General features: G+C 39.4%; 1 protein-coding gene and 1 long non-coding RNA gene across 2 annotated transcripts; one reads left to right on the top strand and one right to left on the bottom strand.

Annotated features, from left to right (window-relative positions):
- The first annotated feature begins 19,498 nt into the window (after positions 1 to 19,498).
- On the top strand, positions 19,499 to 20,527 carry LOC141591041 (uncharacterized). The gene is made up of 3 exons (XR_012520612.1): positions 19,499 to 19,602; positions 19,713 to 19,789; positions 20,314 to 20,527. It is a non-coding gene; the product is annotated as an uncharacterized LOC141591041 (long non-coding RNA).
- Positions 20,528 to 24,750: 4,223 nt separating this feature from the next.
- Positions 24,751 to 29,757, bottom strand: LOC141591042 (azadirone synthase LFS-like). The gene is made up of 11 exons (XM_074411506.1): positions 29,580 to 29,757; positions 27,020 to 27,212; positions 26,735 to 26,809; positions 26,555 to 26,606; positions 26,335 to 26,456; positions 26,128 to 26,231; positions 25,976 to 26,034; positions 25,845 to 25,901; positions 25,366 to 25,411; positions 25,199 to 25,278; positions 24,751 to 24,976 (listed from the first exon to the last, which is right to left on the bottom strand). The coding sequence occupies exons 1-11, from the start codon at positions 29,688 to 29,690 to the stop codon at positions 24,907 to 24,909; spliced, it is 969 nt and encodes a 322-aa protein (XP_074267607.1). The 5' UTR covers positions 29,691 to 29,757; the 3' UTR covers positions 24,751 to 24,906.
- Between the last annotated feature and the right edge of the window lie 36,078 nt (positions 29,758 to 65,835).

Here is a 65,835-nt window from a genome sequence, read left to right on the forward strand (position 1 = left end):
ACAAGACTGGTGGATAAAGTGTTCCAAAATCAAAAAGGGCGAAACATTGAGGCTTACGTCGACGATGCTATTGTCAAGAGCAAGTCCGACGGCGAGCACCTAGCCGATTTACACGAGACATTTTGTTCACTAAGGAAATACAAGATGAAGCTTAACCCGACAAAGTGCAACTTCGGTGAACCGGGCCAAGCAAATTCCTCGGCGTGCTTGTCGGCGCCGCTGGGGAATTGATGCCAATCCGAGAGAAAGTCCAAGCAATTCTCGACTGCCGGAGCCGAGGAACCGCAAAGAGGTTATGATATCGACCGGAAGGATGGCGGCCCTTGCCGTTTTATCTCTCGGTCACCGACAAGAGCACCCCTTTCTTCAAAGTGTTGAAGGGGAATAAAGACTTCAGCTGGGGGAGGAACAGAGCACCGCTTTCAAACAATCGAAGGCCCATTCGCAAACTCTCCCGACCCCGTCCGCACCGACGCCCGGGGGAAACGCTATATCTATATTTAGCGGTAACCTCGGCCACGGTCGATCGTAATCGTCAGAGAGGAAAACAAGCAAAGAAGACCCAATTTACTTTATCACCATACATTTGTTCGCCGAGAGAAACTACCCGCCGATTGAAAAAGCGCCTTTGCCGTGGTTGTTGCCGCAAGGAAATTGAAACCCTACTTCGACGCACATCCCATGACGGTCTTAACCGACCAGCCGTTGGAAAAAGCATTGGAAAAATTCGAACAGTCAGGCAGACTCATCAAATGGGCAGTGGAGTTATCTGGCTTCGGCATTCAATACAAACCGAGGCCTTCGATAAAGGGGCAGGCGCTAGCAGACTTCTTGGCCGAGTGCACGTATCAAGAAGAATCGTGTCCCGGCATGTGGGAGGTATATACTGATGGATCCTCCACACGAACGGCTCAGGAGCCGGCATCCTTATCATCAGCCCAAACGGGGACGAGTTCGAGTACGCTTTGAAGTATACCTTCTCGACCTCAAACAACGAATCCGAATATGAGGCAGTGATAACCGGAGTTGAGTTAGCCAGAGCCGCCGGCGTAACACATCATTTTGAAAATGACTCTCTCTTGGTGACTAACCAATACGAAGGAGAGTACGAAGCTCGGGACGATGGGATGGTAAGGTACCTGGAAAAGGTAAAAGCCGAGACCTCAAAATTGAAGTCATTCAAAATGCGACACATCCCTGTGTCCGAGAACAACCGGCCGACGCACTCTCAAAGCCGCCGTTCAACCATAAAGAATATCAGCCGAACCGTGCTGGTGGACATCAGGAACGCTAAAAGCATTGACGAAACCATCGGCATGGTGTGCGACGTGGAAGCCGAGACGACATGGATGACTCCGATAAAGAGGTATAAACTGTCAAACGAATTACCAGGGGACCGCAACCTCTCACAAAAGATAAAGAGGATCGCAGCAAGGTACTTGGTGTTTGAAGGAGAGTTATATAGGAGGTCCGCGACAAGGCCACTCCTAAAATGTGTCGGTCCAGCCGATGCAGAGCTAATACTGACAGAGATACACGAAGGCATCTGCGGTCATCACATGGGGGCAAGAACACTAGCCCACAAAGCTCTCCGAGCCGGCTACTTCTGGCCCACCATGCTTGAGGATTCCAGAAACAAAACCAGAAAATGCAACAACTGTCAGATGCACGCTCCGGTGATACACGCACCTTCCCGAGACTTGCAACCAGTGCTTAATCCCCTTCCCTTTGCACAGTGGGGAATGGATCTACTAGGGCCATTTCCAACGGCATCCGGAGGAAGAAAGTTCCTAATCGTCGCCGTCGACTACTTCACCAAATGGGTTGAAGCCGTGGCAGTGCCTGCGAAAACTGCGGCGGCCGTAAGAAAGGTGATGCGGGAAAATGTCATAACTCGTTTTGGGTTACCCAAGTCATGGTATTCGACCATGGCCGAGAATTTTGGAGTGACACAATAATGAGCTGGTTGGAAGAACTCGGCATCAAATTTGCATACTCCTCCGTCGCCACCCCGCAGCAACGGAAAGCGGAGGCGACCAATAAAACGATCCTCAACGGCTTGAAGAAGACAGTTGAAGACCTCAAGGGAAGATGGGCCGATGAGCTACCCGGCGTTCTATGGTCCCTCCGGACCACGGAGAAAGAAGCAACGGGGTACAGTCCTTTTCACCTAGTCTACGGGTCCGCGATCCCGCCGATTGAAGCAACGGTGCCAACATTCGAACGGCCACTTTTAACCCGGATGAAAACGAGGAAGGCCTAAGAACCTCCCTGGACCTGGTCGAAGAAAGCCGAGATACAGCACGCCTTAACTTAGCAAAGATATCGTAGCCGAATGAAAAGGGCCTACAACCGAAGAGTCCACAAAAGGGACTTAAAAGTAGGAGATCTGGTCCTAAGGAAGTCATTTGCCACCAACAAAGGAAACATCCATGGCAAGTTGACGGCCAATCGGGAGGGTCCCTACAAGGTAGTTGAAGAAATGAGGCCGGGTACATACCGGCTGACGGACATGGGAGATGTACCTTTGATGAGCCATTGGAACACCGACAATCTCAGAAAATACTTTGTATAACAGCGGAGCTGCCCAAAACAATTGTGGGCACCCCGATGCATATTCATATCTAATGAGAAGTCATCCAGGTTTTTCATCAAAGTGTTAATCTACCCCCAATCAGAAGGCATCCTAACATATGTACACAGCAGACAGGGCCAAAACCTCGATCATCCCGGCCTTTAACGGGAGTGACGGGGGGACGAGCCGATATGCTAACATATGTTCAACGGCGGTCAAAACGTAAACTCCGTTGCCCCGGTAACTGACCGGGAAGAGACGAGTGAAACGCGACTGCCCTCGGCAAATTAAGACCGAGTTTAAAGACGTTAAACACAGTTGAGCTACGCATTCTAACTGCCTCGGCCAAGCCGAAAGAAAAAAACGAAAAAGCGCTCAATTAATAAACGCAACTGCCCTCGGCAAATTAAGACCGAGTATAAAGACGTTAAACACAGTTGAGATACGCATTCTAACTGCCTCGGCTAAAGCCAAAGGTAAAAACGAAAAGCGCTCAATTAATTAACGCAAGAAGACAAGTGAAGGAATAAATCAAAAGGCCTCGGCCAAGCCAGAGGCAAAGCAAGCAAAATCTCATTAAGGAAAAGATAACGAGGTTACAAGAAGGAGAAATACAGACGACGGCCGTCCCCTTTGGGATAAGCCAAGACTCTACCTACCAAGGTCTTACGAAATACAAGGAAAAGTAAGCAAAAGGTTACGGACTGGTTCTTTGAAGCGCCAAAAGGATGGCGGGGAGAAAAGGCTTAATAGTTGGCCCCGAATAGCCTGAAGCTATCCGAGACGCCGGGTGAGCTCGGTGACGACCGCCCGTCTCCCTATGCCTCGTTCTTTCGCTTGCCCTTACCGCCATCAGCAGCGTTGCCCTCGGTGAGCGACTTAGATGCAATCTGGGCAGCCTTAGCATCCTCAGCTTCCTTGGCAGCCTTAGCATCCTCAGCTTCCTTGGCAGCCTTAGCATCCTCAGCTTCCTTGGCAACCTTAGCATTCTCAGCTGCCTTATCCGCCGCAGCTTTCTTAGTTGCCTTAGCATCCTCAGCTGCCCTCTCTGCCAGGGCCGCCTTTGCAGCAGTCTCCTCCTCCTCCTTCTTGGCCCTCGCATCCTCGGCAGCCTTGTCCGCCGCAGCCTTCTCTTTAGCCTCGAGCCTATCGTCGAACAGCTCATCAAATTTTGTCCACAAAAAGGAGCCATCCGGATAGACCTCATCTATCACCTCCCGAAAGCTTCTTGGTCAGGTCCCTATATCGAGCACACATACGAGGAAGAATAGTGCTTTGAAGTGTCTCAATATCCTTCTCCCTTTGGGCAAGGATAGCACTAGTCTCCCTGTGCGACTCTGCTTGGAGCCGATACGCCCTTTTCGACTCCTCCCTTTGGGCGACAACAACGTCGTAGCCGCCCTTGTACCTGTCCCGTTCCTCCTTCAGCTTGGCGGCGGCAGAATCGGCAGCCTCTACTTTGGCCTTCTCGGCCAACAGCAGCTTCTCAATTGCCTCGACCCGCGCTTGTGCGGCAAGGAGGTCAAGCTTAGCCTTCCCGGCTACCCCCTTTGCGGCAACAACATCGAGCCGCAGCTGCTCTATCAACGGTCCCGTCTCGGCCAAGGCCTTTTCCTGCTCCCTAATACGAGAGCCGGCCAGATCGGACCAAATCCCAACCTTCTTGCTCAGCTTTGAACCCTCCGCTATGAGCCGGTCGTTGGATATCGACGCGAGTACGGAGTCGACATTTTTTCCCGCCGTCTGCATAGGCCTCTTCTCAACTCGCTGCTCAGTAATTGGGATGATCGCGCGGTTGATCTACAAAAAATTCAACCAAAGAGTCCACGTCAACGTTCATGGACATACCAGAGAGCTTGGCCATCGGTATATCTAATGAGCCGCTAAATCTCGAGCCGCAAGTTAGATCTGCACGGAGGGCTTGCTCTTCTTGACCGGTTGACCCGTTTCTCGGCGGCATTAACATGAGCGACGGAAGCAGAAGCATCGGTGGCATGGGTAGATCTTTTCCTCTTAAGCCTAAGCGGAGATCCCTCAGCATCGGAATCCTCTCCATCGACAATGTTAACGACCTCCACCTCTGGTGGAGGCGGAACTGAGGTTGACACCGGCGCCGCCTTAGACTTGGCTTTTCGGACCCGGCGAGGCAAGGCAGCAGCTACCTTGGCCTGGGCCGCCGTCTCGTCCAAGCCCTTCAGGAGGTCAGTAGGCGACGGACGGCGGTCATTCACATCGACCTTCGGATTCTTCTCCGTAACGTTTCCATCTTTGTCCAGCCCCATCTTCTCGAGGAGTTGCTCAGACAATTCGGGACCAAAGTGCTCTGTAAAAGAAACAAAGTAAAACTTAGACAAAGGGACATGTCAAGATACAAACAACGAAAAACATTAAAGCAGAAATGGGCCTCACACCGACCCCACTCACCCTGTGCTAGGGCCGGTATGAGGCCGACATAGCAAAGCGGCTCGTCCATCAAGATGATTTGCGTCGGGGGCAACCAAACCTTCGGCACCCCATCATCATCGACCTCGAAAAGCTTCAGTGCCTGCTTCTCGTCCTCATTAAGATAGACATTCGCGGCTTCCATTTTATTCTTGCCCTTGGGGATCATCTTCTCACGCTCCCCTTTGCTCTCGCACCGCAAGTTGACGCGATGCTCAAAGGACCGAGGCAACGGATAATCATCTGGGACCTCGACATACACCCACCGTTCTTTCCAGCCCTTGCAGGAGGAGAGCTTAGACACGGTGAGATAGCCCGGCTCGTCCGGGACGCTATACCACCCCCGGCCGCCTTGAACATTCATTCGAAGGAAATGCATCCGGCGGAATAAATTTGATTGGGATCACCCCTAAAGCGACACGACCACACAAAGCCGACTATAGTCCTAACGGCAAACGGGTGAAGCTGCGCCACTGCAACGTTCATCGCCTGTATTATGGTAGAGACGTAAATATTGAGAGGAAACCGGAGACCATACTCGGGTGTCTCATATATACGCCGATGTGACCGGGGAGGGCAACAGACGGATCGATCCTCTCTAGGGATGACAATGTTGTACCCCTTGCCAAAAAAGAAGTGCTCTTCGAAAAATTCAGAGAGCCGAGCGCGTGGCGAGCCCATCGGTCCAAGCACGATTGGGGCCGATGGTACGTGCACTCGTAATGATGCAAGACTGCCGCCCTCTCCGCACGGAAGGATTCCTTTCCTCATCATCCACATCGTCATCATCCTCCCACTCCTCCGAACTCGGGGTCAACTTCGGGGAAGGAGACCTAGGGCCCCTCGACCTTAACGGAATTGCGGCTACCGCCTCCTCCTCATCAAAACGCGACGGGGAACCCCCCGGCGCACGAGTACTGGGACCGGCGTCAGTAGAAGACATGGTTCACAACAATTACTTAAACAAAACAAAAAGTTGAAAAGGTTTATTGGTTTACCTTGAAGAAAAGTGCTACGCCGACGTGAAAATTCTGAAGATCGGAAGAGAGGGAAAGACTTGGAATTTTGGAAAGAAGAAAATTTTTAGAATGAATGAAATTGTTAACCAATTTCACTTCAAAGATCTAGTATTTATAGGCAAAGGCCCATAAAGGAGGACCAATCAAAACGCAGCCCATGAAGCGTCAGCCAATCAACGAAGAGACACATGTCAGGCATGCGTACACGGAATGTCAATCGACGCAACAGTTGAATGTCAAATCAAAGCAACAGTAACCAAGCGTCTTCAACACGCCCCTTCATATCCCTTTGCCTATTCATCTTCCTCAGCAAAACTCCTAAAGTATCTATCCTCCGCCGGCAACACGACCAACCAAGCTAGGTAGCACCGGCCGGGGGCAATCAAAAATACACCAAGACTCTCAACCTTGGGTCCGCCGGCTAGCAAGACCTTCTCTTCCACATTTTGATGTCCATTACACATCCATGTGGAGGGGGGATACGGTACGGCCTAACAAGAACACGCCGATGCTTGAGAAGAAGCCGATACCGTAAATTTTGCAAAAATACTTACACGAATATACACTCAAAGATACATCGGAGCCCATACCACGGATGACTACGCTGGGGGCAAATTGATGGGGCATATTCTGTGCCCGCTGACCAAGTCAACATATTGAACGAGGTCAAAGATATCCACAGCAAGCCAATGACTTAGACATCCCAGCCGATGCAGCCTTTCGGCCTGCCAGCATGGGTCTCGGCATGGCAACCTACCAGCCGGGGCACATACCCGCGTACTCATATCCAAGAACCCTCGGCATGGAGTCAACCAGGCTCGCCGGCCTGCCATAGGTTCCTCGGCCGAGGGTAGATCAGTCTTTCCACCTGCTATGCCACTTGGCCCACTTGGCCACTACGTGACAAAAGGTGAAAGTCTATAAATACTCCTCAAACCTCATTGAGGAAGGGATCCAGAATCTAACCTAAGAACCCCTTAAATTGGTATTATCTCTCTCATCTCTCTACAATACACGTCATCAAGCAACATTCCACTTAATCACAATAAGTTTACTGACTTGAGCGTCGGAGTGAGTACGCTTGGCACAAAGCCAAGCCCTCAGTTTGCTCATTGTCGCAGGAGAGGCCGAGGAGAGCAGTCAAGGCTAGAAGAGGCATTATTCGACAAAGCTAGCGTGGTAAACAAACCTGCTTCGGAATTCATACCCGGAACACATTTATATATATGACATAGACCAATAATCACATCCAACCAGTCAATCCTGATCACGTAAGTTACCACCTGTTAAAAGTTACCTCTCACCCGAGCTTAACTCGTATACACCTCATAACATAGTCTCCCCTTCGCATATCCATCACCCTCTGCCAAATGTAGCCACACCATTAATACTCAACTACTAACAACCGCCTCATATAACCACATCTTATACTCTTTCATAACCATACTTATCAATCTTGTCCCTACAAAATCAATCTCTTTAGAATTGCTGCTTTTCTAATATACCGTCACCCTTAATCACTAGTCACAAACCATAACCCTACCACTGTCCGGGCATCAAACCTCTTACACTCATCTCTAAACATCACGATTTCTTTCCTATATGTGGTTAGCATCCCAAATAACGAACATCAAATCCATCAACAACACTACCTCAACATTCTTCCCAATACTATCCTTAATTGTGTCATTATCTAACTCTCTACTCAAAATCTCATATCATGCAGATATTCTACCAACTTCTTACTCCCTTAATTCCCCGAAACTCATGATTAATCATGTTGTCCTGAAACTTCGTATAAGCCTTAACTTACTTACTCCCCGATAGTATCATACATCTCGACGATTCCTTACTTTTATGTCACATAACTCCGGTCAACATTTTCCTAGTTTTACTCCCCTCATTCTTTTCTTTTACACTTGACAAAATCCATTAACCATTCAACTCTTTATCCCTTCTACCTAACTCTTCAGTGCTCCAATTACCTTTTTACCGCTCCAAAACTCAAATCTCATTATTTCTTATCGATATCATCTCACTCTTTCTTACCATGGATCTTCTCTTATTATGCTATCACCCACACTTGCCTCTAATCTGTCCATAAAGTCAACGTTCACTGTTCAACAATTGCATCTCCTTTGTACATCTCTAGAAATCAAAATTCCTTTAATACCGTTAATTGCCCAAGGAAATCCCACAGTAGTTTCACCTCTTAATAAACCAAATCTCCCAAACTCACTCACTGTCTACAAATCCACCTCGCGACATGTCTCCACAATGTTCACTATATACTACTCTTCTCAACCCTTTTAAAACGAACTTTCACTATGTATATTCTAACCCACGCGACTCCTAACCATCTCCCTCCATAATTCTTCACACATCTCAAGTTGCCACTATCTACATCCTTACTCTCAATCCTTTAATTCTCACGTTCCTTAGACTCACATCACCCCTTGCCCGTATTCACTTACTTTTACATTACTCAACACACAAACATATCACTCATCTCATCTCACAAACATGCTTTATGTCTCACTTAAGCCATAACGATCTTCCTTTCCCTCTTCCCACTATCTATCACAACACCACACATATTCATGTCCTCCCCACCGAACTCATACTCACCACAGATGCTACTCCTTACATCATAAGGTTGGGTAACTTACGCATCAAGACCGACACACACGTAAAACAACGCATAAAGAAGCAAAATAATACCTTTGAATTAAACATAATATGCAATGAATTCAAAAGATAAGCATATGACCCAAAACAGGGGTCACTAGATCGAGTTCAGGCCACTCGATCGAGTAAAGGACTTACTCGATCGAGTGGTGAAGATCAGAAGCACGTAAAACAAATTACCAGGGACACTCGATCGAGTAACTGCCGTACTCAATCGAGTACCCCCCTACTCGATCGAGTACCAAGGCTACTCGATCGAGTACCTACGCATTTCTCAAAGATTTGTCCAGTTTTTCGTAAACAGTCATAACTCACTCATTACTTGGTCGTTTTGGGCGTGTGACATATCGTTAGAATCGTAAAAGAACAAGCTATCACCTCCAATTGGAATCACGTTAAATTCATTTATGCATCTCAAGTTATAACAGTTTAAAGACAACTTTGCTGTAATCAGACGACATAACTATTCGATTTTCTCTTTCAAACAACTTAAACATCAACAAAGCGAATAAAAGCGACTCAATACTTGTAAAACCACTATCCCTAACCACATGTTACGACCTACCAAAAGCCAAACAATAACATTTATCATGCACATAATTCATTTAACTTGCCAATCATGGCTTCCCACGTGCTTTTATTCTATCACTTTTCGTAAACAAAATCACAAATACATGACATCAAGTCCCCTATTCACATGTTACTAGCATAACAACATTATAAAATAACTTTCATTATATAACATGCTTAATCATAAATCATATTATCATACAACGATTATTCATATTTTTCCACTAATTCATCCATCATGCCACATATTTATCCACCACATTCGTTCAACATATTCACCCAACACATGTTCAATTCACACTCCCAACTTTCTGTACTCTTACTCAAAACGACAACAACAACATGTATACTTACGCATCGCTTTATATATATAAACATAACACTTTTCCTTACATAATTATAACATGCCAAATTACATGTATCAATCATTATACTTTCATGCTTTACAATCAACCATCATACAATTCACGTCATCATGATCTTTCAACTCAGATCCCCCATCCTCCACATGCATGCATCCATCAATTCATACAACATACTACTACATAGATACACAAAGCACACAATAAGCACATAACGATCCCGACACATATCCCATGGTGACCGGTTCAAAATTGTAGGGCGAGTTCGCGACTTTAGGACGTCTCCGAAGCCTTTGCATTAGCTCCTACAACCTTTACCCCGGGTTCATTTTAATTAGACTCCCTAGGTTCATTAGATTCATTGGTTACAGGTTTCAGGATCGTCGCTCTGATACCATTTGTAACACCCCCATACTCCAAGTGCCTTACCAGGACCACTCAGGTATAAGGATACTACCATCTCGGTTGCCCGAGGCAATGAATATCATAAGACAATAAAGAAACGTACTTTAAAAGTAATTACAGTTTAAGTGATTACATGTTCAAAACCAAAACTGATAAAAGGAACTACAAGTTCTCAAAACTATCTACTATCAAAATACTATCAAGCGTCAGACACAGCGGAAGACTTCTAAACTGCAACGTGGTGACTCATCCCAGCTATCCCATACGCATCGTCTCATACCGCTCAATAACCGCTCACCACCCCGAATGGATCACCACGAGTTTTAAAACATTTAAACGGGGTCGACTAATCACATAATTTATATGATCCAACAACACAACAAACAACATAGCTCAAACAATCACACACACAATCACACCCACTCCAATCAATCTCCGTCACCGATCGTCCACCGGGACTGGACCGCCACACGATGCGGGACCGCAGCCGTTCCCACCTAAGCCCCGCTCATCATACCGAGCGATAACCCTGTCCCATTAATGTGCACATCCCCTTCCGTGGCGGGTTCCACGAAGGGCGAAACTAGGGCGTGAAGTCACTTCCGCAAGTGACCCCACTCAGCCGAGAACGCATCTCGAGAACCATCAACAACAATCACAACCACAAACACAGTATAATCATCATATCAAACAACCAAATACAGCACATCACCGATATCCCATTATGGGACTAATACTGAGTAGGAAATCCTACCTGGAAAGCACAACAAAGTCGAGACGGTATCAACGGTGAGTCAAAAAGCCTCTTCTACGAACCCTCCTCCTATCATATAACACATAGAGGCTACACATCACATACTACACACAAAACCCCCAATCTCTAAATTAGGGTTTAACCAAACTTAACAAAACATTATAAAAAATTATATTAAAAGCTTACCCTTGACGCAAGAAACTCAACGACACGAATAACGACAAGAACCGACCGTCTGAACTCCGGGAATTGCTAAGAATGCGATTAGGAAGATGAACTGGTTGCTTTCTCTCTTAAACAGGGTTTTAGGTTTTGTAAAAGTGATTTAAAACAATGACGACTATGTTTAAATACCTTAATCGCATAATTAACAAAACCCGAGAAAACTCCCCGTAAAACCGGACACTCGATCGAGTACCCAAGGTACTCGATCGAGTACCCCCTTACTCGATCGAGTACCCCAGCTACTCGATCGAGTACCCAACAGGTCAGAAACTATTTTATAACGCAACACACCCTTACTCGACAGAGTAAGGCCTACTCGATAGAGTACCCAGAGACTCATAAAACCGTAGTATTACACTAGGGCCCCTCACAAACCAACACGTAATAACCACTTCCAAAACATGTTACACACATTACTCTTTTTCATCCACTTTTTACATATAAACATGTACTAAATGAATAACTACATCATGTATGTAAGAAGCCTATAAACTTGTTATGGAATAAATCACACCACATTTCACCTAGTCTTCACACATCGACACATAACAACCGCTCCAAAACATGTTACGCTCATCGATTATTTCATCCATCTTCCATACATGGTTACATTTTATTTGAGTGAGTAAATCATGCAAGATGTTCAACAAAACCATAACACACATATAATCATTCAACATTTCACTTCACGTTTCCCGACTCAAAACCACCTACGTAGTGACCAACCGAAACAATAGGATATAGTTTTGAAATAGGGGATCCTACTCACCCAAAACCGACCTCCTATTGTACTCATGTCGGGTTAATTTATTAGACACTCCTAGATTCATTATAGTTCATTGGTTTAGGTTCCAAAATCGTTGCTCTGATACCAATTTGTAACACCCCCTTCTTACTCGGCCAAGGTAATTAGGGAATGTTACCGTCTCGGTTTTCTGAGGCAGTAAAATCGGAATTACAATTAAGAAACTCTTTATGTAAACAACAAGTTTAGTGATTACATAAACGTAAACAAATGAATAAATGAAATACAACTCGTCTATGACTATATCATCCACCTAGTGGCTATGTACTTGACTCCAAACTCCGTAGCGCGGCTTGAATCTTGATCATGTAAACAAGCAACACGTGTACTCAACCAGCTCCCCATATGATCGAAAATATCATATGGATCAACACAGGGCACCCTGCAAATATGTGACAATTACACAGACACACAACACGTTAGTTTCAATAAATAAAGTGAGACACGACACAAAGTGTGTGAGTATGCAACATGACTATGATATGAATGAGACGCTATCAAACAACCACCACGCCGGTAGCGGGACACGCCCAAAGGTACCCAAAACCACTGGTGCCAGGGAAACGCCCACGACACCACACCACACAAACAGGTACTGGGACAAGCCGAGACGTACCGGGCACCTGAAGCCAACCGAGTCCCCTGCCAGACGTCGTGTCTCAACTACACGAGTTTCTCCGTACTCAAGTATTTAATGTGCACATCCCTCTTGGAGTGGGAAGCTCCAAGAGCCGACCAGAGCGTGAGACGCTCTCCCAACCGCCTCACGTCTCCTCAACAACAAGTAACCAACACAAACCGTCATATCCTCCAATATACGTGACAAACAGCATAAATGTAAGGTACCACACAACATGCCAATTAGTGATTCATCATGATACACATTCCCAAATACGATATGCAATACGTCTCATACAATGCAAGTAATGACAAATGACCCACTAACAAACATATACATTATTGAAACTGAGTAGGATAAACCTACCTTTTAGCATACTCCACAAAATCGTCACATAAATAAAATAATTAAAATATATTTAATTACTAACTAATCTTATTACTAATATAATTATATAATTTAATATAATTAAATTCAAAATCCCGACTCGAATCCATTATTTAATAATTAAATCCCGACTCACTCACACTCGTCCTCCCTCCTTAACCACGACAACCAACACCTCCGCTGCCACCGTGGACCACCACCACCAGCCGTAGTGGACCACGGCCAGCATCCCCCATAACTCGCAACCACCAGCACAACACACCAACCTACATGACACACACCCACACTAAACATCACCAAACTCCACCAACACAGCCACCCCTCGCTGGCGTCGGCCAGCGGCCACTACTACGGTGGACCCAGTAGCCAGCCACCATGCCGGCGGTAGCCACTAGCAACAACAATAACACCAACGACAATATACAATATACAATATACAATATACAACAACAACAACTAATCACGACACCACTAACCCGTACACCCTCCATAAACACCCATTTCTGACCACCTAACGCCACCCATTCCACCACCCATTACCACCACCATAACCCCCTCCCAACCTATGACACGACCACATAAAGCCCAACCATGGTCAGTCACGGTTTGGGGGTTAAAAACCCATCTTAAGACGGTTTCAAAACAACAACAAAGCCCTAGATCTAGGTCGGTCAAACTTTATTTTGGCGGTCAACGGCGGTCCCGAGGGTGGTCAATGATGGTCAAAGATGATTCGAGGTCAAGGCGGGTCAACGGTATAATTTAATTAATATATAAGCTAGTATAAGACGGTCTTACCTTACGATCTCGAGGCGGAGGGACAAAATCTCCTTTCTTCTAATTTCTCTCTTTTCTCTCTTAAGTTTGTGTGGTGGAAAATGAAATGAGATAGGATGGAGTAGTGTGGTAGGTGGGGTATTAATTTATTATTCTGTCTCACACATAATTCGTAAAACAATATAAAATATATAATTATAGAATACGAGATATTACAGGTATTAAGTTGGCCAAGGGACCTGGCCAACCCATACGTGTCCGTATGCCCATTGTAAACCCCTTCACGAAGAAGATTGTGGGATCCTCTATAGCCAAATTCAACATTATGGGCATCACATTCAATGGATCCTCTAACCCGAATGACCACCTCGCCTCATTCAAGTGCCATAAGAGTACGCATCAAGCGTCACACGCTGTGTGGTGCAGAGTCCTCCCAACGATACAGATAGGGTTGGCTCAGCACTAGTTTCGCAACCCTCCACAAGGGTCAGTGGACTACTACCACACACTTCGAGAGATATTTCTATCTCACTATGCCGGTAACAAGCAGAAAGGGAAAGAAACAATAAAGCTGCTTCAAGTCAAGCAACGCGATGAAGAATCCCTACGTGACTATGTCAGGCGATTCGACCTCAAAACGCAATATATTAAGAGCTTGACAATTCCATGGCGGTCTTCACCTTCTCCCACGGTCTATAGCCCGTACCGGTGAAGAGCGAGATGATGCGAAAGCGACCAAAGACCATGCTCGAAGAAAGAACCATATTTCAAACGACTACATCCAAGAAGAGGATTACACCAAGATGTATGGAGAATCGCCCTCCAAAGTCGTGCTGACGATGATGAAGGACATGAAAGAAAGAACGACAATAGAAAAAAAAGCCTAAGTACACTCGAACAGCTGGGCTCGCTGAGATAAACGAAAGCGTGGTTACCCCCACGCGAGTCATACGCGCACTCACCATAGCCCGAGCCAAAATCTGCGCCATGACTAAGGATGACCCAAAATGGAAGAGATCGCCGAAGATGAACTTAGGCGGCGATAAGTCCAAGTATTGCGAATAACACAAGCACGATGGGCATATAAATGAAAAATTGCCCACAACTGAAAGATGACATGATAGATCTTTTCAATCAAGGATATACTTCAAAAAATTCAAGTCCCACGCAACAACACATACCAGCGGCAGAACCGAAAAGCCGCAAAACCGACTATGTAATGGTAAGTTTACATAATTATACGTAGTTTCTCATTTATGGACGGTTTTACTCTTTCATGGACATTTTTTCTTTATTTTTCCATAGTTAGCCCTTTGCCTAATTCTCTCCCTCACAAAATTAATCAAATCCACAAATTTAATCAAAACCTCAAATTACACAATTATTAATGGTAATTCTCGTATCAATCAAGTAATAATTCTGATTCTTAATTTTATTAATTATGTTATATAAAATTAAGGAATTGATTTACACTAATTAAATTAGGGTTTGTTAAAACCGTCGATGGCGTTCAGAATGAGGGATGGCGGCCGTCGCCGACGTTGGGCACAGGCACGACATCCGTCGGTTGTTTAGCGGTGACGTTGGTGGTGGCAGGGTAGTGGGTAAAGAGGGGTGTCCCTTTTTGGTTTGCAGTCGCTGACGAGTAACTCATGCCAACTCTTTTCGGCCACTACAAGTAACTCATGGAGACTCTTTTAATAATCCAAAGGTACTTTACTTAAACAATGTAAGATTGTAAGTAATGTGGCAATTAGAAAAGTGGAGGACAGCCAAAACCAAAAACGGCGGAAATTCCACAGCAGCATCAAATGTTGACTTTCAAACACACAAAACTGGCAATGTCGGGCAAATACAGAAAAAAATTGATCATATACCAGAAAATATTAAATTGAACAGAGGTCTGGTTGGATCTAAGACTAACACAGGGAAAGGGAGGGTGGAAATTAAGGAGAGAACTGAATATAGAGAGAGAGAAAATTAAAAATTGGGAAGTTGAAATAAAAAAAAACGAGTTTTTTTACTTTTTACCACATATTGAGTCCATAAGTTTACAATTTACAACCTATTAAGTACATTTTTACCAATTACCACCTAATTTTGAAGAAAATCTTCACAATCCACACCTATTTTACATTATATTGATGGTTTTTGTTATTTATCATCTCGATTTTGTATCATCGACTCTTGGTTATTTGCAATGACCAAATTACCCCTAATTATCATACACACAACTCCATATTTGCATTTATTACCAACACTACACATACGCATTTTTAAAAACTGTGTCAATTTGACCATCAATAATTATATTTTTTTTATAGTGCGTTTCGAGGTTTTAAGGCTCGTGCAGGTTATACTTTGAAATCAGGGATGTCATTAAAATGGAGCAACTTAGAAGTAAGTTTCTTAGTCATTTTTGTTTTATAGCTCTATTATGTTTAAAGTGGATGAGTAACCTTTTGTTATTGGTTTTTTTAGTGTCACCAACAACCTGGAAGTACCGAGTGTGGTTATTATGTCATGCGGTACATGTTAGATATTGTGAGGCATTACAATCCAAATATAGCTGATTATAAGAAGGTGTGGACAAGGCCCTCGGGAACTGCGTCCGCGGGATCCACACTAGGCATAATCGACTCGAGGTTCTTTCGAATCGAATTAAGACATATTAGAGTCGCCACCAAGTTTTTTGGGAACTTGGAACCGTTCAAGTCAACTTTACACCTTTCATCGAAAAGCATAAAGCCAATCGACTACGAGTGATTAAAGATAAAGATTTGTACCCTATATCACTCGATTTGAATGACTCTCGTAATCCAATGGTATTTAGACGGATCCACAAACCATAGATCTTGAGTAAGGGGTGAGGGTACGTGTTGGGAAGCCCATAAGGACACCCAACCCCGCCCGTCAATAACGGCCTCTACTAAGTCAAGTATGGATTTCAAACAAGGTCATAGCTACTACGATATATGATATGCAAACATCGTTTTAAACCCTAACATGTGACAACAATTTCTATGTCGTTTTAGATGCAACTAAACTAACTTTGTCAAAGTTGTAATTTAGCATGTGGGTTGATTAATCTAACAACATACAAAACAAAGCAAACAAGGCTTAAGGAGGAATGGGGGAGCCGTTGGGATCTACCTATTACAAACCAGGCATTTCATGCCGACACAACAATAAATTAAAGATACAACTCGATCTAAATACAATTGCTACATACAACACTATACCCGACAACACACACGGCCAATCGGCCTAGAAAAGCGTGCACAAGAGGGGTGGCCCACGGCTTACATGACTCACGGCCTTGGGTCACTCCTCGTGATGTGTGCTTTCGCTCAATCTCATCGAATTAGACATAGGGCCGCACACCAAAGCATGCATTAGCATAAATCGGGCCATGTTGCTTTAAACAACATGCGATTTACTACGCTCTTACAAGCATTGGGGCACAACCATCTAACCAAACAAGACTAAGGTTTTTTAAAAGAGGTTTTGACTCGATAAAAGAAAACTAACTTGAAAATTACAACCAAACTAACGAACGATAAATTACAAGTGACAAAATAAATAAAGAACGAGCGATGCGAAAACAAACGAACCAGGAAAGGCCAAAGGCCACGGCCAAATCACGGCCAAACCCAAACAAGGCTATCCTAAGTCCTAGGTCAGGTTCATTAGTTGGATCAATTGATTGCGAAACGAGCTCGGAACGAATTAGAAAACAAGTTAGAAACGACGTTGATCGATTGAAAAGAGGTCTTGCAATTGTGTATTCTACACGGCTCAAAAGGGGTCAAATTAGGTCAAGTTCGCTAATTAATTTAACTCATCGAGTGTTAATAAGAAGGTGCTAATCACGCACTCTTATACTAGCGAGAAATTAGGTGAAAGAGAGATGCATTCGATTGAATTATAGAATTGTTAGTTGATTTTAAAGCTTATGTCGAAGCCACCTATCGTGTCTAATTAGGTTATTAAATTGATCTAATGTCATCTAAATAGGTTATATGTTAACAATCAGAAGTCATACTAACATGCAACGGGTCCTAAGGTGGGTCGAATTGGCCGAGACAACAAAGGGTCAAAAGCGAGGAACGGAAGTTAGAAATTCGTTTTATTTATGCCCTACCTTGAACACGAGGATATGTAAATGAGACGGGGGTGTACGACCGACTGATGTAGCGGTTTCTTTTCCCATCTCAAGTCAACGCGGGTGTTCATGGTGGTACTTTAACTCATACTCGGACTAAACTAGTTTCATAGTTAATTTAAACGATAAATAAAAGCGATAAACAAACAAAAACAAACTATAAGAAAAACAAACATAAAAACGAAATAAAAAAGGAGAAAGAGGAGGATTTGATGCACCCTCAACCTACATGTATCGTTGACACCGTCTTGGGTCGTAATCGATGGTAGATTTTATCTCGAGAGGCCGTCGTCGACGAAGAAACAAAGCAAACACGCGTTTTTGGCAAATCTGGACAGCAACTTTCAAACAATGATTTCTCCCTCGTTTCACGATGCAAAATTCGATTTAAAAGATGTTTTGAAAACTAGAAAGAGAGGAGAACAGAGATCTTAAAGCAACCCCCGCTCGTTTTGAGTTATTAGGCACGAAAAACGAGCACAAACAGAATCGGACAGACAGAACAAATCGCGAAAACAGAGTGTATAACACTCTGTTTTTCGAGGGATTTCTTGTACTCTCAAGGGCAATTTGGCTCGTAAATCTTTGTCTAATGTGTAGATGGATGTTATATGGTTAATTAGGAACAAGAAACTCGAGTTTTGATGGAGGTTTGAGGGAGGAACGAATTGTTTTTTGAGGAGGACACACAAACAGTTTCAGTTTGTATGTCGGTTTTGTGGAGGGTTTTTGAGAGGCAATTAGGGTTTGTTTCTGAGGTTTAAAGCTTGTGCGTGATGGTAGGATGTGGGAAGAACTTATAGGAATGAATGTATGGTGAAGGGGTAGTATTTATAAGGAGTTAAAGTAGGGTAAAAGAGAGGGAGAGGCAGTCGGGCCTGCTCACGCATAGCTGCTGTCCAGCAGCTTTTGTGAGGGTTTGAGAGGGGTTTTCTTGGTGATTAAGCTAGGGTAATATGGGTAGGATACTAGGGTATGGGTTAGGGTTAATGGGTATGGGTTTTGGTGGTGTTTGGAGCGGGTTTTGGACTCGGGTTTGAGCTGCAAAACAGGGGGGCTGCTTGGTGTTTTTCGCGGGCTGTTGGGGGTGATTTGGGGCATGATTTGGGCCGTGGTTATGGGGGTTCGAACTGGGGTGGATGGGTAGAGGCCTAGGTTGGTTAGTGTACTCGAGATTCGTGCCAATTCGTAAAGAAAACGGGCTCAAAAACCGAGCTAAAATCGAGCTCAAAAACACATGTTCAAAACGAGTTCTTTTCGATTTTCAAATCGATTTTTCAAATTAATTAACACATTAAAATAAATGATTTTTCAAACCAAATATACTCATAAAATGATTTTTCAAATCAAATATTTATTTTATTTTCAATAAAATAAACTTGGGAAAATAAATTCAAAATAAAATAAATTGAATTCACCTAAAAAAACCATAATTTAAATATCATTTAAATTAAAATACTCCGTCGACAACGCTCATTCTACATCGTAAAACGAACCCAAATAATGACAATGACAACTAAAGAATACATGTGTCCTATCATCATCGGGTGTTTGTCGGGTTCTCTATAAATTCCAATATCGACGGATACGGGTATCTACAGAAGGTATTTAATATTTAAATGATAAGTTTTGACATAATTACTGAACATACTAACGATAATTTTTTTATTGTCACGTTTAATTATACATATGTTCTTTTTGATTTATTGATAGTGGTTTGGATCACAAAAGGCTTATACGGTTGAAGAAGTCAACGAGGTTCGAGAACTATGGGCTACTTATTTGATGACGAACCATCTCTAGTTGTAGGTAATTATGTCATACTCATTATATTAAGACGGGTTTACACAAGTATTTGTTGTAAGTTTGATTAACATGCTGACTATTAGATTGTAACTCAGTTATTCAAAATATTTCAGGTTCATACTCTAATTACTACTTCTTGGAAATGTTAACACAAATAGGGAAGGCCTTTAAGATTCTTCTTATGATGCAGGTAACTTGTATGGCTTCATATTGTCGTTTATTGTTGTGTTAAGTGTTCTGATTTAGCTCTAAAAACTACAAATACAGTGTATTTTATGCATCTTTTCCGAGTTATTATGCGGCTGCTCCAATTTTGTGCTTATTTGTGGTAAGCACTAAGCCACCAAGAACCATGGCAACATTTTAAAAACTTTGCAATAGGCGTGTTTGGTATACATAGTATATGGACATTGCCATTTGGTATAATTTTTAGCAACTTTTTGGGTACAGTTCTTGTTGTTTATATCTTGTGAATTTTAGCTCGAATCTCTAATATGTTATCTTCTTGCTAAACTTATGTTGGAATAGTTATAATTGGCTTTTAGCTTTAAATGGTGATGGTTCGAGTTTTTTCTGGTGGTGTTGATGGAATTGGGACGAAGCCAAGATCTCAAATAGTTGTAGCTTGTTTACATCCTAGTCATATTGCAACCGCCTGTTACTCCCTCCTCCATTTTTCTTATCAATCTTTTTCATATTCTCTTATTAACGTAGGTGGAAAATAATAAGACGCGTGAAGTCATCAAATTTTCAAGAGAAGCAGGAAGAGAAATGACGGGTGATCTATCAACACAAACTTGTTAGCATTTTTTAGGGGTAATTGGTTATGATGTATTTTGTGACTATGAAATATTAGTTTATGTTATTCAAAACTAGAACTTGTATTATATTTGGAAATACGTATGTACACTAAGTATGTTGGTTTATCTTATAAAATAGACAAAATATTTTGCCTCAATTTGTTACGAAATGTAAATTGTATTTGCGACTATAGGTTTGCAGAATAGTAGCTGAATAGTAGCGTATACAAATGGGCATTTCTTGTAAAAAAAACATGGGCATTTGGCTACGGTTGTACAACTATTAACCGTGGCCTCATGTTAACTTTTGGCTACGGTTAATGGTTAAGAACCGTAGCGCTATGTTTACTTTTGGCTACGGTTAATAACTAATAACCGTAGCCTTAGATGGACTTATGGCTACGGTTGTGAACCGTAGCCTTTTCTCCACCACTTACGGCTACCCCCTGATTTGCTACGGTTGCACAACCGTAGCCATATGCCTTTTTTAACCGTGGCCGTATGCCATTTCTGTACTAGTGCATCTAAGTGACTCGGTCATTATTATGTTCATCCTCACACATTCAACTCAAATCACTTGTTTTCAACTCAATTAACTTCAACTGGGTAAAAGACTCTTTCTTTTATGTTCATCTGCATCAATCGACAACAGTCATCATCTCCATTAGAAATCCGGGCAATTGTTTATCACATTAGAACTTCCTAGCTAGTAGACGAAAATCATCATTCATCTCCATTAATCGATAAGCTTGTATGTACAACCCAGAAATCTGATCAATTAAAACAAGCATGATTTTTTTTTATTTTTTTACTTGTGTATTTTCTTGAATCTTTGAAAATTATAAAGTTTTCATCTTTTCAAATTGGGTCTTCTGGATTTCAATTGAAATTAAGTTGGATAAACCCTAAAAAAATGAGAAGAAGGATAACCCTAAGAAAAATTGTATTTATTGAGAAGAAAGATAAAACAAATTAAACAATTGAAAATAAATATAAAGGGATTCGAAAAGGAGGGAGGAGGGGGATTTGAAAATTGAGAACAAATTAGAACAAATACCTGATGATGCTGCCCAGAAATGAAGAATCTAGATACATAAGTGCAATGAGCAAAGTGACGAGACGGAGTTTGGGTTCTACGAAGTATATAATTTACTTGTATGTATGATAATTAGGGGTAGTTTGGTCATTGTAAATAGCCGAGAGTTGATACTACGTAACCTAGACGATAAATAACAAAAACCGTCAATATAATGCAAAATAGGTGTGGATTGTGAAGATTTTCTTCAAAATTAGGTGGTTATTGGTAAAAATGGACTTAATACTCCATCCGTACAAGACCAATGGTTACACTTCCCTAATACGGACGTACCACACAAATGGTAACATACTATAAATGGGCTGTTTTTTTTACAATAATACCCTTATATTCTCCTTATATTTACACAATGACCACTTGTGACCCACTAACCAACCTAATAATTTAATCCCTTATGCTTTGCTGACGACCACTTATGCTTTGCTGACGACCTGCTAATGTTTAGCAGAGGGGACCTGGAGTCTGTTACTCTAATGATGCGTGCATTCAGCACTTTTTCTCTTGCTTCTGGTCTACAAATGAACAAGGAAAAGTCCAGTCTGTATTGTAATGGGGTTACTGATAGTGTGGTGCAGGCTATTGAAAATGCCTCAGGTATGAGAAAGGCAACCATTCCTTTTAAGTATTTGGGGGTGAAAATTATGCACAAGAGGTTGGGAGTTTTGGATTGCCAGTGTTTGGTGGATAGGATAACGGAGAGGATACAAAGATTAGGGGCTAAGAAACTCTCCTATGCTGGGAGAGTAGTCCTTATTTCTTCTGTCCTCAGTACTTTACATAGCTATTGGGCAAGGGTGTTTATTATTCCAAAGACTGTAATGAAGAAGATTGATTCAATTTGTCGGACTTTCTTGTGGTATGGTAATGATAGCTGTGAGAGACCTCATCTGGTGGCATGGAATCACATCTGTCAACCCAGAAGAAAAGGGGGGCTTGGTTTTAAGAATTTGCACGCCTGGAACATTGCTCTCATTGCTAAATATGTATGGTGGGTGGAAAAGAAGGCTGACCATATGTGGGTTAGGTGGGTACATGCCATCTATATCAAGGACCGCATTTGGAAGGATTATGAACCATCTAGTGTTCATTGGGCTTGGAAGCGTATTTGTCAGGTAAAGAATAGACTCAAAAATCAATTTTTTGATACTAATTGGAGAGACCGTGATCAGGAATATACTGCCCAGTTGGGATATTCTTGGTTGGTGGATGAGGTTGATGATGTTCCTTGGTTCCCATGGATTCAGAATAGAATGTTGCTTCCAAAACATTCTTTTCATGTGTGGTTGGTTGCTCGTAAGCAGTTACTTACTCAAGATAGGCTCATCGGGATGAAGATCATACGGGTTAAGCTCTTTGTTTCTTGTGTGGTAATCTTTGAGGAGTCCATTGATCATTTATTTTTGATTGTCCTTATAGTCAAGAATGCAAAAAGCTACTGGCAACTTGGCTTGACTGTTTCATTCCTGAGCAGGGGATCATTCAGTGGTGGATAGGCTATAGATGTAGATCATTATTCATGAAGCAGTGTATTGCAGCTGGTATTGCAAGTCTTATGTATGGCATTTGGTTTGCTAGAAACAAATGTCGCCTTGAGAATGTGTTACCCCTCCTCTTTGGTATTATAAAGCGGTGAAGGGGGCTTTTCGTCTGCAATTGCAAAGTTGTAGACTAGAGCATAGGGATTGGAGGGTTCTTGCCTGGGTAACCCGGCTAGAACAAAGTATGTAAAAGACTAGAGATATATATCTCTAGTGACAAATTGTTTGGTTGGGCTTATAATATAACACTTACATTTCCCCAAAAAATAATTTAATCCCTTATATTCACTTTACTTACCATCTTTGCCCCTACTTTTACCCTCTTTTCTTAAATACCCATTTTTTTTACCATGTTAATATTGGTGTGGTGTGGAGCAGTAGGTGGTAAATTGTAAACTTATGGACTCAATAGGTGGTAAAAAGCAAAAAAACTCTAAAAAAAAGGTAAAATGATCATTTTCGTCCATAAAAGAGTAAAACCCGTTTATGAATGAGCATCACCCTAATTGTTAATGTCCCACTTAGATTAGATTACCATTACACTTGGATCCTTCTTTTATTCTTATTATTTATTAGTTGCCTAAAATTTTGCGCAAATGGAAACTGGAGGAAAAAAATGGGAGCGAGTAATAATTATGGGTGGTGTTCATTTATGGACGGATTTTACTCTTTTATGGACATAAATGACTATAATACCCCTTTTATTTTTATGATTTTCATTTTAATACCCTTCTTTCATTCGCTTTCTCTTTCTTCATTTAATCTTTTCACTCTAACTACCACCATCCAACCACCACTACCAAACAGCCACCATCCACCACCCTTACCGCCACTTCCCTTCCGCCACCGGACGATCTTGTGTAAATTTAACAAAGAAAAGTACAAAAGTTAAAAAAAAAAAAAACGAAAAATGAAAAATCAAACGAGCAAAGAAACTATCAAATGGATTATGATAAAGATTCATTAAACAAAGGTTAACTGATTTGATATTCATTGAAAAATCTAGTCGTGGCTCTTCCCAAATCCCAATGTACTTGTTCCCTTGTCTATTCTAAGTTCTAACTATACCTTCCTACCCACTTTTTTCATCACGACAACAATCACAATTCATATTGCATAATCATTTTTTGCACTAATTGCAGCTATATCTCGAATTTCATGATCTTCTATCTCCAGTTTGAATATCATCGAATAATTGAATAATTTTGGTCGACTAGTCCACTGCCGGCGGGCCACAAATCGAGCATCATTACAACGTCGGCCGCCGTCCCTCACCCAACGCCGGCGACGGTTTAAGCAAACCCTAATTTGTAATTTGATTAGTGTAAATTAATTTATTAATTTGATATAATATAATTAATAAAATTAAGAATTAGAATTATTAATTGATTGATACGAAAATTAGCATCCATACTTGTGTGTAATTTGACGAGTTGAATAATTTTGTAGATTTGAGTACTTTTGTTAGGGAGAGAATTAGGGAGAGTTTTTTTTTGGGTTTCTAAAGAAAGGGCATACTATGGAAAAATAATGAAAAAAAATTCAAGAATAAGTAAAACGCGTATATGAATGAGCAACTACGATAATTATAGGAAAGATTTATTAACGAGAACAATAAAAAAATGACAAACTTGTCCCTTTATCTCATGTTACAAGCTTGTGAAGGATTTTATCCGTCACAATGAGAATGTGAAATTTGAGAACTTTGAGATCATAATTTTTCTTAAAAGGCACGATGGTTACCATTTTGTTATTTTAAGACAATTATATTTGATACATAAAATGATATAAATCCAAGTACAAAGAGATGATATTTAAATTGAGATCATCCAAAGACGTTTTATTAAATTATTATATCATTGCGAAACATAAATCAAGTAGCGGTAGTATGTGTAACTCTGAAACGCTCTTCGAGATAGTCAATAGCTCGAATTGGAGGAAACCTGCAATCACATATAGAAGAGATTGAACTAATTTCATGACTTAAAATTTTGAGCAAGTCTTGTGTTGACACTGTTGTAGGAAATGATGAAATATAATAATTTTTTTTTTTTCCTTTTTTGGTACCTTAAATACGACCTTAAGGGCTGTATTTATAATTTTTCTTTTCAGGTACTTAAGTGACCCGTAAATTATTGTGAGACTGTCTAGTGTTATACACTTACCTTGGGGGATTTGAGTCGCTGCAACAAGTTTCTAGGCACTGAACCACAAACTCTTCGGGAGGATCTATGAAGAAAGGTGCCTATGTGACAAAAATAATTAAAAGTGTCAATTTTTCTAAAACTAAATATGAAAAAAGAAGAGACAAATAGAAACAAGGGAGTATTACCGAGTATCGTTCTTTTCCGTTTGGTTTCACTCTATGCAATGTTGATCTGCCAAAAGTTTAACATCCATGATAAATTAGAATATATAATGTATCTATATAATTATACTCCCTCTCTCGGTCAATTATTATCTATTTTCATTTTGGGTATATTAGCCACTTATTATCTATTTTTATTTTTAGTGAGTTATACCTTATTGGGCAAGTCGAGACATGTAAAAGGGACAAGTAACATATAAAAGAGAGAACCAAGTGGTGTTAGTCCAGTGGTAGCCAGGTTAAACCTTAAAACTTGCAGAAATGCAGGAGTTGAGAGGTCCCGGGTTCGACTACCAACTGGGGCGATGATCACTTGGCCACTGCAGCCCCCAAAGGGATGGCTTACATGGTCCATGTGGTGGTGCGGGAATGCATGGGTCCGGGGGGATTCAACCCTCGTCATCAAAAAAAAATAACATATAAAAGAGAGCTCTTTAATTTACCTGAAAATGCCATTAGTCCACCTCTCCATCATGTCCCCAATGTTGACGATTAAGGCTCTGGAATTTCAATTTCATGTCAATACGTGAGAGTTAAGTAGCACTAATAATGGTAAATTAAGACTTGCACTCACCCCTCAATATGAGGAACATCCTCCCATATACGTGGTTCTCGATCTCTTTCCCGGCAAACCTGAAATATTAACGAAATTAAGACCTTTGAATGAGGAATACCTAATGCTCCTTCCGTTTCATTCATTTGTTTAGGACATTAACGAGAACATGCCTGTAATCCAGGAACACCATCAGTTGCAAGGAGAGCCATCATCCCGTAATCTGAATGCGCTGAAGCACCTAATATGTCTTGGTCATTCGACCCACCCAAGTCACCTGAATCAGCGTTATGCTAATGTTATAAACTTATACGGAGTAATATAATTGACCGTTGAAGAAAAATATATTTCTAGGAGTGTCCCTAGACCGTAGAGGAGACCTGGGTAACGAAGAAGGCGAAGGAATCCCATTGGTGAGTCCATAAATCCGTTTTCCTTGAGAAACACTTCATCCTGGTCCAAGGCCAGAGCAACCAACGACAACAAACTTCTTGCCGCCCTCCTTGAAATTTAAAGACAAAAACATTTCGGATTACAAAGTTGTATATGATTAAGATTTAAGACGACTCCGAGATTTAAGATATATAGTCTGAAACTTACAAAGCTGTTCTATGATATGTTTCCATGGTAGACCTCCAATTTGGAAGTAGCTCTAATTTAACATAAAACAAAAAATTAAGTTTTCAACTCGCACATGAAGTAATAACCATCAATAACTAGCAAGCGTATAAAAGGGTCCAGCGCGCTCCTCCTCTGGGACGGTTCAGGGTTAATAAGTACCTTCGGAAGGCCATTGGTTCAGCTTGCCTGCTTCAGAATCAAGTGGACCGATGTAGAAAGACTCCTTCGGATCACCTGCCAATATTTATACAACTTTCTTTAACGTCACATAATTACAATCAAATACTAGACCATTACAATTGAACCATCCCGGCCAGTCCAGAAGATAAAAAGTCATAATTCCATGTGTTCTGACCCGTCCCGAAACAACCCGACATGGATCATGTTTGTTAGGACAGTATTAAACAATGGAAATAAGTAATGAAAAGAGTAAGGCAAGTAAACCTTTAGCTGTGGGAGAAGGGTCAAGTTTTTCAGCATAAAGTGCAGTATATCCTCGATTTCCTTTCCTCGCCAATTTCATCTTGTCTTCCAGCGGAAGCGAATAGAATTTTCGAGCTCCATCAAATAGTTTATTGAGTAGATCTTTGTCAATGCCATGGTTAACAATGTAGAAGAACCCTGTTTCAACACATGCCTACAATACACATTTAACAAACAAAGTGAACCGTTGTTACTTATTAGATCATACATCGAGATATCGACAAATTGCTACTATATATTACAGTATATCATAATTCTTGAATTATATATTTTTATAAATCAATGTTATATGGCTCAATGAGTCATACTAATACAAGAAGTATGTAAAACACACTATTTTCATCTGTTTTTTTATAAAACAAAAAAAAAATTACAAGTCTAATTGTTTGTTTTAAATATTCAATTTGATTTTCCATTTTTTCTTATATATATCTTCATTGTCCAGTTTTATTATCATTTTAAGCTTTTAAGGCCTTAAATTCTTCAATTCTACGGAGTACATCTACGATCAGAGATACGGACTAGCTAGTAGACATAGTGGCCTGTAGGCTGGTCAAACATAAGGGCTGACCCGACCCATCCCTTTGGCCACTTTTGGCCAGACCAACCCGGCCTGCATGCAGCCCGTACAGGTCCATCTCTTTTCCCGGGCCGGTCTCGAGTCCCGAATATTAAACCCGGCCCGGCCCCAACACGGACCCATCATAAGCTCACCCCTCCGATCAATTTTTGCCCGACTCGCATGCAGCCAGGCTCGCCCCGTTTGACCACCCCTAGTGGCTTGTGGGACAAGACTCAAGAGTACATACAATCTTGTGTGCTTTTTCTATACTTATACGGATTAGTTATTTTATTGTCTTTTCTCGTGAGGATAAATTCAAACATAAATAAATATTGAGTGAAATGAAAAAAGTACTTATTTATTGTCTGCCTATACGATTACCGGAATATGTGCTCGAGTGCAATGGTTTTAAGTGAAAATTGCTCTTGTCAATTTGTCATTTAATTTAAATATTAGTCTTTACCCCTTACCAATCTTTTGTCTTCTTAATTTGTTTTTCATGCTATTATGGGATGAATAATCATAAAGATTCGTTTGAGATGAAATGAGTATTATAGACTTTTTTTGTGTCATTGTCAAAAAATTCAAGTTTAAGGATAGGCCTTATCCAGTCTAGAGCACCGGCCTCTTTGAGAACTTATATTGGTATTTACATATTAAAAGTTGGACTCTTTAACATTAAGATCAAACCCTGTTAGTAAAGTTAATAGATCTTATAACAAGTTGTATGTATAATTAAAATATTTTTGTTAGACTCATTTCTAGAGTTATTGAAGTTGGCTTATTTTATAAAGGAATTTCATTCTTTCTACGGAGTATAAGACCTTGTTTGGATAGGAAAAAAGGAAGGGAAAAGAAGGGCAGGGGGAAGGATGGAAGAGAAAGGAAGGGAAAAGAAGGGCAGGGGGAAGGATGGAAGAGAAAGGAAGGGAAGGGGAGGGGAGAGAGAATGAAGGAGATGATTTTCCTTCCAAATCTTGTCTATATTGGTTGAGAAATAATTTGCCTTGTAGGAGGGAAATGGAGGGATCAATTTTCATTCCCCTCTAATTCCCTCCCCTCCCTTTCCCTTTCCCTTTAAATCCCTCAAGGGTGTGTTTGGATACCATTTTAGGAGGGAAGGAGAGGGGAAGGGGAGTGAGGGGAGGGGGAGTGAGAGGAGGGAAGGGAAGGGTAAATGAATTGAGGTTGTTTGGATAACAAAATTGGTGAGAGGGAAATGGAAAGGGAGGAAGGAGAATGGATGGAGGATGCTAATAGTATATGATGAATAATGAGAGATATTATGTCGTCTGATATGTCATGTGTGTGATGTGTGTGAGTGTATTAGATTTTTAGTAAGGGTAAAATTGTCTTTTTCTAATTAAATGGGATTTTCTTTCCAAATCTTGCCACCGATGGAAAGATGACTATTTGTTCTATAGGGGAGAAAATAGATCCTCTCATTTCCCTCCCTCTCATTTCCCTCCCCCTCCATTTTCCTACTTCCATATTTTGTAACCAAACGAAAGAAATTGAATCCCTTCCTTTCCCTCCCCTCCCCTTCCTCCAATTCTTTCAATCCAAACGGACCCTAAAAGTTAATTGAACTCAACTATTCAGATTACTTAGTAACTTGATAAATCAGCTCAATAATATTTACTGTATAATCTATCTGGTGGTAAATATAATCGGTTGTAGGAATTTTTCTGTCTAGTCAATGATCTATTTTTTTTTCTCTTCTAGCATACTATTAAAATCAAAAGACTAAATTTAAAAAGTTCTTAAAAGTTAAATATTTTATTATTACGACATCCATAAAACTTTTACCTCACATTTATTTCATAATTTCAAATCCTAACTTAGCCATTAATTAGGAATTAGGATACAGAAAAGTTGACGAGAATGAAGAAAACACAAATGGAGTAACAATAAGAAAGAATGAAGAAAAAGAATGTACCCAAAAGGGTAGAATAAAACCTGGCGGATCAAAGCAGCGGTGGAAAGCTGGTCAGGGGCAGTTAAGTCAATTACGGGAAGATCAATAACATGAGCTTTCTGTTCCATCTTCTTCCTTTGTGTTTCATGCATCTTCTCTTTGATGACTTATATATACACCTACACTATGGACAAGTCGCAACTCACCCACATTTTTTCTATTATTTCCTCTCTACCGGTCATTTGTCTACCTTTTTTATTTTAGGGTAACTCAGTCATTTATTTACCTTTCTATTTTGAGAGTATTTTTGTTGAACAATTTTTTTTTTGAGAAAAGATCATTATCATTAATAAAAAGTCATACGACATCTACAACATATGTCAAACTCAATTGGATACAAATCTATTTATTTACCTTTTGTTGAACAAATTGATCCTCCATAATTATTTGGGGGGGCTGATTTATATCGACGACGTTTTAGTAAATATCGACGACGTTTTTCATTAAAAAGACGATGACTGCCCTTATGACTTTATCTCTCTAAAAAAAAATTCTCTCAAACTCAACTAAATTCAAAACAAACAACAACAACAACAACAATTAACAATATGTCGGACCTCGATTCAACGGTATGTAAACAACTTAATCATTTGCTTAATTTATCAATTTTTTTTGCGCATCGTTCATTCTATTCGATAGTTGAATTAATTGACGTATTAACTTAGTAGTAGCGAATGTTTGAATTTGTTGCGTAAACTGAAAAATGTCCCCCGAAAGATGAACCATGGCCAAAGTTGGAAACCAACGTTCAGACCACGGTCCAAACGTTGGAAACCAACGTTTGCCACGGACCAAACATTGATTTCCGACGTTTGGCCATGGTCCAACGTTTGATTTCAACGTTTGGCCATGGTCAAACGTAGGATTTCGATGTTTGGCCGTGGTCAAACGTTGGAATTCAATGTTCAGCCGTGGTCAAACGTTGGATTTCGTTGTTTGGCCGTGGTCAAATGTTGATTTTCATTGTTTGGCCGTGGATTGAAGTTGGTTTTCGTTGTTCGTCCGCGGTTGATCGATGGAAAGTAATGTTTGGCCGCGGTCGTTTGTTGGGTCTCGTGTTTTAGGCATGAATAAGTCGTTTTTACATGTTTTTCTTTCGTTTTACGCAATTTATGTAGTATATGATTCCTTTTTATTGTCTTACTATAGTCGTTATTGCTTGTAACAGGAATCGTGGGAGGATTTTGGCGATAATCCAATTGATTACAACCCGTTGTTCGAGACTACTATAGATTTCGAAACGCGTGACGAAGCTTTCAATTGGGCTCAGAAAATCGCATTCGAGAATGGGTTTGCTTTGGTTAAAGCTAATAATGGAGCTAAAAATAGGAAAAAGAACGGGTTGTTGGCAAGTTATTTTCGATGTAAAAGACATGGTAAACCAAAAGAAACGGACGATCTTGAAAAGCCAAGGAGGTCGCAGAAGTGTTCATGCAAGTTTCGTATTCGTGCCGTTCAAAATTTCGTGTCTAAAAATGATAAAGGGACGGTGGTGTGGAACATTGTAACCTCCGAGGGTGGTGGACTACACAACCACAACGTAGCCGTTTATAAGGATGGGGATCGGCACTTTGCGGGATTGGACGCGGAAGAGAAGGCATATGTTAGGCAACAAACATTGGCCGGGGTTCAACCGAGGGATATTAAAAATGGTCTTCATTTGAGATCCCCTGATAAACCTCAACCGTCAAGCACCCAACTGTATAATGAAACAAGGAAAATTAAGAAAGAAGAAATGGGTGAAAGAAACACCGCTCAGCAAATGTTGGCTCTAGCGGTGGCAGCGAAATACGTCCACTTCTACGAGATTTCTTCCGAGGAGTCAAAAGAGTTGACTCACATTTTCATGGCTCATCCTCAAGCGATTAAGTTGTTAGGGCTTATCCTTATGTGGTCCTCATGGATTCGACTTATAAAACCAACATTTACCAGAATCCACTCATTGAGATGGTTGGTGTGACACCCATGGGATCGTCCTTCTTAATTGCATGTGCGATGATTCCTACCGAGTCTGACGTGAATTACCGTGGTGTTGAGAAATTTAGCTGCGATTTTAGATGCCACCGGAGTTGCGTCCCTATTTGTATTTGTCACCGACCGGGAATTGGGTTTGATCGGCGCTCTTGAGCAAGTATTTCCTGGGTGAGCATTTGTTGTGTAGATGGCATGTGAACAAAGTCGTCAATGCAAAAGCCTTGACAACATACCAAACTGAAAGTATGAGGAAATTTGTCATCTCAAATGATGAAGATGGTTGGTTTAAGGTGATCAATTCGATTCGAGGAATCGTTTCAGCGTGCGTGGCGGTGTTTCCAACGTAAGTGGCCAAAAATGGTGGATTATGTACGGACAACTTGGGGTCCACACGCAGGGAAGTTCGTTTTATGCTATACAAACGAGGTCTTACATTTTGGTAACACGGCAACTTCCCGTGTTGAGTCAACACATTCTCTATTGAAGGCTTGGTTGAAGTCAAAGCATCTCACACTTGACTCCATGTGGTCCCGTATCCACGGCATGCTTGAAAGTCAACACTCGAAGATTAAGAAAGAACTCGAAGATGAAATGAGTAAACCTAGGAGAACATCTCGTACTTTCTCCTTATTGCAAGGAAACGTGTCTACTAAGGCCATAGAGTTAATGGAGAAAGAACTTACTAGAGGCCTTGGTTTGGGTATCGGATTGAATGATCGATGCCGACACGTGATGCGAACGACTCATGGATTACCTTGTGCATGCAATTTGGTATCTTTGCACGGAAAAGGTAGGAGGGTCCATCTCGAGGATATTCATGTCTTTTGGAAGACATTGGTGTATGATATTCCTCAACAAATGCCGAAAAATGACGGTGATTTATGGGATGAATTAGCGAATGATATGAGGCACAAAGTGACCGGTTAAACTAAGGGCGGCCATAGACTTGTTGCGTGATTTCCAAAGACCGGAGGACCAAGAGATTTTGCCACCCCCTATTAATGAGCACCCGAAAGGTCGTCCAAGAGGTTCAACCACTAGAAACAAGTCGGGTTTTGAGCACGCAGAAAGGAAGTTCGGGACACCAAGTACTCACTGTTCAACAAATGCAGAGGTTCAACAAAGAAATGGTGATTTCGAATCAGGAACTCCCGGTGCTCCTTTGGGAATGAACTTTACCATTGGCTTTATATCAACATGGGTCAAACGGTGGGGTATACCTGAGGTTTTGTGGGGCCACTTCGATGGTTGGGTGGATGTTGGAGATGACGGTCATTGTGGATTCCAGGTAATATCACACGCCCAGCGAGGCCGAGAGACAGATTATATAGTTATGCGGGAATGGTGTTCGAGGGAGATGAAGTCCGACTCTATCTACGCAGAGTTATATGGAGGTTTTCTATCACCACTCAGCGGTATGTCAGGGTTAGATTTAGCAGTTCGACGAGTTGAGTTTTTTCAGCAGATTGGTTGTGGGCAGGACCATTGGATGTGTAGCGACGATTTGCTAGTTTTTGCAACGATGTTCAACTGGACGATATGTGTGATTGGTCATACACTGCGAGACGGGAAGAATGTTTGGGAAGGAAGTTGCAAAACTATCATGCCATTGAAGACCCGAGTTGAAGGCCGACTACCGTGTGGTATTTTGTGGTTTGTCCTACATCATAGCCATTGGATGCGGTTGCATTCTAGCAGCCCCCTTGAGAGTCTCCTTATGCCGCCACTTGATCCCGCTTGGTTGACCTTCCGAGATCCCAGTGTCGTTCACCTAGAGACTTTGTACCAACATAACATTGAGATTTGGCAAGCGTTCATGTTAGAAACTCCGAAAAGACGTCGTAGAAGTCAGGTCTCTGATAGTGCGACAGTTATCTCAGTTAGTAGTTGTTCGCATTGAAAAAACTATTAAGTTCACTTGTGTAATGTAATATATTAATGAAAATCATAACAATTACTAATTTCTGAAATTTCTGGAATTCATGACAACTAATACAAATTTGGAAATTTTTGCAAATACTCACTACTTCATAACAATGGCTAACATAAGAAACACAAACAAATACAAGATACACTTGAAATAAAACTTCATCATCTTTGACAAACTCGAAATTTCCTCTTTCAAACATATCACTTGCTCTTTCATGGCTTTTCCACTTGATGCGTCATCACCTTCATCTTCACATGCTATCTCCAACCTTTTTGTTATTGTCAAATGATCTTCAGTCAACCACGACACAAAATTATTGCAAACTAAACACTTAAAGTACGCTTTCATTGGATTACTTATTGACCCGGAAATCATGATGATAGCGTTTTAGCGGCAAATATTGCAACGTTGATTCTTAAAGTTAAGGCCTTCAATTGGGTGATTTCTCCCCATTGTGGATGATGTCGACATTAGTGGATAGATAAGGAAGAAAATATAAGTCAAAAGTAGAAGAAGATGAGGATGATTGAAAACTGGAAGAAGATAAATATGTTAATATAGATGAGTATTCAAAATAACCGTTATAATTCAAATGTTACCGTTATAATTCAAATGTTACCGTTATAATTCAAAATAACCGTTATAATTCAAATGTTACCGTTATAATTCAAATGTTACCGTTATAATTCAAAATAACCGTTATAATTCAAATGTTACCGTTATAATTCAAAATAACCGTTATAATTCAAATGTTACCGTTATAATTCAAAATAACCGTTATAATTCAAAAATAGCCGTTACAATTAATAAATAGCCGTTACAATTACTAGCTTATAAATAGGTCATTCTATTTCAATTTCAATCACAACATCCAATTCTAATCACAACATCCAATTCTATTCACAACAAACAATTCTAAAATGGATCTCACAAATGCACAAAAAACCAGAGTTTATCAAATAAGAATCGACCTAATTGTTCAAAATTTACCAATTCTAATTGAGCGTCTTGAATCAGTGGTTCCCAGTGCCACTGTATGGCACATGCTTGAAGAGCCTCCAATTGGTAGCCTTTGTATAATTTTACAAGGAAACCGAGAAGATGTGCTAACTCCAGCAATTGAGATGAGGTTGTCTCGATGAAGCATTAACCGAGAAGATGTGGGAGTTTCGTAGGTTAAAAAGTGACATCTTAACATATTTTGAGCGCATTCTCACCGTGATCGATTACCCAAGACTATCAGACTTATGTGCTGGTAGAGTGCCGGGCCAAGGAATTCTATATCTCTACTTGAATGATTTGTTGACTGAATATATGTCTACCCAACCTGAAGAAATTGAGGTTCATGACCATGAAGAAGATAAGGAATCGTCGTCTTCATCATCGGAAGATAATTAAGTTCGATAGTTATTTAATTATGTTATGTTTTAAGTAATAATCGTTTATGGTTTGGGGTTTAGGGTTTAGGGTTTAGGGTTTAGGGTTTAGGGTATGGGGTTTAGGGTTTAGGGTATGGGGTTTAGGGTTTAGGGTTTAGGGTTTAGGGAATGGTGTGTTGTTGTTAGTTTTGAATTTATGTTTTAAGTGGTTTATGTTTTAATCATATTTTAAGTGCTTTATGTAATGTCCTTGTATTTCAATTAATGAATGTTTTAATTAAATTATGTTTAAAGTCATTTAATTAAATATCGTTGCATTTACTTAAATACCGTCTCCAAACAATAATAAAAATAAAACATAAAAATTATCGATACAAAGATACTAAAAAAACCATACAAACATCATCCAAACATACATAATCCAACGAAATAGAAAAACATAAGAAAATGAAAAGAAACTAGTCATCATACACGTCTGCATAGTAAGGACGCATCCCCGCAAACAAATCCTCTAGAGTCTCTCTCTCGGTCTCCTCATCATCTTGCTGGAAGACATTCTTCAACTTACGACTAACACTAGGGCGACTTAGGCTCCTCATGAAACTCGACAGCCGAAAATGGACGCGGTGTGAGGGGGATAAAAGTATGGGTGTGAATGCTCTACATACCAAGACATGTATCCCTTAGTACACTCGAAAGGCATATATGCCTTCTTTGACAGGTGTCGGAGGTGTATGATGGATATCTCGGACATCCATGTCCTATCGGGCTCTTGCCCGAAATCCAGCCTGTAAGTCCCGTTCGCGGGCCGAGACTCCTTCACCGCAATAGGCATCGAGGCGGACATCCCGACGGTACCCAAACGACGCATGCATCGATCCGGCTGGTACGGCTCTACTATATCAAGATGTCTGATAAAACCCGAGTAAAGCGATACTCGCAAGCTCCCCGAGGACGGTTCCCGTAAGGCAACCATCGGACATGCTCGCCCTAAGATCGTCCAAACTATGACGATACAACCGAAAAGTACGAGACTCGCCCTTACTCCGAGGCAAGTTGGCCCAAGCCTCAACAAGAGGACGGTCCTCAAAAAGAATCCAAAGACCGGGTCGGAACCTGGGAAAGTACTCGTATATCCACGCCTGGAGTAACGGTAGACACCCACTAACACCCGCACTATCTCGGCGCGATGCCATCCCTAGCTGTCGGTACAAGTAAGCCAAACAAGCCGCACCCCAAGCATATGAACCAACCCGCTCAAGACTATCAAACAAGGGCAACAACTGAGCGGACACCCTATCACCACTCTTATCCATGAAAAGAGTATGACCCAGTAACATCAAGAGGTAAGCCCGTAACGAGTCATGCTCGTTCCTTAGGTAAACAACCTGCCTCAACTCCGATGTTAGTATACCGCCATTCTTGTAGAGCGGTGGTGCAACATCGGACTCAGGAACTCCATAAAACCTCGCAATCTTGCCCCGCAAACCACTGTCATCATCCTCGACCGAACCGGCCACAATAACCCGATCACCACTAACAGGTATCCCAAGAATATGTTGGACATCATGGAGCATGATACTAATCTCTCCAAAAGGCATATGGAAAGTGTTAGTATCCGGGTGCCACCTCTCGATAAAAGCACTAAGGAGGTTATCATCTAGACCGGTGGTAAAACACTCCTTCAAAACACCAAGCCCGCTCGCCTGTACCCTAGCTGCAACACCCTCAATGAGAACCATGTTCCTAATCTCCCTCACAGCTTTCGGCCTCTCGTAGAGCTTGATCCACGACCTCATATTCTCCGGGTTAGGGTCCGACCAACTGTTGAACGCAACGTGACCACCAAAACTCCGTAGGGTGCTAATGTTCCTAGGACCACCAGGAACGGGCTCTCTCAGGATCCAAGAACTATCCCTACTCGGCCTCCTCGACCTATCGGTGCTAGAGGACTCTCTAACACTCGAATAACGTCCTCTACTATCCCGGCCCAACTTCAGACTCAACACTCTCGGCGGTGCCGGGTTCGGTTGGACCACATACTCTCCAGCGTCCTCCTCCTCCTCCCCAGAACCGTCATCCGACGGCTCATCATCTCTATCATGCTGGTAACTACCAGCAACCTCCCGAGACCTCGCCTCCTCCGACTCGCTAACGACGTGACCGGGAGTAGGCATCATAACCATACCAGACGTCTCTCGAAGTGGGGGTGGCTGCTTGTGGGCCTGCTTAACTCGCAACGACGCTTGAGCCGTAACATAACGCCCAATGCAGACGGTCGTGTATGTTAGGCGGAGCCGGAGCATTCATGATTGCCTTTCCTCTCTCATTTCGATCTGCCATCTGCATTAGGAAATTGGAAGTTGTTAGAAAACACGTTAATCGACTAAATATCATATAAAGTAACAAAAATCGGCAAATAATAGCATAAAACACGGTTTTTAAAAAAAAAAAAATTAATTTACCGCGGACTAACAAAACAAACCCCTTCTTTGACCGCGGTTGAACAAAAAAATCCCTTAGTTGACGGTGGCTAAACATTTTTTTTTTTTTTTACCGCGGGCAAACATTTTTTTTTTTTTTTACCGCGGCCAAACAACGACAATGGATGTTTGACCACGGCCAAACATTTTTTTCCAACGTTTGACCACGGTCAAACGTGAGAATTAAACGTTTGATCACGGCCAACCGTCCATTTCCCACGTTGCTCTGCCCTTTAACGTTGGAATTCAACGTTTCACCACGGCCCAAACGTCCATTTCCAACGTTTGGCCGTGGTTTCGACCACAAAACGCAGCAAATTCACTCCCAATCCGATTAACAACAACAAATTTCGACTCAAAAATCAATCCCAATCAACTATATTTCGCAAACAACAGATAACAATACCAAAATTTACATAATAACAACTAATTAACATGAATTTTAATAGAAAAACTATCAATTTCTAAACTAATTCAATTAATTTTAATAAAAACCTAACACATAACCTAATTTCAATTCTAAAACAAAATCTAATCAATTTAATCGATTAACAATAACAATAAAGGAAACAAAACAATTTAATTTCATAGTTTAATTCAATTACATTCAACTTCTAAACTAGTTTAACAAAAAAAAAAACGGCACTTACCTTTAAATGTAGCAGCGGCGGCAGGGGCGTGGTGGTAGCAGGGCCGTGGTGGTAGCAGTGGCGTGGTGGTAGCAGCGGCGGGGGTGTGGTAGTGGTGGTGGACGAATGGATTGAATGTTGGTGGAAGTTGAATGTTGGTGGAAGTTGAGTTTTGAGTTAGAGAGAATAGAGAGAAATGGTGAAGTGAGATAGCAGGGGCAAGGTCGTCTTTTTTATGAAAAACGTCGTCGACGTTTACTAAAACGTCGTCGATATTAACGAATCCGGTTATTTGGTCCACTTGTGATCATCATAATAATTGGTCCTCTTTTCTTCATCATCTTGCCAAAATCAAAGGTAAACAAATGACCGGAACGAATAAAGTATAAAATAATTTAGGGATTTCTTATTTGTACCCTTCAATTGTTTTATTTTTTCATTTATAGTTTTTTTTTGGAAAAAAAAAACAAAAACTTTGGCTATCTAATTAATTTTTGCCTATAACTTCAGAAAATAATAAATTTCTTTTTCAGACCAAAGATCACGTCAAGATGGTGAATTTCAAATAAAGAATCACTTTCAAAGCTTGTTGGGAGTTTTGATCATTCAAAGTTTATTTCGTTAAAAAACTATGACTTACCATAACCCCCAACTACGAGTTTAAAAACAATTTTCTTTTTCAAACCAAATATATTGTAAAGACGATTATTTGGAAAAAAAATAAAACGTTTTCTGAACTTGAAGCCAAGAGTTTTATATGAATAATTCAAAAAACAATTCTCAAAAAAAAAAAAAAAAAAAAAAAAAAAAAAAAAAAAAAAACTACAAATGAAAATACAAATAAGAAATTGAAATAATTGAAAGTTACAAATGAGAAAATTTCATAAATTTAGTGTGTGTTTGGCCTGGTTTTAAAAGTGTTTTTGGACTTAAAAACACTTTTTGGCAAAACACATCATTATTTAAAAGTTAAAAAAAAATCTCAAAAACTAAAAACCCATCTTTTTGCCCTTAAAGAAGCAGCAATTTGGTGCCCTTAGGGCTTAGCCCATGTTTGTTTTGTTGGATGTAACACTACTAAATTTTTCGAAACTAAATTTATATTATTTTAATTTTCTTAACTGAATTTATAGGATCTGTTCAAATTTGTCTGAACTAGATTCACAAGATTTAAATTTATAGAAAAGTATGCATGAATTGAACTAAATTTTTATGAAATTAACTAATAGAATCTGAACTGAACTCATAGGATCAGAATTTTTCTGACTAAGCTTATAGAATCTAACTTAACTTATAATATTTGAATTTTCCTGAATTGAAATTGTAGGATCTGAACTGTATTTAAAAATGATGACTTTAAGTCCAAAGAATGACCTTAAAGTCACTTCCTTTAAATTACATTCAGATAGTATAAGTTCAGTTTAGAAAATTCGGAAAATTCACGTGGTACCCTCGAACTTTGTCATTTTGCACATGGTATCCAACTTTTTAAGTTTGTGTACATTATACCTTCAATGTTTGAATTTCATGCACAACATATCTTTTTGTCGCTTTAAAAAAACTCAATTGCGCATAATTCCTAGATCGAAAGTCAGAATCGTCTAATTTTTTTTCGTTAAATGATTATCTCGTCATAATGTACAATTTTGAGAAAAAAAATTGCCGACTGACATTTTATAGGGTTTTTTTTAACGAAAATTTCAAATCAAACATATCTTGGATCTTAAATTTTCGAATGATCATTTTCGTTTTATCAATTTATAGATCTCGAAGAGTTAATCAATTTGAAAAAAAAAATTAGTCAATTTCGATTTCTGAACTATAATTTATGCTCAATTGAAAATTTTAAAAACGATAAATAGGGCATGTTGCGCTTGAAAATCTAATTTCAAGGATATCATATACACAAACTTAAAAAGTAGGGTACCACGTGAAAAATGGCAAAGTTCGAGGGTACCACGTGAATTTTCCGTAGAAAATTTAAGATTCTTAAGTTCAGTTCAGATCCTATAGGTTCAGTTTAATTTAGATTCTTAAGTTAAGAAAAGCTCAGTTCATAAAATTTAAGATTTTATATATAAGTTCAGTTCACGGATCTTAAAGTTAATAAAAGTTCATCTCCTATAAGTTCGATCAATACAGAGCATTTAAGTATAGTTCAGAAAAAATAAGATCATATAAATTCAGTTTAAAATAGTTAACATCTTATAAATTATGTTAAGATCGTATAAGTTTAGTTCAGAAAAGTTCAGAAACTATAAGTTAACTTATTCTTCCTCCAATTCAACTAAAAGTTTACATTTTTTTTGACTTGTTCAACCAGTAGTTTACCTTTTCCTTTTTGAGCATAATTTAACATGTACCACGTGCACCATGTCATTTCCTGTTACGCACTTGTCAATGCATAAATTGTAACCAAATAACTTTAATTTTAAAGTTTAAGAACATACAAAGGTTTAATATTCTTCTTGTTGTACTTACAAAGGCGAATTAATTGAAATAATGCATGACTATATTTTATCTTACATATGGACAGGAATATCAAAGATTTTGATAGAGATATTACCGTATATCGTATTATACCGATGTCGGAATAATATATCGGTATTATAGTATAGTATCTCGGTTACCAAATATGGAAGATTTGAGATATATTATTAGTGCTATATCGTCTACTATATATAGTCTCATATGTAATCGATAGAAAAAACGAACGAATTCAATAATACATCGATTTCCCTTATGCAACTCTCCCTCTCGATTTCTAATAGATTTTAATCGCTCATAAATGATACTCCCTCCGCACAAAAGTGTGCACCTCATTTCTGTAATATATGTGGAGAGAGTGAAGGGCCGTCTTTGGGCCTGTGCGGCCCGTACAGCTGCACAGGGCCCCAAAATTTTAGGCTCAAAAACCCAAGTAAAAGGTGATAAATAAATTGAGCGCATAAATGGGTCAATGAAAAATGAGTGCCTCAATGGTCAGTAGTTAGACTTCCAAATGCAAGTACGCAGGTTCAATAACCAATACTACCATTCTTTTTTTTTTTTTTTTTTTATGATGACGAGGGGGTTGAATCCCCTCCGGGCCCATGCATTCCCGCACCACCACATGGACCATGTAAGTCACCCCCTTCGGGGGCTGCAGTGGCCAAGTGATCATCACACTAGGCACATAATTCCTGACTCGATATCCCCATAACCGGTTACTGGCTTAAGCATAATGGGGCCGTCATTTTGAAATGAGGGCGCCTACTCACCCAAAATCATGCATCAGCTGGGGCTCCCAACATACATACACCAGGTTCATTTGATTAGACTCACTACGTTCATTAGGCTTATTTGTTACAGGTTCCAAAATCGTCGCTCTGATACCACTTTGTAACACCCCCATCTACCAAGGAGCCTTAACAAGGCCTTCCCTAGCAGATAAGGGCGTTACCATCTCGGTTGCCGGAGGCCAGTAATAATCAAATGTCGATAAAAGAACGTTTAAGTTATATTACAAGTGATTTACAAACCAACAGACGATACAAAAATACAACTCAAGACTACTGCAACTATGTGAAGCTATCCCTGCCATGACTTGTAGTAGACTCGTCCCTCCAAGCACCCAGCTAAGATCCGAACATTAACCTGCTAAGACTGACTGCTCACCATAGTGGATCACGACAGACACAACAGAAACAGACAACACAACAAAACCACACAAGGTTAGTGATTGAGATAACAGATATACAAAAGCAGACACAACACAAGTACAACAGCACACACACCACACCTCCTCCAACCAACCACACACCTCTGACTGCCCGAAGGTCCAGTCCTGCCAGATTACCAATCGCAACCAGTAATCCACACCGCCAGTGGGGGACCGCAGCCGTTCCCACCTAAGCCTCGCTCATCTAATCCGAGCGATAAACCCATGTTCCTTAATGTGCACATCCCTTCCCGTGGCGGGTTCCACGGAGGGCGAACTACTGGCGTGAAGCCACTCCTGCAAGTGACTCCACTCAGCCGAGGGCGCACCTCGAGAATCACAGACAAACAATCACAATCAGCTGTACAACAACCAACACCGACTACTATGCCAACACAACATTAACAATTACCGCAACCAATCAGCAATACCGACTCTACACCAACTAAGCAATATCAACAGACGCTCTAGACAATCAACAGTACTGAGTAGGCGAACCTGCCTTTAGCAAACCGCAGCGATACCGCGTCCGACCACAAGATACCAGTCAATCAAGCAAACCACCTATACAAATATTACAACCATCCATTATTATCACTACAAACCTAACTGAAAACAACGACGACGACGACGATGATGATGATGATGATGATGATGATGATGATGGTGACATACCTATACAAAGCAATCCGGCGTCAAGACCGCTACACGACTCAAGCATCCCATCCCCATGGTGTAAGCATCCTCAAAGGCCTCAAGGAAAGGGATTATGGTGAAGGATAAGGGAGGTGACGACATCAAGGTTTAGGAAGAAGGTGCGGAAATGATCTGGGGTTTCACGACATACGAATTATAATTCCCCGCTGCAAACTCGTTACTCGATCGAGTAACTAACTTACTCGATCGAGTGACCTCTACTCGATCGAGCTCCCAAGCTACTCGATCGAGTAGCCTCAGCAAGATCGAGTACCACACAAACCAGCTCACCACGTCACAAGTCATCACTTGTAAAGTTTCCCAAGGTCAAGATCAGTGTCTAACGTCAGTCAACGTCGGTCAACGGGTCCCTAAAAGGACGGGTATTACAGTCTTCCCCCCTTCAAAGAATTTCGTCCCTGAAGTTCGACTCACCCTCCCCCGCAACACAAGGTCAAAGAACCAAGATAACCATCACTGTTTATCCGACACAGGACAACCCAACCGCTTAGGAATACCATCCCGCTATGCATGTTCATCAACCATCATCATCATCTATCTTGGCACAAATCACACAACACAACTCCCCATCGATCACTGACTTCCTATTACCTCACCAATTACACATTGCCCACAAAGACAACTAACTTGATTATTACTTATACTCATCCCATGATATTACTCAAATGTAAACCAACACAACTATCAGACTATTCTTTCATTCATTACTTGCCAACAACTAACACATACAAACACTCAAAATGACAGTCCTATTACTGTTGCACAACAACACTTCATTCATTCCACTCTATTACTTCAACCACGCAATACAATTCTACTAACAACGACTCTACTATTTGCTACTAACATCCAATTCTCATGACAACATAATGAACAATTAATTGAAGATAAGATATAACAACATGCTATTCTATTCAACAATTATAAACTGCTACTCAGTTACACAATAACCATTACAAAATTATCCAAGCAACCACTTAAAATACTACCAAATGTCATTTAAATACTATAAAATTGCTATAAATACGTCATTTTCTACGCGACATTACTCTTCCCCTCTTAAAAGGAACTTCGTCCCTGAAGTTCACCAACAAAACAATTTTACGAAAGGCCAAGTCGATAAAACATCATTCTATATTGACATTACTTAACAAATCACAATGCACATTTTGACTCATGTCAACCACGACACTTCCTTGACATTACGTAAATATGACTCATATATATGAAACTATTAGCAAAGTGAACAACACAACCGAACATTTCATCATCAACTATTCAACATGGCATGAACTATTATCTTATACGACCATACCAAATACGCAGCAAAAATTATAATCATTGTACACTACATCATCTGAAGCAATTTGATTTAGCATATGAACTTATATAAATATCATCGAAAATTGTATAAATCCTACCAATATGCACACTGTATAACCACCGTTGAGATAATACTACGATATGATATACCCACAGCAAGAAATTTTATAACAACAATCATCGTCATGATAATGCCAACAATTGTTGAAACGAAATAGAGTTGTTACAGGGTTACTCGATCGAGTTCGTAAGGTACTCGATCGAGCTGGACTTACTCGATCGAGTTCATCAGTTACTCGATCGAGTTGGCTGAGATCAGAATACTCCTCAGATGTCATCCCTGCAGTTACTCGATCGAGTAGCCACAGGTCATATTTCCCCCAATTCGTCACTTGCAAGGTCTAAAGCAACAAATACACAAGTCGGAAACGTGTTTCCGACAACAAAATCCTTCACAAATGTCTGAAAGGCATTCAAAGTACGGCCTTATGGCCACAATACAAACCGAAGTCTAATAAAGTACTACCAACCAAGTGCCAACAACAACAAATAATCAACCGAGTACTAAACATGACAAATCCATGAGAAAAAGTATATATAAAACAAGACCAACAAAGAAAACATCACTCTATGGCCTGCTCCTCCATCTCCTCATCACCACCACCGCCTCCAGACATGCCCGCTCTAGTTGTACCCTCACCCGCGACGCCACCAACACCGGGATCTGCTCCCACACACCATGAGGCCAAGCAACCGTAGGGGTAACTCCTCAAGTAGACCGCTCCACGCCAAAGGAATGGAAGACTCCGCTGTCACCCCCAACACCTCTCCACCACACCGGCTGCGCTGCCTCGGTCCCGATGTCCACGCCAAAGGAATGGAAGACTCCTCTGTCATCCCCAACACCTCTCCATCTCATGGAGCTTCCGGAGAGTCAAGGTAGCAGACACCCTCTCTGTGAGCTCACTCACTCTTATCTCAAGGCTGAAGAAGGAAGGGTAGCCGGGAAACTGGTACTGTGAAGGCACATGCTGCTCTGGCTGGGTCTAAGCCATCCTTTCCCTCACCCGCCGTGATCCTTTCCCCACTCTAGGCTGCATATCCTCGGGTCTAGACTGATCCCCCTTCGTCGGCTAAGGCATCACCTCCAAGATATCCGGGTCAATGAGGTAAAATTGTCTATCAGGGACCTCCTCCTCATCATCAGAGTCCGCTGCCACCACTGCCGCCGGTAAAGGCTCAGTCACTGGAAGGTGCTCAGGGTTGGGTATCTTCAACCAACTCATCCCCCAGACTCTCCATGCTAACTCACCACCCTCCAAGGTCCTCAACCACTTCGTGTCGAGAAAGTACTGCCGATTCAAGGTAGGCACCGTTGGGGTCAAAGGTGTATAGGCCGAGGAGGCCTCAAAGATGGTCAGTCCCTCTGCCAACCGCGTGGCGATGGCACCACAACTCAAGAAACGGGTGTCAGACGAGGCCATCAATGCTAAACTAGCACACACTATAGCCGGGGCACTGAAGGAGACTCTCTGAGCTCGGGTGAGGTTAAGATATGCCGAAAGCAACATCACCTCCTGTGAGTTAAGCTTACTCACATCTTTCTGATCATAAAGTAAACAGGTCAAAGTACGAAGAAATATCTTCAAAGTGACGTGTTGCACGTCATTGATAAGCATGTTACTAGAGGTGCGAGGTGGCTTGCCGGTAAAGCAAGGCATAAGACTACTGGCTCCACACTCAGTCGGAATGTCCCTAAGGGCTCCCTTCTCGGGTCTAGCAAGGCCGAGGTGGGTGACAAACATGTCCATGGTCAGAAAGAAGCTGGTGTTCATAAGATGGAACTCAACGGTCTTTTCCACCGCATCATACTTGAAAGAACTCATGAACTCCAAGGTCAGAAAAGCATAGGAATGCTTCCTAAGACGGTACAGCTCGGTCATACCCAAGGTCTCGAAGATGTGCCTCACATCAGTCTCAATCCCTAGGTCGGTCAAGATGGTAGTATCAATGCAACGGGTGGGTTTCAGACGACGTCTCTGTAAAGCAACGAAAGCATCTCTTTGCTGAAAATCAGCAAAGACAACAGAAGGGTACTCAGGCACCGCTGGGATCGTAGGTCCCCCACTCCCCTCACCTACCTCAGGCTCAGAAGCCCTCCCCCTCTTATTTTGACGGGTTCCAACAGTTGGTCTCGGCATCTGTTTTCAACACATATCTTAGATATACAAACAACATGTACTTGCAAACATATAATCTTTCATGTATAGCTATGGAAAAGAACTACTATGTACACACTTTCACCAAACAATCCAATAATTCCAAGTATGCAACTTTCAAATTCTCATCAGACGGTCTTTACAGCTAACAAATTATGGCAAATATAACATCATTTAACAAACCAACTACAAATTTTAAGGATTAAACTTTCAAAATAGTTCCACAATTAAACATGTTTCACAAAGAATATGAGACGAATTTCAGTTTGGGGCACTTTTAAGACGGAGTTTTACGGCAAAATTTTGAGCAAAGTTCATCAAAATCAACACTAAACATGATACCCATAACATAGATTACTTAATTTTGCCCCTTTCACATGCAAAAGACAATCAAAAATCAATTTGAATCCCCAAACCCTAGAAAATTCGGTACATACAAACCCCCAAATTGATTCGATTTTTCCACTTCTAGCATCAATACTCAATAAATTAAAGGAAATAGATCATGTTACAACAATTATAAGCAAGATTTTACCCATATAAATCGCATTTTTTCAGCAAACACCAACTATTTTACATGTTTTTAATCAATTACAACCAAAGATAGGGATGAATATTCTTACCCTGAATGATTAGCAAGTAAAGAGGATGAATTAAACAAGGAAAACACCAAGATTCAAGCACCAAATCACAAGGTTTGAGAGCAAATAGAGAGATATAAAGGATGTTAGGGTTTATGAATGAAGTATAATAAGAAGAAAGAATTGAGAAGAAGGGATATGAATCCCGCATAAACTCGGGTACTGTCGAGTAAGTAGGTTACTCGATCGAGTGGCCTCTACTAGATCGAGTTGGAGCTACTCGATCGAGTTTCCGTTGACAGATCCAACTTTTTCGATGTTATAGCTTCCTAACTAGATCGAATAAGGTCTACTCGATGGAGTAAGAACTCCTACTCGGTCGAGCGAGATTAAGAACAAGGTCAAAAGTTACGAGTTTGGTTAAAAATGTCTGCAAAACAACAACTCGTGTTGATTCCAATATGTATTTGAAAATCGTCACGGATTATTATATTCATACACAACACACTATCACTACTCAAATGTAACACAACAATTTCATCCACACAAGACATATATTACTCCATTCTATAACAATTACTATGCAACACGGTTTACCATACTATTAACTTATTCATGCATACATTCAACACATTAGTTCACTTCTAATCATACATTTGCAACTTTCAGCAATCCGATTTGTACCCACATTACTCTAAGCATTCATCTAACGATAACCCATCATTTATCGTCCGAGTTTTTTAACAGTTCAATCAATTCACAACAATTTATTAATTAAATTATTCAATTTAACTATGCCATATTATAAAAATACTCAACAATTCATCCATCATAGTTTCCAGTCACTACTTGACAAACATTACAACTAATTCAAAACTTACTACTTACTATCATCACCACATGCAAGACTCACCATCCTTTATAAACTAATACGCATAGCAAGACTTAGAACACATTATTACCACCACATCACCCAACATTGTCATACACTGTTGACACTACACCATTTCTACCACATCCACCCATACTTCTACTCATCCATAATCCTACGCAGTTCATAATCACAGTTATACGTACTAAACATTAACAGAGACTCTATCACAGTTATTTCTGACTTAACCATCATACACACTAGGCACATAATTCCCGACTCGATATCCCCATAACCGGTGACTGGCTTAAGCATAATGGGGCCGTGATTTTGAAATGAGGGCGCCTACTAACCCAAAATCATGCATCAGCTGGGGCTCCCAACATACATACACCAGGTTCATTGTATTAGACTCACTACGTTCATTAGGCTTATTTGTTATAGGTTCCAAAATCGTCGCTCTAATACCACTTTGTAACATCCCCATCTACCAAGGAGCCTTAACAAGGCCTTCCCTAGTAGATAAGTGCGTTACCATCTCGGTTGCCCGAGGCCAGTAATAATAAAATGTCGATAAAAGAACGTTTAAATTATATTACAAGTGATTTACAAACCAATAAACGATACAAAGATACAACTCAAGACTACTGCAACTATGTGAAGCTATCCCTGCCATGACTCGTGGTAGACTCGTCCCTCCAAGCACACAGCTAAGATCCGAACATTAACCTGCTAAGACTGACTGCTCACCATAGTGGATCACGGCAGACACAACAGAAACAGACAACACAACAAAACCACACAAGGTCAGTGACTGAGATAACAGATATACAAAAGCAGACACAACACAAGTACAACAGCACACACACACCACACCTCCTCCAACCAACCACACACCTCTGACTGCCCGAAGGTCCAGTCTTGCCAGATTACCAATCGCAACCAGTAATCCACACCGCCAGTGGGGGACCGCAGCCGTTCCCACCTAAGCCCCGCTCATCTAATCCGATCGATAAACCCATATTCCTTATTGTGCACATCCCCTCCCGTGGCGGGTTCCACGGAGGGCGAACTACGGGCGTGAAGCCACTCCCGCAAGTGACTCCACTCAGCCAAGGGCGCACCTCGAGAATCACAGACAATCAATCACAATCAGCTGTACAACAACGAACACCGACTACTTTGCCAACACAACATTAACAACTACCACAACCAATCAGCAATACCGACTCTACACCGACCAAACAACATTAACAGACGCTCTAGACAATCAACAGTATTGAGTAGGCGAACCTACCTTTAGCAAACCGCAGCGATATCGCGTCCGACTACAAGATACCAGTCAATCAAGCAAACCACCTATACAAATATTACAACCATCCATTACTATCACTACAAACCTAACTGAAAACAACGACGACGACGATGATGATGATGATGGTAACATACCTATACAAAGCAATCCAGCGTCAAGACCGGTACTCGACTCAAGCATCTCATCCCCATGGTCTAAGCATCCTCAAAGGCCTCAAGGAAAGGTATTATGGTGAATGAGAAAGGAGGTGACGGCATCTAGGTTTAGGAAGAAGGTGCGGAAATAATTTTGGGTTTCACGACATACGATTTATAATTCCCCGCTGTAAACTCGTTACTCGATCGAATAACTAACTTACTCGATCGAGTGACCTCTACTCGATCGAGATCCCAAGCTACTCGATCGAGTAGCCTCAGCTAGATCGAGTACCACACCAACCAAAGCTCACCACGTCACAAGTCATCACTCGTAAAGTTTCTCAAGTTCAAGATCAGTGTCTAAGGTCAGTCAACGGGTCCCTAAAAGGACGGGTATTACACCTAATTTCCTGCAGCAATGGCAATAGTGTGGCAACCATTCATAAATGATTCTCTGTTGTGTTTCACCATGATATGGGGAAGTGATTTGCAGTGTAGTAGGTAACTCTCCTGCCACATCAACCTTAAGCAAAACCCTGGCAAAGGAGATCTTGGATTTGAAAGTAGTAGGGAGGTCTACAAATAGTGGTTTTCCAACCACACCTGCCATCTTACTCAACACATTCTCAGACCACATGAACGGATCCAGGTTAGGAAAAAAAATTCAAGCTGGAACAATGGAGATGGAATCCATCTCCTTAGAGAAAGCAGGTGTCCACTGTTTAAGAACAAGAGTACTTGGACCCATGTTCCACGACCCTCCTTTCAATATTTCATTCATATCATGCTTAGAGAGGAAACTAAAACTATACCATCCTTTCTTATAATACTGAACTATTGGCCTATCAATGTTTTTCCAATACTTTAGGACAAATTCATCAACCTGTTTGAGTTTTGTCTTAGCACCCAGAAAGTTTCCCATGAGAGTATTCTGCCAGAATTTTATCCCATCCTCCACATCCTCCTCTACAATCTCAACTGTTCTAGATTCAGCACTCTTATCACAATAGTGAAGACTCATCCCCGATTTAGGGTTAAGTACCGTAGCCCAAGGTTTTGAAATTCCTATTCCAAGGTCTGTAGCAGGGGGTGTTGTCCCCGAGCTTGAAGGTACAGCAGTTTCATTAACCAATTCAATTACAGGAGTATCAGTGACAGGTTTATCCAATAGGCCAGTAAGATTAAGTAATTGACCCACTGTTTCAGTATGAATCATACCTGAAGTAGCAGCAGATGAATCCTCAACCATTTCCCCTAAATTCGCCTCAATATTGATTTGGTCTTCAACAATTGATTCTCCAGTCACTAGATTATCATCTACTAAGTGTTGTTTATTACGTGCGAGTGTTTTTGCCATGAATTCAAGCTAAAATTAAAGAAAAACGATGAAGAAATCGTGATTTTTAGGGTTTACTTGAGGGAGAAAGCTTCTCTCGTTCCATTATCAGTTTTTCTTTCATTTTCTTTCATATATGTAAGTTGGCTAATGTAGATTTTCATCAACTGTTTTTTCTAGAAAAAGTTGACAGATTCTTTTTCTTTCCAAGTTATCCAGATTTTTTGTCTTCATTTATTGAGAATATTTTTTTTTTTTGGGTTTCTGAAATGGTAGTGAATTTGTTCTTTAGCTCTATGCAAATAAATGAATCAGAATGATGTGAGGCTTTCTATTTATATGATTAATGAACTTTGCACATTATTGTTTAAATAATTTGGGCGCAAAAATGAAATGTTTGAGAAATTTGGCTCCTTTTTTGAAATTTGGTGCCAAATTTTCAATTGATACAACTTGCTTTGAAGGACTTCTGATGTTGACATTTTGGTTTTGGTTCAAGGACAACCAAATTGGCTGAAAAGAAAGGAGATATCCATCATAAAATCTGAAGTCCTCTAATCTAGATTTATCAGCCATTTTTTTTTTTGGGTTTAATATAGCCTAAGTAGAAGTATTTTATTAAGAAAACACTAATCTTCTGTAAGTTTATTTATTATCCAGTTAATTATTGGTAAATGGAGGCATGTCTTCATATGTAATGGTTGTTAAACAACCTTGGTTTGTATAATTATCTAATTTGGATGAGAAAATCTGATTTTGTAAGCTAATTAGCTCAAATAATTTGGACGGTTTAATCCCATACTTAAGGTTGTCAAAAAATGTGTGTTAATTTTTTTAGGGAACAATTAGTACTTTGCTTTATCATATTTAACACATATTTATTCAATCCTCTCTCCAATTCACAAACCCCACCATAGTCCTTTATTCTTTGTTTATTATCTTCCTCAATCCTTGTGCCCTTAGCAAAAGGGAACAATATGGAGAATATGAGGGAGTATATGTAAAAATTTGATATTCTTATAGCATTCATGACGATAAATCAAACAAGATCTCATATGACTATATTTTGTCTTATAAATTAAGAATAATATCAAAAATTCCTTACGACCATGAATAGTGCCAAAAAGCAAGTGTTACCTTTGGTTTGGATGAGAGGAAGTAATAACTAGGTTAGACCCAGTGCATTAAATGCACGGTTTATAAAGTTTTTTTTATTATTATTTCTACTAAATTAGATATATAATAGTGGTATCTCATTATTTGTTCATTTTTCTCATCATTGCATTTTGCTTTAAAAAATAAAAAGTTGAAACTGAAAATTAATTAAAAGAATTGTGTAGCATATTGAAATCTATTTTAGTAAATAATATTTTTTATACCGCAAAACTAATGATTCCAATTTATAAATTTTCTCAATTTTTTTGTCTCGAAAGTAATTAAAACGGTTTATAATTTTGTTTTATACATAGTATGAGTCAAGTCATTCTCAAATAATATAATCAGTAAAATATTTAGTAAATCATAGTTTGATACAATTTTTTTATTAAAATATTTTAATTAAAAGATTATAGATTAGAGTTTAGTAAAAAAATATAATTTGATAAAAAGATTAATTTTAATGAAAGATAATAAGTTAATGAAATAAAGTATTATAATTATTAGTTACCTTACTTATTTAATGTATACATAATTGTTATTGGCTACCTTATTTAAAAATATGCTTTTTGAGGAGGGAAATTTGTGAGGATGTCTATTTATTTAGTATATATATATATATATATATATCTGATATGCACCTGAAACAAGCATAACAACTAATAACTAACAACTACTCCCATTTACATTACATTTTTTAATGATGAAATCAACTTTAAAAGTAAGGTCTAAGGAGTAAATAAGATAAACATGGGAAATTGAGCCGGGTTCAGGTCGTGTCAATTTGGGTTCAAATTGTTCAGGTTTGCAAAAATACACGTCGAGTTGGGTCAGGTTATTTCGGATCGGGGTCATTTTCGGGTTGGTTGTTATGAAGCTATTTAAGAATAACGATCAAAATGCGACAGTAAATATTCGGGTCCGGTTGAATAGGTTCAGGTCAATTCGGGATCTTAATAAGGGCGTGTCGGGTTCGGTCTAGTCAGTTTTGTCAGGTCTACTAAGGAGGCACATCTTAAGAAGGAAGTACTCTTGTTTAAACTTAAAACGGGCCAAATATGTTAAAAATATGCACATTTGGTGACGGTTGACTGTTCCCTCATTACCAAAATAAAATGCCTAAAAATTAACAAGATATTTGTATAATCTTTACAAGCATGTATTACTCCGTATTTGACTCGTTTTCAATGTTATCCAAATATACCGTTTAGCTCTTATCTACTCCTCATTAAACCTAGAGGTGGCAATCATTGACACGACCCGAAAACACGACACGAACCCGACACGAAGTTAACGGGTTAGGGTTAAGACGTTCTGACCCATTTAAGTAATTGGGTTGACACGGACACGACACGAAACTTAAATGGATCGGGTTCGGGTTGAGCTCTTTTGACACAGACGACACGACTAACCCATTTATTTAAAAGTGTCATAATATATTTGGGTTGAATCAATAACCCAGCCAAATAACTTAAATATAAGCATTTTCATTCATCATTTTTAGGATAATAGCGCTATAAAACTTAGTTTATTTTATTAGTTTATTGGGTTAAACGGGTTAAGTGGGTTAAAAATGACCTGCTAAAAGATAAACGGGTTAAAAATGACGTGCTTAAAGATAAATGGGTTAAACAGGTCGAGTTGGGCCAAATATGCCATTCCGATTGACTTTGTGATAATATTTCATAAACCCTGCCCTAAAAAAACGTTTTTAATGTTAAGCCAAATCAATAAGTCTTGCTTGTGACGGGTTATCCGTCACAAGCAAGAGACGGGGCGAATAGTAGCGTTTTTAGTGCAAACGGGTTGAGAGTTGATGGGTGTGTACTGTGCATTTCTTTATTGGAAATGACAACAATGACTCTTTTGTCATTAAAAAAACTCTTGCCTTCCCAATGCGAGTTATTTACCACATTTTCAATTCACTTTTAGCTTAATCCTCTCAAACCTACAGTCACACATTCATTTTCAACAAAAAAAATATTTCCTTTCAAATTCTCTCTTTCTCTCACATATCAAACTTTTCCTACAAATCAACCAAAATCTCAAACATTATCATAAATATTGGTAAGATGACAAAGAAATAAGCAGCAAAACGAGAACCAGTTAACAAATTTAATTTTTATGTTACGATGAAGATCTTGCTATGTTGTTTATTGTTGATTTTCTCATATAAACTTTTAACCTAAGATGTCATTTTAGTTGTTTATTGTTACTTTTTTTATGGTGATTGTTTAGTTTTTAGATTTAATGTTTGAAATTAATTTTTTATGGTACGATGAAGATCTTGCTATGTTATTATGTTTTGTTTATTTTTTTTTTATCAAATTTTTAGTTCATTTTCCTTGGTAAGTTGCTTTATTATGTTTGATGTTACCAATTTTAGTTTATTTTCCATTTTTAATTTCGATTCATTCACTTTTCATTGTTACTGTTGATTTTGTTGAAAATTGTTACCATTTTTAGTTCGATTGTTATCGTTTTTTAGATCGTTTTTTTCTTATGTTTGTTGTTGTTTTTTGTTAAACTTCGTATCAATTTGAAAATTTGATGAACTTTGTTTCTACTATATTAATTTTTTTTCATTCACATATTTTTTTTAATGATGGTTGAATTTTTTTTGATTTGGGGCCTGATTTAGGATTTTTGATATCTTTTTGGTGTTCATGGTTTAAATGGTGAATTAAATTGTGTTAATGGTTTATTCATCCATTTTTGGTGACTGTTTTTTTGGTATTCTTTGTTGCTAGATTGTCATCATTTTTTAGTCATATGTTTGCACCCAAGTGAGTTTCGGGTGGTTTAAATGACCTTGAAAGGAAAACGAACTATTAATCAGTTATAGTTGCCTTGTTGGTTTCCTGGATTTATTTGCAGTTTGGTGTATGTTTAATAATTGAGCATGATGCTACACTTGACTATATGAATGTAATATCTAATGTGTAATATCTAATTTGCCAATTTGTAAACTGCTTCGGAATGGTGACATATTCCACAAGAATGTGAACATAATGGGCATATACATACCGAAAGAAAATACAACAGGAATGCCAATTTGTTTACATGTTTAACTCTTATGTTGCTAACATTTATATGGTAATATATTGTGCGATAACGAGTACATTGCTTAACATATACAATGCCATAGACGAGTCACCTTCTAAAATGGTCACATATAGAATGACATAGGTGTTTACATATTTCGACATAATGTTATCAATTTCAATATATAACAGTTTGTACAAGAATGATAATATTACTTGTAAAATACACTTGTCATAAGAGATACACCAAGAATGTCAATTGTCCACATATTTATTAATTACGTTACCAACTTGTATATGGTAACATACCGAAAAAGAATTTGAACATTACTTAACATATAGAATGCTATAGGTGTTTACATGTTTAGACATAATGTTACCAGCTTCACTATGGTAACAGTTTGCTTAAGAATGGTAACATTACTTATAAAATACATTGTCATAAGAGATATATAAAGAATGTCAAATGTTCACATATTTACCCAATATGTTACCAAACTGTATATGACAACATATTTTGCAAGAATGAAAACAATACTTGTAAATTACAGTGCCATAAGAAAAACACTAAGAATGTCAATTGTTTACATATTTATCTATTATGGTACCAAATTTTATATGCTGACATATTGTGCAAGAATGTGAACCTTAGTTGTAAATTACACTCCCATATGAAATACACCAAGAAGGTCAATTATTTACATATTTAGTATTGTGTTACCAAATTTAATATAATAACATATTGTGCAAAAATGAAAATATTCATTAATATATTGTGCGAGATGTTGTTTTCCTAATGCTGAAACTCACAGCCTGTGATAACAAATTATACACTTTAGAACATATACAATGACATATCTAATTCCTTTTTTTAATGGTAACATATTGATAAAAGATATAAACATAATTTGTAAAATGCACTGACATAAGTAATACACAAAGAATAACAACTTGTTTATATATTTATCCATTATGATATCAATTTCAATATGGTAACACTTTGTGCAAAAATGATAACATATACAGTGTCATAGGTACTATACTGATTTAAATGGTAACATTTTTAAAATAAGTTCCCCAAAACACCAAACTACTGTTTCTTGGCACGACCTCCACCTTTTGCAGCATCACCCACAACCTTTTAACCTCTTTTGATTTTAATGCGTGTGTAGTGTTGGCTGTACTTGAGATCCTCAGTGGCAGGTTCAGGTTCAGCTGTGGACTAATTTGCACAGAAAATATCGAAATATACATTATGTCACCACCTGAAGAGAACAATGTTACCATAATACAACTGAAAGAAATGGTCACAGACAATTGATAATTGGTTACATTTTATAGTACTCCACAACTTTACTAAACAGTTTACCATGTTGACAGTTTAACATCTATACCATCCTCAATAATATGTTCATTAATAAATAATCAATAAAACAAAACTATATCCACAAGTAGTAACAAATGTACCTTTTGTAACAAAATATGGAATAATCTCAGTTTAACGACATTTTCAAAGAAATTGGTCACAAAATATACTTCACAAATATACTTTACAAGTATAAATTGTTACCATATCTATACAATATGTTACCATATATGCATAAGTCAAAAACAGTCACAGTCAATTGATAATTAGTTACATTTTATAGTACTCAAAAACTTTCCTAAGTCAGTCACCCTGTTGATAGTTTAATTCTATATGTTACCATTCTCAGTTATATGTTTATTAATAATGATCGGTTAAACTAAGTTATATCTACAAGTAGTAACAAAGTGTCCAAGTTTATAAACATAATATATAAACCATATTAAACAAAGTTGAAATGTAATATGATATGGACAAACCAAAATTAAAACAACAAAAAATCCGTAAAAATGAAAAAACCAAAATATTAACAAAAATTAACAACAAATCCTATTATGACTCCTATGCACATTCAAGCAAAATTTCAACTATAATCAACAAAAAATGAACAACAAACCCTAAAATGGCTCCAAAAAACAACACATAAACTAAAATCAAAAGTTAAGCAAACACAATGTTTACCTTCAAATTTCAACATATTAGATCTAATTAACTAAACATTCAAGGATAATAAAAAGAAAAACTCAATATTTACCTTTAATCTCGTTTGTCTGCTCATTTCATTTTGCATCATTCGGTTATGAAGATGATATGTATTTTTGATTTTTTTTTTTGGATTTTGATATGATGTATTTTCTAGATTTTTGATGAAAATGGAAATAGAGAGGTTTTTTTATTAAACTTTTGTGACTAGAAAAGAAAATTTGAGAACATGGTAAATGAAAAGAGTCTGAATGAAAGACTTCAAAAAAAAAAAAAGAGTCTGAATGAAATGTCTTTGCCTCCTTGAAACAACAAATAAATATTAATTTTTTATTTTTCAATGTCACTTTAGGGGACACAAGATCAGACTACTCAATCCTCTACTCAGCCTACATGCACTAGTGACCCGCCCCATTTTCTTATTATTTGGTATGTATTCGACCCGTCTCTTATTTGTGACGGGTAGTGCCGTCACAAATAAGAATTTGTGAAGCCAAATATGCCATTAGCTCTTATCTACTTCTCAATTTCTCATATTTATGAATATATATGTTGTCTAAGGGTAAGATTATTAGTAGTGTTGGTATAAGACTTTTGTAAGTCCTAAGACAAAACTTACTCAAGATTAACAATAATCTACCCTAGTTTTGACAAAGTCTTAAGTTGAGTCTTGGAAGACTCAACTTAAAACTTTGACATAACTCCTCTCCTCTTCTTTTCCTCTCTAAAACCCTAGCCTCCATCAATCAATGTGGGGCTTTTATCGATAATTAATCGATAGTATAAGCCCTAAAATAGCTTTGTTTGTCAATTACTAATATGAAAAGTTACGAATTAAACAATAAAATTCTCCATTTTGGTGAGATTCGTTTGTCCTTCGATCTCTATTTTCGGAGTATTTTCTATCCTTTAAATTCTAGGATTTAGTTTTATCAGTAATATTCACAAGAGTGATTTGTTAATGATCTGTCGTACGTCTCTAGTTCTCTACGTACAATGGATACAAGTTATTCGTCAGCAATCGTTGATGCCAATAAAAGGTAAATTTTCTCCATCAAAGAATCAAACGAATGATCCCCTTAAAAGCTACATGAAGAGAGCGATACAAAGACGAGCCGAATTATCATATCATGTTTTGAGATTCCTAGATTTAAAAGAGGAATTTTTGCTTTGGTTTCTTTTAGAATTGTTTTCGATTTTACATATCTTTTGTAGGTGCTGTTTGATGTTTTATTAATGAATTGATATTTGTTTAAAAAAAAAACTTAACAAAAGACTTTGGGTAAGTCTGAACTCTACTATGAAAGGAAATTATTCAATGAATGAATCTCATGTGTCATTTCTTTTGTAAAAAAAAATGAAATGAAAAAGTAGAAAAGTAAATTCTAAGGTAAGTCTAAGGTAAATCTGACCCATAATGTATAAAGTATGAGATGAATATGAATAATAAAGAAATAATAAAAGTTAGTAAAAAGATAATGTAATAATATTAACACTTAAAAGAGTCATATCGATAATCGTGGTGTCGTATGGTTGAAAGACGTCATCACGCTGCTCCCATGTACCTTTCATTTCTGCTTTGCATTATTGATCTCCCTCTTGAATCTTGAGAACACCAACCTCAATGAATGAGTTAGTACCAAAAAAGTCTTTTAGAGCATCTACATTGAAGAGGATGGATTATCCTCTTAGCACTCTCTCTCATCTAAGAGGATATCCTCTTCAATGTGGGTATATACTCTTAGCATCCTCTTTGAAGAGGAAGAGGAAGTCTTCCTCTATTTTTAGAGGAAGTACAACTTTGGTCCTTGTGCCTACTAGTCATCCCCCATCTATCATGTATCATGTAATTTGTTTTTATTTTTTTATTTTTTGGTCATAAAAAATTTGAGAGAGGATGAATAAGAGGATCCTCTTTGATGTTTGAAAAATAGAAAAAATGTTAAGAGGAGGATGAAGATAATGGGAACTGAGGTGTCAAAAAAATAGAAGGAAAGAGAGGAAATAAAAGGAAGAGGAGATACTCTTCAATGTGTATGCTCTTATGTTTTAATTAACTAAGTACAACGGTACAAGTTACAACCTAGGTAAACCAACTTTTAAACAATTGCTTCTACCTAAGAGGATAAGACAAAAGTCTTAACTAATTAATCATACAAGACAATCGCTCATAATCGTTTCGAGTAGATAGTAGTATACGTTGTTGTCAGAATTCCAATTCCCTCTTACGATTCTACGATTTTATGATCCAAAAATGTTGGAGCGATCTCATGTCTTACGATTCTATATATTATGGTTGTACAATCTTACGATCTATTTGTTTGAAAATTTCTAAAGGTAGGATCATAATACGATCCTATGATCCGGTTTTATAATAAAAGAATAAATATATATATTTTATATAATGACATCGTAAAATCCGTATCTTGTACAATTGTAGAAACATGTTCTAACCAATGACACAAAATGATTAATCATCAATAGTTTATGGATAAATATTAATAAATATGTATTTTGATCTATAATTTTATGGTTTTACCAAACAAAAAAAATATTTTTAGTTAGTTAGTAGAATCTTAAGATCCTACGATCTGATTCTACCGATTCGATTCTACCTAGTCCATCGATCCAAATAGAATCCCGATCTTGAAAACATTGGCAGTACCCCTAGACTTTCGTAATTTGAATTTTGAAGTTTTTAAGAAAAATATTGCCGGATATTTGAGAGTGTCTTACCAAACAGAAGTTACACATATGACAGAAATCAAGAAACGCTTAGCGAACTCTTCAACTTTTAATTTCCGATGTTGGGTTTGTGCCTTGATTCTGTTATATGGTATCCGTATTTGTTATTGGGCTAGGTCTGTCTTGGGCCTTTATTAGGTCATTCTGTATTAGGTTTAGAGAGTATTATATAAACTCTCTAAGCCTCTACCTAGCAGTCATACCGTCTGAATCTGTAATCTGAAAACTCCTCACATATCAATAAAACTCTCTCCCTTCTGCCCTGTGGACGTAGCTAACACACCGTTAGTGAACCACGTAAATCTGTGCGTTTGTCTCTTTATTGTTCTTTTATCAGTTCTTTCTTACTTCTGTTATAACAAACTGGTATCAGAGCCTTCGGGTTCCTGACCAGCGAGAAAGATGTCGGCGATGAACATAAAGATCGATCCTTTTACAGGGAGGAATAGTTTTAGTCTGTGGCAGATCAAGATGCGGGCTCTGTTAAAGCAACAAGGGTTGTGGGCGCCACTTTCAGATAAGAAGACGGAAAGCACAACTGCTGCTACTGCCGCTGCTACCGCTGAGATGGCCAGTCTGGAGAAGAAGGCACATTCAACGATTATGTTGTGTCTTGCTGATGATATCATCACTGAAGTCGCGGAGGAAACTACCGCAACCGGTCTGTGGAAAAAGCTTGAGAGTCTTTATATGGCCAAGTCTTTGACCAATAAATTGCTTCTGAAGCAACGTCTGTTTAGTCTGAGAATGCAGGAAGGTATGCCTCTTCGAGATCATTTAGATCAGTTAAACACAATTTTACTAGAATTACGTAATATTGATGTTAAGGTAGAAGATGAGGATGCCGCATTAATTCTGTTAGTCTCTTTACCGTTATCGTATGAGAATTTTGTACAGTCTTTTATTGTGGGTAAAGATACTGTTACTCTAGAAGATGTTAGGTTGTCTCTTCATACTAGAGAACTGCGCCATAAGGCGGCTGGTACAGGTACAGACAATCAGGCTGCAGGGTTAGCAGCCAGTGGGGGTTATGGACAGGGAAATTCGAGGAAGAAAAAGTATAAAAAGCCTTCTTATTCGGGTTCTTCTAATTCTGCTGGTACTTCTGGTAATTCTGGTTCTTATGTTTCTAAAGGTCCTAAACCTACTGATGTCTGTAACTACTGTAAAGGGAAGGGGCATTGGAAATTCGATTGTCCCAAGAAAGATAAACAGAACAAGTCTGGTACTGTTACTGCTGGTGTAGCAAATGCAGGTTCCGAGGAAGATGATTATGCTCTAGTTACGGATAGGGTCACACATCACACTGATGCGTGGATTCTAGATTCCGGAGCATCTTACCATATATGTCCGCGCAGGGAGTGGTTTACAACTTATGAACAGGTAGATTGAGGCACTATTTCTATGGCCAACAGTGTTGTTTGCAGGATAGTTGGAATCGGCTCAGTCAGGGTAAGGACACATGATGGTAAATTCTGTACATTGAACGAAGTTAGACATGTTCCAATAATGACAAAGAATCTGATCTCCTTAAGCACGTTAGACAGCAAGGGTTTCAGCTTTCAAGGTGTAGGTGGAGTTCTGAACGTCTGCAAAGGTTCGAATGTGGTTCTGTGGGGTATCAATCATGGTACTCTATATTATCTTCAGGGATCTACTCTGTCAGGTTCTGTTGTTGTTGCATCCTCAGATGTTGATAAAGAATATTTGACTAAGTTGTGGCATATGAGGCTTGGTCATATGAGTGAAAGGGGGATGCAGACTCTGTCAAAAGAAGATCTTCTGTGTGGTCACAAGGTCAAGAATCTGGATTTCTGTGAGCATTGTGTATTTGGGAAGCTACATCGCAGCAGTTTCTTAAAGCAGTGCATAGGACCAAGGGCACACTTGATTACATCCATTCTGATTGTTGGGGTCCTTCTAAGGTGGAGTTTTTGGGAGGTCACAAGTATTTTGTGTCTATTATTGATGATTATTCCAGGAAACTTGGATTTATTTGATGAAGCACAAAAACGAAGCCTTTACTCACTTTAAGCAGTGGAAGGTATTAATGGAGAATCAAACTGGGAAGAAGGTCAAGAGGCTGCGAACTGATAACAGCCTAGAGTTTTGTTGTTCTGAGTTCGACGAGTTCTGTAAGAATGAAGGGATTGCTAGACATCGTACAGTCCGAGATACACCTCAACAAAATGGTGTAACAGAGCGAATGAACCAGACACTTCTGGAGAGGGCAAGGTGCATGCTCTCTAATGCTGGACTAATAAGAAGATTTTGGGCAGAAGCAGTTAGTACAGCATGCTATCTGATAAATCGGGGACCTCACACGAGTCTGAATCTCAAAACTCCATTTGAGATGTGGTCTGGTAAGTCTGCTGACTATTCTATTTTAAGAGCTTTTGGTAGTACTGCTTATTATCATGTTAGTGAAGGTAAGCTTGAGCCACGAGCTAAAAAGGGGGTATTCATGGGCTATAGGGATGGTGTCAAGGGATATCGTATCTGGTCTCCATCTGAGGGCAGGGTTATTTTGAGTAGAAATGTTGTCTTTGATGAAAATTCTATGGTTAATCCTACTGTGAAGTCTTATATGTTGTCAGATAGTAGTAGTAGTAGTGTTGATAAACAGGTGGAGCAGCACGACACTCTTGATGAGAGTGTACCACAGAAGAAGATCAACCACTACGGTCAATCCGAATCTGTTCCATCAGATTCTTCATTACCAGTTCCGAATCAGCAGAGTTTGGCCCGTGAGCGGTCAATCAGGCCTAATTTTGGGAAGCCTCCGAATAGACTTGATTTTGAAGATATGGTGGGTTATGCACTTCAGGTTGCTGAGGAGGTGGATCCTGACTTACATGAGCCATCCACTTTCAAAGAAGGAGCTACATGTTATGAATCTGCCCAATGGCTTGCTGCCATGGGAGATGAGATGGAGTCCCTTCAAAAGAATCAGACCTGGGAATTATCCAAGAAGCCTCAAGGGAGAAAGATTGTTACTTGTAAATGGGTCTTCAAGAAGAAAGAGGGAGAGACTGTTGCTGAGGGTATAAGGTATAAAGCTCGATTGGTAGCTCGTGGATTCAGTCAGAAAGAGGGAGTATACTACAATGAAATATTTTCGCCAGTGGTCAGATGATACCGTCGTTTTAGTATCAAAAATAATATTTATAAAACCAAATTACTAAAAGGTAGTAATAAGGGCCGATCCGCAGGGAGGCAAGATATCTGTTTTAACAGTTCGTTTATTAATGTCACAAATTGGGTTGATTCGATTTTAAAGTCTAAACTACAGCAAGGTAAGAGATGAGAGAAAAGCAAGGGAAAGGGTTAGCTAGGACAATCGGTTCACCGCGATTAATTAGTCTAGTAATCTAAGTTTAAGGTCAAACAAATAGATCTAAGGGGTAACGAACGTCACCTTTCGGTCCTTAATTCGCCCTAAAGCACAAATAGCTTAGCTTTCGCCCTCACTACCACACCCTAATGTATCGCTACGAGTCTCACCCTTTCCAATCTTTCGATCTAGGTCGAGGTTTACTACGATTTATAATCTAATTGCGTCCTATAACAATTAATTGTAACGAAAACAACATGGATCATATGAGCATTATCATAATAGATCGATTACTAATCTAACATAATTACGGATCCCCTAATATCCTAGCAAGAGAATTAGCAATGCATAATTAAATAACAAAGCATAAAAGAAGGGGAAGAAAATACCGAAATGAATTAAGAATAGAACAGAGTTTCAAGATCCGGAACAAAATAAGGAAGAGGTGCCGAAACTTAAGAAGAGCTCCAGTCCCGTCTGATGTATCTCATGTGTTTGGCGTGCAAGCCTATTTATAACAAAATAATGACTTGCTAAACCTAAATAACAAAACAGGCCAAGCCCGTCAAAGATTGTTGCTCGATCGAGCACTTAAGGCTCTCGATCGAGTGATATTCCTTAGCATTCCTCTCGATCGAGAACAATTCCTCTCGATCGAGGACTTCTTTCCCTTTAATCACTCGATCGAGAATAAGTAGCTCTCGATCGAGCAAATGGGCTCTCGATCGAATAGAAATAGTTCTCGATCGAGCACTTCTCAGCGCGTAATTCCTGCTTTGCGCACCGAACTTCAAACAGCTGCCATTTCTTCGTTACTTGTCGGAAACAAGCGATTTTTGCGGCGTTGGAAAGGTAAGAGGATAATATTTCATCTCCAACTAGAATCACCTGATTATCTTTTGTAGAACTCCAGATATGGCTCCTCAAAGTAGGCACTAGCAATTTGGAGTTCTTGTTTTGCTCGCCTAGCTTCTTTACTTCCGCGCGCATCTCAAATCAATAGTTCCCAAGCTCCAATTCAACTCATCTCCTAAATGCATGCCTAGGGACATGTTTTAGGCTTGATTTACTCCTTTCTGGCTCATACCTGCAAATATGACAAGAGAACCCAAAGTAGACTATTCGGGGCATATTCGTAGCAAATTACTACTAAAATAGCATAGAAATGTGTGCATAAATGGCCTAGAAAGACTATGTAAAATGCACACATCAAACTTCCCCAAACCAAACCTTTGCTTGTCCTCAAGCAAGCTAAATGCAACTAACTAATGAGCTAAATGGAAAGGAAAAAAAACTAGGACAAGCTGAAACCGTTTACTCAAACCGATTTAATGCAAAAGAGTCAACTACTAATAGCGCAATAACAAAGCAAACGAATTTATACATATCTCATAAATAGTTGAACTTTTGACCTTGCAAGACTTTCAAAATTGGACTCTCCCGGGTCACTCTCTCTCAATTAAGCACAAGGTAAGCATTATATGTAAGAGAAAAAGAAAAATAGACGCTCACCTAAACTACGACCCACATAAACATGCATGCTTAACTAGCATGAATAATGATTCTAGCTACCGTACACACGCATAACCACCATCAAGGACTATCACATGCCGGACTATTGCAAGATATGGATATGTGAGGCTAAGTAGGAAAGAAGGGGCAAAACAAGTATGGAAATGTGGGGTAAATAGCCAAGCTAGTACCTAACAAACCATTAGAAACCGTATCCCGTTCTTCCAACTTGAAAAATAAATCATTGCCTCTAAATGTCTAGGCAAATCTCAGCACAATATCCCAAAATGGACATCTGCAAATCATATAAATAGCATATGAGGTGTACTCTCGACTCAGCCGAGTTATTATCATATAAATACATTTTTTTTATTAACTCTCTTTTTTTTCTCTCTTTTTTTTCTTTCATTCTTTTCTCAGTTTTTTTTCATTTTCCATGGCTGACACAGCAACTCCCTCTCGATCGAGCTAAGATGTCACTCGATCGAGATGTTCCAACTCAAATCCCTTGATCGACCACCCTCTTTAGCATTCTTCCAACATTTCTCAAAAATACTCACTCCAACAGTAGGAACGAGCCAAAACTGCTACAATTCAATAATATTCCTCTACTACTACCTAGCTTGGCACAATGGTAGGCTAAGTATGGGATGTAGTTAAGGACAACTGGCAGATATGGTTTATAGTGGAGTTAAATGGGGTAAAATGAGAAAGGGGGAGATGCAATAGTTCTCAAAACATGCAATACCGACCACAAACCAATGCGTATAGGCAGAAAGCAATCAAAACTCATACACATGCAAAACATGAAATGATGGGAGTACTACTCTCATTCCTAAATTAACCGGTCATGAATGTCACCAGTTATAGGCTCTATATCTCAGAAATTATAAGTAGCTTGCCAAAATTTCAAGTCAAGCCTAATTGTTCAACATATTTAGAAACGAAATTCGGGAAAAAGTTTTGAAAATTACTAAAAGACGAGAGAAATTTACAAGGCTTAAGACAGAACAATTTCAACATAGAATTATTCCATTCCGACACAACCTAAATGCAAAATTAAACGTGATTTTTTTTTTGAATTTTTCGAAGTTTTTGAGTTTTTATGGGTTTAAAAATTTTCGAAATTAAATACAATGCATACGGAAATGTAAGAAATATGAATGCAAAACGAATGCAAATGCAGACTCAAAATGATGCATATACCCTCCCCAAACCAAAACAGACAATGTCCTCATTGTCTTCACAGCTAACCAACAGCAGCAAAAAGGGAGATGGGGTACGCAAACCTAATACATGTTCCTAAAATAAAGTAAATGAGATGGAAAAGCAAGGGAAGTTGGTACTCACAAGACGGCTTCCCCAAACCAGCATCAAACTAAGGAAGCGAGTAGCAGCCGTACTACTCAGGAAGCGCGCACGAGACAAAAGCACAGCAGAAGAGGTGGCTACGGCAACAGCAGGGTTCGTAGTCCTATTTGGTATTTTCTGGGCTAATATAAATAGATAGAAAATTAAGGGAGAGGGGGTGCACTAAATTGGGAAGTATCAAAAGGAGGAAATAAATCGAAAAGAAATAAGAAAAGTTGAAGTAACTCCCCTATTTCGAAATCTCCTCGATCGAGAAGGAGTAGTATCTCGATTGCCTCCATAATCCTCTCGATCGAGTAACAAAGTTACTCGATCGAGCCTTCACTAAGGTCTGCTTCCTCGATCGACCAGAATGGCCTTTCGATCGAGGCCTTGACTTTCCAATTTCCCCTCGATCGAGTAGTAAACTACTCG

This window comes from Silene latifolia, chromosome 7 (assembly GCF_048544455.1).
Source record: "Silene latifolia isolate original U9 population chromosome 7, ASM4854445v1, whole genome shotgun sequence".
Lineage (NCBI taxonomy): Eukaryota > Viridiplantae > Streptophyta > Magnoliopsida > Caryophyllales > Caryophyllaceae > Silene > Silene latifolia.

Excerpts from the sequence above, each read along its gene's own strand:
- LOC141591042 (XM_074411506.1), bottom strand. The coding sequence starts at position 29,690 with ATGCATGAAACACAAAGGAAGAAGATGGAACAGAAAGCTCATGTTATT. Across the intron at positions 26,232-26,334 it reads TCGCCTTCTTCGTTACCCAG|GTGACTTGGGTGGGTCGAAT; the intron begins GTCTCCTCTACG and ends ACGCTGATTCAG. Across the intron at positions 25,412-25,844 it reads TGGACTAATGGCATTTTCAG|ATCAACATTGCATAGAGTGA; the intron begins GTAAATTAAAGA and ends AACTTTTGGCAG.